The following is a 72089-nucleotide window of genomic DNA, read 5'->3' on the forward strand; positions in this document are numbered from 1 at the left end:
TTGAACGGTGTATATATTGTTTTTAAAGGGACATCCATGGTATAGGCTCATTGAGTCCCGCCTTATCACTGTTCAATCTGTATACCCATTTCTGTTCGATTTTGAACAGAAAGCGGCTGGCATCTGGACAGGATTCTGGGATCGGTGGTTGTTCTAAAACTGTCCAATAGAAATGATTGGGGCTGTGTCCTTTTTCTAGGAAATGTGCAGTGAGGCGAGTTGCTTGTTTGCGGCACCGCACTGTGCTTTTGTGCTCTTGAATTCTCGTCCTGACCTTCCTAGTCGTCATGCCAACGTATCGAAGTTTACAAGGGGCGGTGAGGGTTCATCACCACCCCCTTTTCTGAAACGTATCGAAGTTGGCACGGGCACGTTATCAAATAAATCAGGTTACTGCTGTTGCAGTTGGTGAACCTTTTTTGAGTCCATGGTCTGTTTGTCCCTATATCTATGCTCGTGGATTTGCAAGTTTGGGGATATACTAAGCATGCCCCACAGGGATGATGGCCTTGAACCGGTGGCAAGTCCCAAAGTGTGCCCACCTGTCTGGGTTCCTTGTTCCGTGGGCGTGTATGGACTAACTGGTCCTTGAGGTTTTGTCCTCTTTTAAAGGCAAAAAGTGGTAGAGGGATATCATCGCCCCCAGTTTTCAAGATCGACCAATGTTTTTTTACGATCTTTTGGACCTGATTGGATCTGGTGTTAAATGTATTGACAAAGGTGATGCGGTTGGTTTTTTCTTTGGGAGGATGTATCTCTAGCAGAGATTCCCTGTTATTGTTTGATGCCCTCTTTTTGGATTGGCGGATGATTTTCTTTGGATTGTTTTTTACACTTAGTTGTTGTTCCAGATTTTTTGAATGAGTCTTGAAGGCTTCTTTGTTGGAGCAGTTCCTCTGTACTCTAAGAAACTGGCCAAACGGTAAATTGTCTCTTAAGGCACGAGGATGACAACTATCATATCTTAAGAGTGCATTTCGGGCCATGGGCTTGCGGTAGAGTTCAGATTCCAGACCATTGGAAGTCGCATTGATTTTCAAATCTAGAAAAGCCAGCGTTGTTCGACTGAATTCAATGGTGAATTTCAAGTATGTGTTTCTGGTGTTGAGCCATGCATGGAAGGACATTAGATCTTCTTCTGTACCCCGCCACACCACCAGAATATCATCTATATATCGCTTCCACACGTGTAGCGACAATGGATAGGGGTTGGCAGGTGTGAGGACCTCCTGTTGTTCGAAGTTATGAACATACAGATTCGCTAGGCTCGGCGGGAAGACACTACCCATGCTGGTCCCAGATGTTTGTAGGTAGGTAGTGTCTTCGAAGCGAAAGTAGTTTTCTTTCATAGCGATTTCTGCGAGGTTCATGATGAACCGTGTTGGCGTAATGGACTGGTGTTCACTTCGTTCTAATAGACTCCCCACAACTTCTAGTGTTTCAGTTTGCGGAATCGATGTGTAAAGTGACTCGACGTCAAACGATACAAGGATATCAGTGTTGGTGTTGAATTGTATGTTTGGAAGGAGTCTTAGAACGTCCTTCGTATCCTGAAGGTACGTAGGCATGGCTTTGACCATAGGATTTAAAAAGTGGTCAACAAAGGTCGACAGTGGTTCTAATATTGACCCAATTCCCGAAATGATAGGCCTCCCTGGTGGCGGTCTCTGTGGTTTGTGGACTTTCGGTAGGCAGTAAAAATAAGGTATGGTAGGATGACTTGTGAGGAGATATTGTCCTTCTTGTGGTGTAATCCAACCCTCAGTGTTCGCTTCTTCCACTAAGTTGCCTATTTTTATTTTTAGCTTCTCAGTTGGATCTTCACTTAGTGGGAGGTAAGATCTGCGATCGCTCAATTGTCTCAGACATTCGTTTCTGTATGTCTCGGTGTCCAGAATCACGATTGCCCCGCCCTTGTCGGCTGGCTTGATGATTATATGTTCGTTGGATGGTAATGAGCGCAGTGCCGATTGATCATCTCTTGAAAGGTTCATGAAGGGTCTGTTTTCAGTTTGGTAGAGATGTTTTATATTGTTCTCTACTGCTGTTTCAAAGGTTAAGACCTTTGGGGGCAATCCGACACTTGGTGGGTTAAATGTGGATGGCTTTTTCAAACCAGTATTCTTATCCACAACAGGTGATTCCATATTCCCTGGTTTAGAGAAAAAATAATGCAGTCTTATTTTTCTGAAGAGTTTGGCTAGTTCCACCTGTGCTACGAAAGGATCCCCTTTCTGAGTAGCCACAAAGCCAAGGCCTTTGTTTAAGAGGCGTTCCTCATTCGGAGATAGAGTGTGTGAGCTGAGATTCATCACGAGGTCGTCAAATTGCTCGTCCCTTCGGTTTCTTGTGGGACTTTCTTCCCGCTGCGAAGATCCATCGTGGACTGCGGCGTGGTGTTCCAGTGGACTTGAGGTGTTGTTCCTTGTCTCCTTCTGCTCCTGCCCCGTCTCGGACCAAACCCTAAAAAAGGAAAAGCTCCGGGACTTGTTGCATTTGGGGGGGACCAAAGGGACCCATTTGAGGAGGGTAGGACGGTCCAAACATCCAGGGATTGGCCGGCCACCATGGTTGGTAACTGTTGAAATTTTGTGGGTGTTGTCCACCCCTCCAGTTCCTACGGTTTCCACGCCCTCTAGGAATGTTGTCTGTTGACCCATTCAGTGAAGTGTCTGAGTCACTAGATGCTCCTTCTGAGCTCGATGTTCCATATGTTGAGCCACCTTTTCTACCACCTCGATTGAATGTGGGTGCTGTGTAAGACTCGCTTGTGTAAGGGTATACTCTTTCGGTTGAAAATCTGGCTAAGTCTTTTTTAAATTTTTCTAATTTAGTGAAAAGAATTGACTCTTTAAAGTCTTTATTATTCTTGTCACTATCGTCCTGTCCTTTCTTGAAAAGGCCGCTTTTTAGTGTGGTTTTTATCTGGCCCTCAAGTACTTGAATTTCAATAAGTATCTTGTCTGCCACTCTTTTTGCAGTTTTTATGATTAGGACCAACCAGTCCCTTGTGCATCTCCAGGCAATCATCGACCAATCTTTTAGGAATTCCTTGTCATCAAGGAATAGTCGCGGTGCGTTATTAACAATGAAGCCTGAAGGTGCACAGTTGTCACGGAGGTATTGTGCCATGACTATTCCATGGACTGTTGTTCTGGAGTGTGATTTCTTAAGGACCAGGACTTTTGCCCATCACTAAACACATGACATGTAGGAAATCTTAACATCTTGTTTGAAGCGTAGTTTAAGACCCACCATCTGAGTCTATATAATCGGCAAAGACATTGAATGTTCATAAATAATCCATATATCACTCCATGGATTTTCAAATGAGCCATGATTGCCTCTTTTCTTTCTATTCAATCTCTTTACTTTAGAGCGGTGCTCCTCATACCTGAGCCGCAGCCAGGTGGGGTGAAGCTCCTCAACCATCGTTTATGGGTGAGTGTTTGAAATGGAACTTGTTTCCCAGTATGTACGGATCTGGTGCCATAAAACACAGGTTTAACTTGACACAATCTCGTAAAACCGCGGGAAGATGACATATTCATGTTCTCCTATTCTGTTTTTCTTTGTTTCTCCCTGTGGATCCAATGCTTTGATGCGGTGCGGTAACAGTACATGGTTGAGCACACAACCTGGACTTTTCAGGTGATATCTTTTAATAATTATTTTTCACAAAAAGCAGTAGTTTCTGAAATAACTGGTCCTGAGAAATGCATGAAAATCTTTTCAACATATGCAGAAACATGTCGACCACTACTGATTGCGGATATTATTTCTAACCCGCATTTGCACTTGTTTTTTAACCTTAGGGACTGGGAGATACTAATAAATTCTCGATTTCTACCCAGCTCACCTAATTTTACAATCACTCATTTTTTCACCCCTTTCACTTCACACTGCTTTTTTTCAGTCGCCACTAAATCATGTGAAACTCTCCTCTCACATTTCCAGTTCGGTCACGGTAACATCTGACCGGCCATTTTGTTTTGTCTCCTGGACAAGGAGATCCCAAATGATGCAAAAGAGGGCAGTACAGTGTGGCTTCTGATGGGAATTTTTCCCAACGTCCTTGAGCCCTTACTTGGCCAATTTCACATTTAAAACGTGCATGGTGTGTTCCCACGGGTGTTATTTGTATTGTACTTGCGGTGTGATTCCAGGTGAATAACTCACTCTCTTGACTACTAGGTACCATTTGGTGTTTAGATATTGAGTTTGGGGCGTGTACCTGGGTAGTCGTTAAACTTGCCCTTGGGCCCTCTTCTCAAATGTTGTTGTGTATGGGACCCAGAAATTAGCCAAAATGGGAAAAAGGGCTAAAGATGAAAGTGTCTGTTTTTTCCCTGCAAATGGGTTGTGGTGCTGAAATCACCATCTTCCCAGCTTTCAAGGACAATCAGACTTTTGTTAGAAACCCAACATTGTTTACACAGTTTTGGTATTTTTCTGGGACTTAGCCTATTTTTGCTATTTTTTGTACTTTCAACGTCCTAACAGTTAATGGGTATGAAAGCAATAATGGATCCTGGAAAACTATACATTTTAGAAAAGTAGCAGAATTCTGAATTTCATGTAGGGGTCCTTGTGTAGATCCTTCATAGAAACTAACAGTTGAATGTGGATAAATTGAGAATTAATTGAAAAAATCATCCATTTGTGTCAACGTTTTCATCTGTAACATCTTCTAATTATAACGGCTGTTTGAAAGCAATGTGCCGTTACATCCGCTGGACCTTTCTGGTTGTGGGGGTATATAGGACTTGTGGGTTCACCAAGAGCCTGACGAACCCAGAGCCAATACCTGAGCAGCGTTTTGCAATGGTTTTTTATTATGTACCGGGTATATAGCAATTAATTTGGGAAAATATATACATGGAAAAATCGGTATGAAAGACACCTATGTATTTCTGAAATTGAAAAAAAATATAGAGTTTAGAAACAGTAGATATTTGCACATTTCCGAAATTGGGAGTACCCATACTAGCATGAGAATTTTAGGTCATTTTCCTAAATAACTTTTTTTTTTTACACATTGTCTTTAATTTGGAAGGCAGAAATGCATAGAAAGTCGGGGGCGCTAGAGGGCACCAAGCAAGATGGCCGCACCGTTTTGAGGCTCTTGCAGCTCAGGCTCTTATCCGCCCAGTAGCCTCTTCATCCCGAGAGACACCCGCTTTCTACTCACTGCAGCTTGCTGCTCACGCCCCGGAGAACCTGCTGTGCTGATTTGATCCGTCTGGACCCCTCTGAAGACGACAAAATCTGAAAGTGCTGCACACCCCGCGGCGGGGCAAGATGGCGGGCTAGCCTCTCTGCGACTGGCTCTGGGCCTGGGCGGGCCTGCAGACACTGCTGCTGAGGACTGCGCTGCCCCTGGTGGACCCCAGAGACCTGGACATCGTCACTGCCGGCCTCCCGACTGGCCGGCAGTGGACCGCCGGTGATAGGCGGAGCCTGGAGACATCGGCCCGGTCTGCGGGAGAGGGGACGGCTGGCACGGCAGAGGTTGCCGGGGACCCTTGGCCCTACCTGGACAGCTCTGAGGCAGAGGCGGACGGCAGGAGAGCCGCCTGACCCCGATGCAGCATGCAGGAGTGCCTGGGGGCTGGAGTGGCTCCCGGGCACCGCCGCCCCAGCCGGCGAAGGTTTCTGGGCCCTGTGAAGGACCTCGGGCGCCTGGCGTGTGCCAACAAAGATGCCGACCACCCGCAGGTAGGAGCAGGCACCATAAACGCTCCAGCCGGGGAAGGCACGAGTTTGGCACCCTCCCTCGGTAACAATCATTGCATGGGCTGCGCACTTGGCACCGGACAGAACTGGAGAGTGTGGCTGGGGCTCTGGCCTGGCCCCAGGTCTTGTATTGGGCCAGCTTATCTAACCTACTCCCATGCATTCAGGCCTGAGCGATCCAATCCCAGCGATTTGGGGGGACTGTGTGCCGTAACAAGGTGCCTGGAGCTGCTGGACCGGACCCCCCCTCCCCAGTGACTGCCCGGCCCCACCCTGCACTTGTGGACAAGATCGCTGAGGCCTGTGCCCTACAGACCCCCCTGGATAACGTGCTGGGGGAGGAAAAAAACACGCAGCTGGCACTAGACGGTGGGAGTATAACACCGCCCCATATACCCCAACACCCATTTGGGGCTCTCCACTTCTGAAACAGACAGCCCCCCAGATGGAACTCCACATGGGCTGGACGCTCCGGCAAGCAGAGACGACTAACCCAAAACTATCTGCTGTACTTGCGGCTCCCCTGCATCCCCACCGCCTGGCAACACTACCAACGCAGAGGGAGTCCTGTTGACCCTTCGGGGCCCCCGCACGCCCAGAGCACCCCACTGCTGAAACTGGGGTAATGGACATCCTGGGCAGGGGGACAAACCTCATAGGAGCGGCCGTGCCCCCCGCACTGGAGACCCAGTCCTGAGACTTGCCGACCGCCCTCTGCAACCTGAGCTGCCGCTACCTTCGGTTTGGGCCCAACCGACTGCTGCACCACCCTCTTCCTTCACCTGGCAGACATGGGCAAACCAGACGGGCGACAGCCAAAATTCGCTCCCATGATCGTATCGTGGAAGCAAGCGCCGCATCTCTGATCTGGAAGACACAGCCAGCACCACCACGAATCGCACCCTCGAAATGGAGAAGGGGCTCAAGATAATAGCGGCTAAGAACGAGGATTTGGAATCCCGCTCGAGAAGGAATAACCTGAGAATTTTCGACGTATCGGAGTCCACGGCCACAGGGAAGATGGAGGCGTATGTAGAGCGGCTACTCATCACACTTTTCGGGAGAAACTGCTAAACTATCGAGACTGGGACACTGCTCTCTGACACTCTAGGGAAAAAGGACAACTGCAACATGAGGGAATGGAGATCTCGATTTATCCTGATTTCACCGTGGCCGTCCAGGACCAACGTTGGAAATTCCTGCAGGTGAAGAAAAAATTGCAACAGCTAAACATCCTAATGCCATGAAATTCCCGGCCCGCCTCAAGGTTACACATTCAGGGAAGCACCATTTCTACACCAACCCACATCATGTTCAGGACTTCCTCAAAGCTCTACCCAGGGTCGCTGCGCGAGGGCAGTCCCAGAGGATGGGGAAGGCACGTCAGACGTGGAATAACATAAGAGTTCTCGCTGTTCCACCTAGAAATGCGGTGTGCCTGACCCCGATGGTTGCACCTGTAATGCCTTAGACATCAGAAAACTACTGAACGATAATGACCTCCTAGCCCTCATTGTGCAGAATGATCCAGCACAGACGACTCATTATTGTGTTACAGACAATGGTAGCGTAACATGCAGGAGGAAATGCTCTGGACTGCGACGGGGAGGTCCCACTGCCCGGCATAGCTGACAACAATCTCTTGGACAGTTTGCCGCCACCCCACCATGTAAGATATGGGGCAGTATGTCAGGAAAATACCTTCTAGCTGCTCACTGAACAGTCATTTCACGAACGATACAACTGCACTTGCTATAATCTGGGAATGGGAGGCACTGCAGCAGTTGCAACCAACTTTAAAGAGTACCTCTTTCAGTAACCTGGAGATGAAACGACAAGCTACTGCCCAAGCAACCTCGCATGAGCGAGGAGAGACTGGTCGCCTTCAAGAAGCCACCCACCAGGCAAACCATCAGAACTTTTCACTACTTTTGGGTAATTTGTTGACCTCATTGCCCCCTGTTGGGGCGATGGACAAATGATATTGGGAGGTGGGTGGGAAGGGACACGGTGAGATTGGGTCACCGCTGTAGGAGGATGGAGGGATCGGGGTAGGTCTATACTTCGAATTTCAGACAGTTATGCCTCAGCATGCCATGGGAACACGGTTGGGGACGGTGGGGGATGGGAATTGCTCTTTACACACCGTTATGCACACTACCAATGAGTACGCATCTGATGATGCATCCCGGTATAAATATGTACACTGCACTCTACACCATCGCAAATCCACATCTGCTCCATGGAGTCCCGACTTAAAACTCTCCATTATTACTTTCTGATGTGGAACGTCCGTGGGTTGGGGAATCCCCAAAAGCGGCGCCATATATTGGCATATCTTGACCGCCACAAAATACAATGCGCTATGCTCCAGGAAACGCACCTCGCCCCGCCCCCCATCTTTGTTACGCGGCAGCGCCATAGCTCTCTTTTTATACAGTAGTGCAGCAGAGAAAGAAAAAAAGACTAGTCCACCCCTTCCAAGATGGCCAACACTAATCGTGCCACCGGAAGTGAGGAGAACAGGCAGCTAGGTTGCCGAGAACTCCCTCCACGCAAACAGCACGAGCTGCGGTGGACCGGGGAGGAGAGCGAAACCAGGAACGATTAAAATGGGGTAAGAGAATTTATTAGAAGAGTTAAACAACACAACACTGCATGAGCCCAAAGACCCCAAACCCAGTGATGCTAAAATTAAAACAGGAGCGGCACGTAGCCCCACTCACACGCTACTAGCACTTAGCAAGTGACCTCTTTCCTACGCAGCAGCCCCATAGCTCTCTTTTCATACAGCAGTGCAGCAGAGAAAGAAAAAAAGACAAGTCCGCCCCTTCCAAGATGGCCAACACTAATCGTGCCTTAGCAAGTGACAGCTTTCCAGCAAGTGACAGATAAGGGGCTATAGCCCCAATATGCCTCCGGGGAGGGGCTGAAAGACTGTGGTAATTGTTTTTGTGGTGGGGCATTATCATGCCCATTCTGGGCAGCTCCCACCCCTCCATTATAAAAACAAAATCCCTGGTGAATAATGGGCTCTCTGCCCCCCTCCCCCGGGGGCAGATCAGGGTCTATTGTCCCCATCTGCCCCTGGGGGGGGCAGAAAAACTGTTGTATTTTTTTGGGGGGGGGAGGGGGTGGAGGCATTGGCCTGCCTATCTTTGGCAGCTCCCACTCCAAGATCAAGGGCCACTGCCCCCGGGGCGGGGGGGCAGAAAGACTGGCATTTTTTGGGGGAGGTGTGGGCATTGGCATGCCCATTCTGGGCTGACCTCAACCCTGAATTAAAAAAAACAAATCCTGAGGCTTATTGGGCTTTCTGCCCCCCCCCCCCTCCACCCCGTGGGGCAGATAAGGGGCTATTGCCCCAATATGCCTCTGGGGAGGGGCAGAAAGACTGTTGTAACTGTGTTTTGGGTAGGGCTACTGTCCCCATATGCCCCCGGGGGGCAGAAAGACTGGAATTTCATGGGGGGTGGGAGCATTATCATGCCCATTTTGGGCAGCCCCCACCCCAACATCAATAAAAAACATAATCCCTGGTTTCTTGTGGGCTTTCTGCCCCCGGGGGGCAGATTGGGGGCTACTGCCCCCGTCTGCCCTCCAGGGGGGCAGAAAGACTATGCCACCAAGAATATTAGGGAGCAAAGGCTCTTGCTCAAGGGGCCGCTTCCCGTTCCCTGGTGCTAGTGGGTGGATCCCTGCTTGGGGATCGTCCTCCTGGGGTGATCCCCAAGAAGAGATCCACTAGGGAAGGGTACCATTGGAAAGGGGAGATTCTCCCCTTTCCACCAATACCTCTCCCATCCTTTTCGGTGCTCGGGGGCTGAGATAGCCCCACAAGCACCGAAACAAAAGAATTAGTTTTCGTTGCAATGTCGATTGCGCACTGTGCGCCCAATCGCCATTGCAACGAAATGCAAATATAGGCCTGGGGATGTTGGGGAAGCTCTTCCCCACATCCCCAGGCAAAAGAAAAGGGAAATCCCTCTGCTGTCTGCAGCAGAGGGATTTTCTGAGCAGGTGCTCGTGACGGAATGGTTCAGTTATGAGCACATTAGCACTCCTGCTCAGGACGGAACCATTCCGTCATGTGCACTCAAAGGGTTAATACAATAATATAGTGATATACTCACTTCGTATTAAGGGATTTTATGCTGCTCAGTGGTTTGCAGGTTTTATAAAAACAGGTATATAAACACGGAACTGCCCGGAGATGTTCATTATTGCATACAGTGTTATGAGAATAGGCCTGCATGGAACAGGCTGTATTCTGAGCACAGAATTGCTAGATAGTGTTGTTTTTTCCCCCAGAGGGGCACTGTCCCAGAGGAGGGTGTATATTATTGCCAGAGGCGTTCCCTCCTGCCGTGCGATTATGAAGGAAAGGACGCGCCTGCAGTTGCACAATCGGCCTCTGGAACTCTTTCTCCAAGCACAGGCACGTTGTCCACTCCACCCTCCCCTCCACCACAGTCTATGACAAATTGGCCACAGCTGTACATGCGAAGCCGAGTCTGTTTGTGGAAAACAGGGCTGCACCACTGTGATACTAGCCTCCCCTCCAGCTGTGGGCCTGGTCTCTGCAAATACTCCTTTGGGATAAGGCAATTTGCATCACACCCACCCCATACAACCCTCCCTGGCTAGGGGGCAAGAAAGAGATTCTGGCCTTTGTCCAAGATATGTCGGTGCATTTAAAGCACCCTTAGCCTCGGAGGGTCGACATTTAAGCGACTCAGATGATTTGACTGGGATTCCCTTTTCAATATTTTGCTATGTTGAGGAATGGAGGCTAAAAAAAATGTATACGGTCTTTGAATACAATACAAGACTGAGAGTGCGAGGTGAGAGGGACAGTGTGTGTAAAAAAAAACAAAATCTCCCACTCACACCTATCTACAGGAAGATGTACTGCCAACAGCAAGATTCCCACATGGAGAATAAGCAGATAGCAAGACTTGCCCGCAGACATTAGGCCTCACTCCCCAAGAATAGAACCCCTCCACAGTAAGACTTGTCCACTGCCAGCAGACTCACCCTCTACCAATAATATAACGAGTCGAAAGCATAACTCGATGCATCGCAGTGATTTAAAAAAAAAATAATTTCACCCATGCTCAACAGCAGCCGCAATGCAGTAAAAGATGATTATCAATCTGTACCAAAGTCAATAGGTCTCATAGGCAAGACCTATTGGCTTTGCCAATGCTTGTTTTAAAAAGGACATGGATAGGCTATGTAAGACATGGCTAAAGGCCATTAAAGGCCTATGGCATTATTTAAATACTACTTCATTATGTTACCTTTGGACTCCCATCTCGACGACAGGGAATGATTCAAGCATGTGAATCTAAGAAAGATACCCCAATACTGGATGACATTATAATTCTGTTGATGATAACCATGCAGATGAGCAAGAAGTTCTTGACTACCACTGCAGTGAAAAAGCCTACTTCAAAGTTGGTCTGTCTATCACGTTCGATGACCTGGTTGACAATATTGTCGGTGATATAGATGTCTACAAAACCTCTAAAGGAGAAATTTCAATGGTTACAACCACCTCCTCAAGTAAGTCCCCGTTGACACTGTCAAAGAGGTTACTGATGACATTGCCTTCGTCGATCAAATGGTCTGTGAAAAAATTGTTGACAGTGAAAATACCATAGTTGACTTTACTTACCTTTGAAACAGGAGAAAAGTGTATTATATTTCCTCCCCATATTTCCCCTAAGTAAACTTTCTTCACAGGCACCTGCAGGGTTCTAAGATTCTGAGATCAGAAGTTGAAGGGCTGTTGCGTTCAGCATACAGCCCTGCACAGTTGAGGGCCAAGTTCCATGATGATCAGAAATATCGAATCTGAAGGATAACAGAGGGCATATGTGATGAAATGCATGATTCTGAGGCTTATGGGCCTTTTATGAAAACATAGGCTCCCATCAGTGGCAGCCTCTTCATAAATATGAACTTTAAGACAAAATCCTGACTTAAGTCTGTCCTAAGTCTGTCTTAAGACAAACTTAAGACAAAATCCTAACTTCTGTGAATACCAAAAGTAGTAAGTTTAGGATTTTGTCTTAAGTTAGTTCTGTGAATCGGGCCCTATATTCTTACCTAGCAACAATATAGATCACAGTACCTTTGTATGTGATCTTGGAGTGATGTCAGATTATAATTAAAGATTCCTGGGGAAAAAGCCAGTTGCTTATAACTCCAAGTCCTTAAACACTACAATGTCGTCACCAAGTGCACAATTTACAGAACCATGTTTTCCAGCAAAAATATCACAATTGTGTGTGCTGCCGTTATCACCAACAATGTTTACAATTGATAACACCATGGAAGACGAACCAGAGGATTTATTGCAGCAGAGATCTCCAGAATAGGATAATTACATTATAGCACCCGCTAATACCCCACCTGACGATAGAGCAAATTTCTATAAAATAGGCGTGAGAACACGTTGTTTGGCCAAAGCCTGCAAAGGACATGGGTTGTCTTCTCTATGAATTCAAAGATACTTAAAAGTCTGTCTAATTCATACCAGTCATTAATTGCATGTGGAAAGAAAGTCTCAAAGTTATGCAGACCACAGCCACGGTAGCAGTGGTTGTCACTCGGCTGGGCAAGAAGTACAAAGCGACAGACACTACACCAACCGGCTTAACTTTTCACAGAGCTGATTCAGAAGGCATACATGCAGCACAAGGAAGATCTGGAAATCTTTCCACCTTTCTACTGCACTTCCTTAGAAGCAAGACGTTTAGACAATATTTAGAAGGGTATCAGCGATGGCTGTTGTGGAGGTACAGCTTCCCCTTATAAAAGACTGCCAGTGACTCGGAACGTTATGAGCAGGAGTAACCTTTATTAGATATAAACACAGAGAAGAGCGCCGGGCGTCTTACTGCCTCTGCGCTCTGATCCGCTCTGCCGGGCCAGAGCGTGTTACGTCACACGCGGTCGGCGCGACTAGAACGCCGACACCACATATCTCCTCCTTTTACACAATAAGTGTTTACAGTTCAATGCCTTTAGTATCTTCACTAAAAGTCTCTAAGGTGCGCTGGTCTGATAACCACTCTCCCTACACGCGTGCGCCTTACCGGAGTGGAAGCTTCGTGGACACTCTTGGCAGCAGGGCTCCCCACCTTTTCTCTCCCCTGACCAAGTTCGCTCTTCCAGGGTGTCACTTCTTCGTTAACTGAGGACTCCCTCACGCTTGTCTCACTTAGCTCTCCACTCTCAATGCACGATCCTTCTTCTCCATTGTCTCCACCGCCTGACTCATACTCCTCTGCTTCTTCTTCTTCTTCTTGTTGCGGAACATGTATGCTGTTTCCTTTCTCTTCTGGCCACTTCACAATCTTATTTATCTTTGCCATGCGATCTTGGGACCACACTTTGCCATCGCTGAGGAGTGCTGCCCTGCTGTACACTTCTTCTACTTGGAGGGGTGGACTGTATTTGCTCTCTCCTTTCTTCCTCAGTACTGCTTGTCTGACTCTCACCCACTCCCCTTTTTCCAGAACCGAATCCTTCACTTTCCGTCTCTGGTTGTAATGTTCAGCATACACTCTCTGGGCTTTCTCCAAATTGTGTTGGACTACGGCAGGCGACCATCTACTGGTGATGGTCTTTTCTCTCCACACCACATTGTCCTTAGTGAACGGATGCCTGCCTCTCAAAATCTGGAAGGGACTGTACCCAGTTGCAGTGGGAGTGATTCTGTACGCCCATAACATCCTCTGGATCTCTGCTTCCCAGTCCTTCCCTTGCATGATGGCTGCTTGAATGGACCCCATGAGGACTCGGTTAAATCTATCCACCTGTCCATTGCTAGCCGGATGGTACACCGAGGTGTGTTTAGACTTGATCCCGTTCCTCTCAGTGTATCGGAGTCACTAGTCCGATGTAAATTGCGGCCCATTGTCCTTGGTATGGCTTTCCTTAGGAACACCGTGGTCAGGAATCTGATCACCACCTCTCAGTCCATCTCTTCTTGTACATGCACTTCTGGCCATTTGGAATATTTGTCAACTATGACACATAGGTATTTGGCTGTTCCTTGATTGTCTAAAATCGGTCCCAGTATGTTGACTGCAAGGTCCTCCCACGGATTGCGGGGTTGTTCGAATCTCCCTAGTGCAGGTCTCAAGGGTTTTAGCACCTTATCTGACCCCTGGCATTGGTCACAGTCTCTAACATGTCTCTCAATCTGGAGGTCCATTCCTGGCCACCAGTACATCTGCTTTACCCTAGCCTTGGTCTTCACAATGCCCAGATGACCTTCATGTAGCAAGTTCAGCAGGTTCGGGATCAACTTTTTTGGAGGCACAACCTTGTCCCCGCGGTACAGAAATGTACCTGAGTCGCTCATGGACAATTCTTCCCATACTTCGTAAATTTGATCAGTACTTCCTTCAAACGTTTCTTTATTGTCCACCCTTTCACGAGGTTCTCTTTAACTTCCTCCAGGATTTCGTCTTCCTCGTATGCCTGCTCCCACTCTTGTAAGCTGATGGCCCTTTCCATGTCTTCCATCACCGCCACCATTTCCTCATTTTCTGCAGCCGGTGTTGGCGCTTGCTCCATCGCTGAGGCCCTGCCACCTTATTGCGAGTCCCCGGGATGTACTCCACATCGTACGTGAATTCCAGGAGCTTGAGAGTCATCTTCGCTATCCGCGGGGTGGCTGTGTCGTGCCGACTCGAGGTAAGTACCTTGACCAAAGGCTTGTGGTCGGTCTGTAAGCGGAACCTTGTTCCCCATATGAACTGTCGGAACTTCCCCATGGCACATGTGACAGCTAGCATTTCTTTTTCTATCACACTGAACTTTTGCTCGGTGTGGGACAATGCTCTGGACGGGAAGCTGAGTGTTTCCACAGTCTTATGTTCTCTCTCCTGTGCCAGTACTGCCCCTAAACCTTTTTCACTGGCATCCGTGGTGAGGATGGTATTTCCCGTGGGGTCATGTCCGTATAGGACCACAGCCTGACTGATGTTCTCTTTCAGTTCCGCAAACTCTCTCTGAGCTTCGTCATCCCACTGGAACGTTGATTTCTCTCTTATGAGTTGTCTTAGCTTGTGCGTCTTCGTGGCAAAGTGCTGGATGAATTTGCTGTAGTACTCGGCCATCCCAAGGAATGACCGTACCTCGTCTTTGTTGGATGGAGCTCTGGCCTCGCAGATTGCCTTCATGTTTTCCTTCTTGGGAGTGATGCCCTGTCTGCTTATCTCGTGTCCCAGATAGGTGACGGATGTCATCCCAAATCTGCACTTTTCCCATTCCGCCGCCAATCCTTTCTCCTGCAGCACGCCTAGCACCATGTTCAATTTGTCGTCGTGGTCCTTGCGATCCTTTCCCATTATTAGGATGTCATCCTGGAAATACTGGATGCCTTCTACGTCTTTGAACAGGCGGTGCATGAGTTTTTGGAACACCGCTGCGGAGGACGCTAGCCCGAAGGGCATCCTGCGAAACTGGTAGCACCCATACAGAGTAATGAAGGAGGTGAGTTTTCTGCTTGACTGGTGCAGGTCAATCTGATGGAATGCGGACGTGAGGTCTATAGTGGAGAACCATCTCACACTTCTTGTCTTGGCCAGCAATCCTGGGGAGCGGGAATTTTTCTACCACCAAACACTTGTTTCGTTCGCGCCGGTCCACACATATGCGCACTTTGCCATTGGGTTTCCTGGCAACCACCAAGGGGGCCAACCACTCCGAGCTGTCTATTGGCTCTATGATTCCTTGTTCTTCTAGGCGGCGTAGCTCTCGTTGCACTGCCTCTCTCACCGCTATGGGCACATTCCTGACCTTGTGTGACACTGGCCGGGAGTCTTCTTTGAGTATGATCTTGTGCATGAACTTCTCGAGTTTTCCTACCGTCCCTCCGAAGACCTTGGGATACTCTCTTTTCACTCTCTCCAAGTCTGGCCAGCATTCATTGTCCGTGAGCAGCACTTGTTCTTTGCCCCCCGGGTCCAGTTTGATTCTGAGGTCTCCCTGGTTTCTCCATACTAGGACCGAAGGGCCTTTCTCTGCCACATACAGCTTGCACGTCGCTGTCCTCCCTCTGAACTCGAACTTCAGGCTTTGGTATCCGACCATGGGGATGGGGTTGCTCGTGTACGACACTGGTCGTATGTCTGATGGCTCCAGTTTGGGACCAAGGCTGGGTCTGAATTCCTCTTCCCATACTGATCTCTGTACGATGGTGTATGGGGATCCCGAGTCTATCACGTTTCGGATTTCGACCCCTCCTATCAGCATGTCCGCTCGCGGTTTGTCGGAGCGCTTGGTGTCAATGCTGAGCACCTGCTCCTCAATGCACAGCACTCCGTCGTCTTCATCTGAGTCTTCGTCAGCACCTTCTTCAGACTGTGGTTGTGCTATGAACTTTACAACAGACTTCTTTTCCTTCCTCCGACACACCTTCTCGTAGTGGCCTACCAGGCCACAGAACGCGCATCTCGCGCATCTCGCGCGAAAAGCTGGGCAGCGTTTGTCTTGGGCCACGTGGTTAGCGCTCCCACATCTATAGTACGCGGACTTGACTTGCGGAAACTGTTTCCCAGCTTGTCCTGGTTTTCCCGCCCATTTGCTGGTTCCTCTGCTGTCTCCGGGCGCCATCTTGTATGTCCCCACTGGTTCCGCATTGTCCACTTTGTTAACCATGGTTCTCTGTGCACTCTCTTTCTTAGCTGCTTCGGCACAACGTTTGGAGAGCTCGGCCTTCTTCACCATTGCGATCACCTCTTTTAGCGTCGCCTCACCGTGGGCCCACAGTTTGTCCTGCACATTTCTGTTGGTGGTGTGCATTACGATCTGGTCCTTAATAAAAATCTTCCTCCAACGCTCCATTCTTGCACGTGACTGCTAGTCGCCTTAGGGCCGCTACGTAGTCATCTACCGACTCCCTTTCTCCTTGCTTCCTTTGCTGAAAATTGTACCTATCAATGGAGACACATACCGCTGGGCGGTAGTGGGCGTCCAGATCTTCCAGAGCTTGTTTGAACACATCTGCATCAGCTGCTTGTAGCGGTGTCGTCGCTATGTTTGTGAAAACCTTTATTCCTTCTGGGCCCAGGTTGTGTAGTAGTATACGCTTCCTTCTTGCGGGGGTGAACTCATCACTGGATTCGTCTTCTAGGGCCTCCAGGTAGTTCTTAAAGTATTCCCACTAGTCCTCCCACTTCATCTGTGGTTCTCCGGGCCTGGGTAGGAACAGGATTGGCGCCGTGAGCGAGGACGCTTGGCTGCTTATTTTCGCCTGTCCTCCTGGTTCACCCCCTTGATTTCTGGGGCTGCCGGGTGCGCATTCATTCTCTCCCCTATTACTGGAGCTGCCCGGTGTGCTGACGCTCTCTGTTTGCGACGTGTTGGGGTTTGGATTTCCTCTGCCCCTTCCCTCGTGGTCACCCTTTTCCGCCAGGGCCTCAGTGAGGGCGCTCTCTTGTTCCTACTGTGTCTCCGCGTAGGCTGCCACTCCACTGGGCTCTTGGTCCACGTGGTGTGGTTGTGCAGGCCTTCGCGCCTCTGCCACGCTCTTCCTGTGCTTCCTGCCGTTCTCTTCGTGTGCTTGCCTGCCTCTTCTGTTGGGGCGCAGTCTGGTGGTGTCTCCTGGGTCTTTCTTCCTTCTCTCCACTGTAGTTTCACTCTGGTTCGTTTTTTTCTGGGTTTTTTTGTGTGGGGGACAGATCCCACTCCTCGTCGCCACTGTGGAGGTACAGCTTCCCCTTATAAAAGACTGCCAGTGACTCGGAACGTTATGAGCAGGAGTAACCTTTATTAGATATAAACACAGAGAAGAGCGCCGGGCGTCTTACTGCCTCTGCGCTCCGATCCGCTCTGCCAGGCGCGAACCGCCGTTCGCGCATGCGCACTACCGTGCGCCGTCTTCCAGAGCGTGTTACGTCACACACGGTCGGCGCGACTAGAACGCCGACACCACAGCTGTGATGACTGTCATGATTCAAAAAAGGGGGGTGGTGATGAACAGAGTGTCTGAATTAAGCAGACCACTCTTACCCAGTCCAAAGATCAGGGCTTGATCCATCACCATTTTTTAGCTCACTGCACCATCCCAGCTCAGAACTTGGCTATATGCAAATTAGTCTGACCCTGGCCCAGTGCATCATGGGAACAGGGCAGACCAAACTACCAAGCCAATTCTTATACTGGGAAGGAAACAAGCTTCCGGGGACCGGTTTCTGGCATTTCAGCCGTCTTCGGCCCGGCTTGCTTGAATCCTGATGGTGCAATGAGCAAGGGACTTACATCTGAGTATACCCTTCCACGCTTATGGTGGACAAAAATGCTTCAAAAAAGGGGGGTGGTGATGAACAGAGTGTCTGAATTAAGCAGACCACTCTTCCCCAGTCCAAAGATCAGGGCTTGATCGATCACCATTTTTTAGCTCACTGCACCATCCCAGCTCAGAACTTGGCTATATGCAAATTAGTCTGACCCTGGCCCAGTGCATCATGGGAACAGGGCAGACCAAACTACCAAGCCAATTCTTATACTGGAAAGGAAACAAGCTTCCGGGGACCGGTTTCTGGCATTTCAGCCGTCTTTGGCCCGGCTTGCTTGAATCCTGATGGTGCAATGAGCAAGGGACTCACATCCGAGTATACCCTTCCACGCTTATGGTGGACAAAAATGATTCAAAAAAGGGTGGTGGTAGGGAGGAGCCAAGCCAGCAACCGCGATGGCCGCCTGACTCCTCGGCTCCGCCGACCCGTCTTCTTTCTTCCCGAAGCGCGCCGGATCCTGATGCCTATCCTGCTTGGAAGTGGGCGCTTCGGAACCGCGCTGGTCTCCTGACTCGGATGATGTGCTCCCTGTAGACCGGCTCGCAGTGACACCGGAGCTCCGTCCTCGTCCTGTCCCTCCGTGGCGTGCGAGGGTCCGGGTCTTTGTTCCTCAGCGCGGCTGCCCCTGGACTCGGCAACAAAGACAGCCTGCAGCGGGAGGGGTCGGCGGCTGGCGAGACACTGTTGCAATACTCGATACACTTTGCCGACCGACCCTCCGCGCCTCTATGCCTCCTTGTTCGCTTTTGAAACTGTAGCGAGCGCCAAATTGTATCCTTTGCCCGGCTCGAGATCGGCGCTGTGCGAGTCCTTGATCCTTGGCGCTGCGGTAGACGCCATCTTCTTTGAGACATTGTATCCTGGCTCGTGGCTTCTGGAGACCTGCATGGGTCGTTTCCATTATGTGAGCAGTTTTTGGCAGCATCTGGACAGCTGGGGTTTGCCCTGTAGCGTTGACCCGTCCTAACTGCGCCACCTCATAGCATCATTAGCTTCATCATCGGGATGGACTCCGGCGGACGCCCCAGCGGACGGCAACATGGCGGCGCCCTCCGGGGACGTGACTCTGCTGCCGAGAAACCCATTTTGCCTGCAGATGTTTTACATGCCCTATGCGACCTGAGATCACTCATTAGAGCGAGCGCACGAGACCTAAGTGGCCGTCTGGATGCTGTACCGCCTGGAGAGCCTTCGGACGTTAGCGCTGCCCGCTACCCCTCGCTAGCCCAGCTGCACCCGGTGATTGGTGGTGATGTCCCGAGCGCTCGGCCATATGTAGCGACGTGGAACCCCCCGGCTGAATCGGCTGTCGTGCCCCCCACCCTGGATGTGCTGGGGCGTGTGGCAGTGGACCCTGCCCTCGGGCTGGAGATTTTGTGGGGGTCGACCTGCCTTGTGCCCACCTTGGGGCCCCCCGGGGTGCCACCCTGTTCTGCCGAAGGATTGTTGCAGTGGCCCTGGCTGGTCGGCCTTCACGTACTGTTGCTGGGGTTCTATCCTTATTGGATAGCTTCTGACTGTTTGGCGCTACGTGGGACAAATTTCTTTGTGGGGTTTTTGACTCGGTGGCGGTCTTTACATCTGCGCTCCTCGCTCAAGATGGCCGCTACCCGCCCGGACTTCACTGTTGGGCTAGATCGACGGGGACAAGGCTGACATTGTCTCTATGGTTTCCGGATGGTTGGATGCTGCTATGGCTGACGGAACACTAGCATAGTCGGACTGATGTATGCTACTACACCTTGCTCGCTCGCCTTTTCCATGATGTCTACCATGAAGCTGGACTATGCCGCAACTTCACATCGCAGGGGTCAGGGCTGATGTTGTCTCCTGTTATGCACGGTCTGTCTTTGCTCGCACTGCTGGGATACTTATGGACTGCCGGGGATAGTGAATATGAGTACTGTATTGGTCGCGGGGCCCGGGATCGGGCGGCTGGAGATATATGATGGTGGTCTCGGGAATTTCTGCTGGTCCTCGGTGATTTCTTAAGGGTAATGGATGCATCGACGGGTGGGGACTATGATGTGACTGTTCTTTGTCTGATTTATTCGTATACTGGATATGTTTCTCCCCACCTGCACTTTTGCTTACTACTACTCTTATGCAGTTGGTATTTTAAGTGAGGGATGGTTATAGGACCGGTGCTGACCGAGATTACGTGGAACCTAGCTCCTCCCTGTCCTCTCTGAGAGTTGGAGGGTGGGATGGCTCTTCTCACTCTCAATACTCTCTTTCCCACTTGGGGGTTTCTTGGGGCGACAGGCATGCCTATGGGGGGGGGTGGGCCGTGGCCTTCCGCTGGTATGCAGGGTGGGGGGATGGGACGTGTTTTATGTTTTCTCTTTGTTTCTATGGCCCTCTTTCTTTTTCTTCTCTTCTTCTGTTTCCTTTCTCTATTTCTCTTCGCTTCCTTTGGGGTCGGGGTTCAGTCTTATCGGGGAGTTTATTGTATCCTCTTTTCATGTGACATATCGATTGATCCTGGTTCACATATAGTGGTCATTTATTTTTCTGTCGCATGCCTTTCTCTAACACGATTTCTTCCGGATGCTCCTCAAATGATAATAGCTATCCTGGTCACTGATTGGCTTCTACTCGTTTTTGTTTTGTAGTTTTAGAATCTTACTCGACAAAATTATAAAATTAAACCTTTTTATATCCTTATGCTATTGTTCCATATTACATACAATACGTTTTGCTCATAGACTGCTCTGATGGCGTTCTGTTCCGTTGATTCTGCTTTATCCTTTCCCTATATGTCATAGCGGCCGGCCCTGAGGGGTTGTGGGCAGACGCTGTGTACTGTGCTTTTGACTAATAAAGGTTTAAAAAAAAAAAAAAAAAAAAAAAGGGTGGTGGTGATGAACAGAGTGTCTGAATTAAGCAGACCACTCTTACCCAGTCCAAAGATCAGGGCTTGATCCATCACCATTTTTTAGCTCACTGCACCATCCCAGCTCAGAACTTGGCTATATGCAAATTAGTCTGACCCTGGCCCAGTGCATTATGGGAACAGGGCAGACCAAACTACCAAGCCAATTCTTATACTGGGAAGGAAACAAGCTTCCGGGGACCGGTTTCAGGCATTTCAGCCGTCTTCGGCCCGGCTTGCTTGAATCCTGATGGTGCAATGAGCAAGGGACTCACATCTGAGTATACCCTTCCACGCTTATGGTGTACAAAAATTATTCAAAAAAGGGGGGTGGTGATGAACAGAGTGTCTGAATTAAGCAGACCACTCTTACCCAGTCCAAAGATCAGGGCTTGATCCATCACCATTTTTTAGCTCACTGCACCATCCCAGCTCAGAACTTGGCTATATGCAAATTAGTCTGACCCTGGCCCAGTGCATCATGGGAACAGGGCAGACCAAACTACCAAGCCAATTCTTATACTGGGAAGGAAACAAGCTTCCGGGGACCGGTTTCTGGCATTTCAGCCGTCTTCGGCCCGGCTTCCTTGAATCCTGATGGTGCAATGAGTAAGGGACTCACATCTGAGTATACCCTTCCACGCTTATGGTGGACAAAAATTATTCAAAAAAGGGGGGTGTCTCCTTTCTGGTGAAGAATTGGATTGGTAGTTTAGTCTGCCCTGTTCCCATGATGCACTGGGCCAGGGACAGACTGATTTGCATATAGCCAGGTTCTGAGCTGGGATGGTGCAGTGAGATAAATAACGGTGATGGATCAAGCCCCGATCTTTGGACTGGGTAAGAGTGGTCTGCTTAATTCAGACACTCTGTTCATCACCACCCCCTTTTCTGAATCGTTTTTGGCCACTATAGGTGTGGCAGGGTATACTCAGACATGAGTCCCTTTCTCACTGCACCATCAGGATTCAAGCAAGCCGGGCCGAAGACGGCTGAAATGCCAGAAACCGGTTCCCGGTAGCTTGTCTCCTTTCTGGTGAAGAATTGGCTTGGTAGTTTAGTCTGCCCTGTTCCCATGATGCACTGGGTCAGGTTCTGAGCTGGGATGGTGCAGTGAGATAAATAACGGTGATGGATCAAGCCCTGATCTTTGTACTGGGTAAGAGTGGTCTGCTTAATTCAGACACTCTGTTCATCACCACCCCCTTTTCTGAATCGTGATGACTGTCATGGCTTCAAATTGTCTGGCTATATTGGGATGGTTTAATAGATCAGTGTGGTCAGCACACCTAGAGTATTTTTTCGAAAGATAAGAAAACTGAAGCAAATAACATCTTAAAGGAAGGCGAAAAGGCTTTGGTGGCTATAATCAGGGCCACTGGAAGTATGCGATGCAGTTTTTTTCACATAATTATGGATTTGCTACATAATCCATCATCTGCTGTAGAGTCGGCACATTTAAAAAAAATGTTTCTAGCGCAAAGGAATCAAAAGTTACTAAAAGGGTAGAGACGTGTTCGCTCATAAAGGTCAACTTGTCATCTTTTTTGTATTTGGTTGTTAAACTAGTACTAAGGAAGTTTAATATTTGCCTGTGGAACGGGCGCTGCACATACCTCATTGCAGCGGTGTCCGAGCGCGGAGATCCTATCCCCCACGCTCGGTCAGCTAACGTCCCGGTCACCCAGGACACCCTCTCTTTCTCGTCCCCTGCAGGTGCTGACCCCGGAATGCGGAGAACCGGAAACACTCGCCCGCCAACCAGGAAGCGGAAACAGGACGACCTCTGGCAACCCGGAAGCACCCGGCCCTGACCCCGGAAGTGGTCGCGCTATCAACACGCCGGAAGATAGAAAAAGCCCCGAGGAGCAAGGAGAGGCGTTCGGAGCAACCGACTCGTGGCAGGAGACAGCGGAGAGCGACGAACCCCCGACAGAGAGCGGCGCAGCACGGCTAGACCGAAGCGAGGAAGAGGACGAGGACGTCTGGACGGAGGACTGGTGGCGTCCTCAGGAGGAGGCTGGAGAGCGGCCGCAACTCGGACGAGAGTTGCGGCGGGGCACGTGATAGTTGGGAGCAGCACTTACATCATCTACGAGCCGTAGTGACCTCTCTAGGGAACAATGGTTTTACCATCAACCCCTCCAAGACCACCCTGGCAGCCCAGAGCGTGAAATACCTCGGATACCTGTTGGGGGAAGGACTCATACGGCCTCAGAACAATAAGATCCAGGCCATTCAGACCATTCCCTTCCCTCAAAACCGGAAAGAACTACGTGCCTTTCTAGGATTATTGGGGTACTATCGGAGGTTTATCCCGAATTTCTCACAAACCGCCGCCCCTTTGACCGATTTGTTGAGGAAATCCACAAAAACTGAAGAAGCGCTTAGACATCCCTCAACCGTGGTAGTACACTCCTTTGAGCAACTGAAACAGTCCTTGGTTTCAGAGCCAGTCTTAGTCAGCCCGGACTATACCCAAACATTCATATTGCAGACCGATGCCTCTGATCAGGGCTTGGGGGCTGTGCTCTCACAAAAGGACTCGACAGGGGTCGAACGGCCAATCCTATACCTCAGCCGAAAACTCTATCCCCGTGAAGTAAATTATGCAGTGGTAGAGAAAGAGGCCCTAGCTATTAAGTGGGCAGTAGAAAGCCTTAGGTACTACCTCGAGGGGCATGAATTTATACTATACACCGATCATGCCCCTCTGGAATGGATGGCCCGCAATAGGGGCCACAATGACCGAGTCCTTCGGTGGTTCCTCTCCCTTCAACCCTTTAGGTTTAAGACCTTACACAGGAAAGGGCTACAACAGGGCAACGCGGATTATCTGTCCCGTTATCCACCTCCCAGCCCCCCTACAAGAAAGACAGCTAGGGAAAGGGGATGTGGAACGGGCGCTGCACATACCTCATTGCAGCGGTGTCCGAGCGTGGAGATCCTATCCCCCACGCTCGGTCAGCTAACGTCCCGGTCACCCAGGACACCCTCTCTTTCTCGTCCCCTGCAGGTGCTGACCCCGGAATGCGGAGAACCGGAAACACTCGCCCGCCAACCAGGAAGCGGAAACAGGACGACCTCTGGCAACCCGGAAGCACCCGGCCCTGACCCCGGAAGTGGTCGCGCTATCAACATGCCGGAAGATCGAAAAAGCCCCGAGGAGCAAGGAGAGGCGTTCGGAGCAACCGACTCGTGGCAGGAGACAGCGGAGAGCGACGAACCCCCGACAGAGAGCGGCGCAGCACGGCTAGACCGAAGCGAGGAAGAGGACGAGGACGTCTGGACGGAGGACTGGTGGCGTCCTCAGGAGGAGGCTGGAGAGCGGCCGCAACTCGGACGAGAGTTGCGGCGGGGCACGTGAGTACACGTCACCCTTTCTCAGTGCCCATGTACATAGAGTTGTAAATATAGAGTTGTATATACTAGGATTCACGAGCACCTAGCCACTGTATATTAAATCCCCTTTGCACGCACATTGTAAAGAGCCCAATCACTGCCCAGCACCTGTCACCTCTCCTCCCTCCCGCTCTTTCTTGCCTCTTACAACCCTTTTTCGTCCCCCCCCCTCACCATCCTCTTTCCTACCCTCTCACGCCCTGGTGTAGGTGGAGGCATTCCGACTGTGTTGCTCGGACTAAAGCCCTTACGCTTCTCTCCCTTTCTTCAAGCCTCCGTGGAGCCCCAGTACCATACCGAGGAGACCACTGGTGAAAGCGGGAAGCAGCCCTTGATCCAGAATCCACCTCACCGGGCCCGGTCATCAGCCAAGTCAACCATCCTCCCTGCATTGTATCTTTGTATTTCCACTCATCACTTGAATAAATACCACAGACATAGCTCACTATATACGGCCTCCCCGCCTGTTATTCCGGTCCGCACGTCCCACAAGTCCACAAGTGGTGTCAGAAGTGGGATTTCCCGGAGGCATGGAGGCCGCAGTCAAACAACTGGCGGAAGGCCAGGAGCTACTTGGAAAATTGATGGAGAGATTCCTCAAGACGGCTGAAGACGATCGGGGTCAGTTGCATGACGTGCTGAAGGGCCAGGGTACCGCGCAGGTCCAAGCCCTCGAGAAGCTCACAACTGTTATGGGACAACAAAGACCCGTCACCTCCCTGCCCTCTGTCGTGTTACAGAAGTACGTACCAGGAGAGGACCCCGATTACTTCTTCACGAACTTTGAGCGTCTAGCTCAGGCAGCTGCCTGGCCTGAAGACCGGTGGGGCCACTACTTAGGTCCCCTATTGACCGGAGAACTGCAGGCCGCCTACCAGCAAGCCAATATCCAGGGACAAACACCGTATGCCGACATCAAGACCTGCATCCTGGAACGACTGGGAATTGATGATGAGGCATATAGGGTTCGGCTACGTCAAGCGAGGGAAGGACCCCAAGAAACCCCTAGGGCTCTTGCCTTTCGCATTCAAGATCTGGCCAATCGGTGGTTAAAACCTGCTACAGCCACCAAGGAAGACATTTTGTCCAAAATATATCTAGAGCAATATTTAGCTTCCCTTCACCCTGCCACCCAGAAGTGGGTACGCCAACATGCGCGTCTAACGCTCAACAGTGCTATAGAAATAGCCAGCGCCTACAGCAGAGCCCAGGAATCCCAGCGACCTAAGGAGGAACATCATCCCCGCATACCTCCGGGGAACCATGCTCGCCTACCCCGACCCTCTCCAGTGGTCAGGAAACCCGAGCCCGCTCCCCTTATGCCCTACCCTGTCATGCCTCGGGCCCACCCACCGGGACCCCAATGTTATCATTGTGGTGGGTACGGACACATTGCTCGCGTCTGTCCTCAAAAGGAGGAGCCCATGGAGATAGGGATGGCGAGAAACTATGTATGTCTCACCGCTGACACTACTCCTCCTCCGTTTCGATGCCCAGTGCGGATTGAAGGACACAGAATGATGGCACTGGCCGACACTGGATGCAGGCAAAGTGTCCTAAGACCCCAAGAATTACCTCACCCTGTCGGTCCGGTCACAGGTACCGTGGCTATCAAATGTGTCCATGGCGACACCAAGCACTATCCGACCACACAGGTCCATGTCCAGCACCCCATGGACAGGGGTAGTCTGCTAACGGTGGGCCTCATACCTACTCTCCCGGAACAAGCGATATTGGGGAGTGACTATAGTGGCCTACCCCATCTCCTGCAAGACACCACCGATTCTCTGAAGAAGTGGTGGGCCGATGCCCCGTTTTCCAGTGAACCACCTCCTGGGCATCCAACGGTGAAACCCTACAAGACCAAAAGACAGAAAAGGAACGAAAGAAAGGACTTTGCTATGGCCTTTCCTGCCCAAGTCGATATCCATCCATGGGAAACCAACAGGGAGTTCCGCGCCACGCAACAGGAGGACCCGGTGTTGCAGGAGGCTTGGGCCCGTGCTCTGGACGCTGAAGATCCTCTACATGTAGGTCCTTACTTTTTCCCGAAAAACGGACTCCTTTACAGGAAGGGAGGACCCTACCAGCCCACCCAACTGGTTATCCCTGGGTTGTTTCGTGAGAAAGTACTGTTCCTAGCTCACAGCCATTTATTGGGGGGTCATTTCAGCGATGAGAAAACCGGACACACAATCCTAGATAAATTTTATTGGCCAGGGGTGCACGGACAGATCAAAAGGTATTGTCGGGAATGTCCAGTCTGCCAGCGGAACAGTCGATACCGTCCTCCCCGGGTCCCTCTCCAGCCCCTTCCCATCATTGATGTCCCCTTCACAAGAGTAGGTATGGACATTATAGGACCCTTGCTTCCCTCGAGATCGGGATGCAGATATGCCCTTGTACTGGTGGACTATGCTACCCGTTTCCCTGAAGCAGTACCCTTACGCCAACCCATCACCCAAAACATAGCCAAGGCCCTTGTATCCATATTCTCGAGACTAGGCTTTCCCCGCGAAATCTTAACTGACCAGGGGACACCCTTTGTATCCTCCCTTATACGTCAAGTCTGCTCCCACCTAGGCATCAAACAAATACGAACATCTGCCTACCACCCCCAGACTGATGGGTTGGTAGAGCGTTACAATGCTACACTCAAAACGACCCTCAAGAAATTGTTAGGCCTCGAAAGTAAAAGATGGGAGGAGATGCTTCCCCTGGCGCTGTTTGCCATCAGGTGTAAGCCCCAAAGCAGCACAGGATATTCCCCGTACGAATTGTTATATGGGCGAGCCCCGCGGACACTCCTAGATATGGCTAAGGAAGCCTGGGAAGCTGAACCGGATAGAACCCGACCCCTACCAGAATATGTGGACAATCTAAAGACCCACTTGGAACAGATAAGGGTCATTGTGAGGCAGAACTTGGTAGCCGCTCAAGACACCCAAAAACACCAATACGATAAGGGAACCAAAGCCCGGAAGTTCAATCCTGGTGATCTGGTGTTGTTACTATTGCCTTCTTCCGACCACAAGTTACTAGGGCAGTGGCAGGGCCCCTTCCCCGTGTTAAGAGCCGTGACTCCGGTTACCTATGAAGTGGAAACAGAACCCAACCGAGGAGTCACGCAGATCTATCACGTGAACCTATTGAAGAAATGGGAGGGAGTCCGTCCGGTCATGTCCATTGCAATAGCCCCTCCCTTTGAAGGATGCATTGACCCTGACCTCCCAGAACCCCACAGACAGGATCTTAGGCGAGCCCTATCCTCGGTGCAAACAGTATTCTCCTCCCTTCCAGGACACTCCACCGTGGTTGAACATGCCATACATACGGAACCAGGAAAAACCGTGAGGCAAAGGCCCTACCGCATCCCCGAAGCCCGTAGAGCCATCATCAAAGATGAGACAAATCAAATGCTGAAGATGGGCATCATAGAACCCTCCAACAGCAGCTGGAATTCCCCGATTGTTCTCGTACCCAAGCCAGATGGTTCTACCCGATTTTGTATAGACTTTAGAGAAGTAAACAAAATATCGGCCTTCGACACCTATCCCTTGCCCCGCGTGGATGAAATGGTGGAACGCATAGGCAAAGCCAAGTACATAAGCACCCTGGATCTCTGCAAGGGTTATTGGCAGATCCCTCTTAAAGAAACAGACAAACCCAAGACTGCCTTTTCCACCCCGGAGGGGTTATTTCAGTTTAAGGTGATGCCCTTTGGGCTTCACGGTGCCCCGGCTACCTTTCAAAGAGCCATGAACTTAGTGCTACAGCCACACACGAGGTACGCCGGGGCATACCTGGACGACATCGTCATTTATAGTGATAGTTGGGAGCAGCACTTACATCATCTACGAGCCGTAGTGACCTCTCTAGGGAACAATGGTTTTACCATCAACCCCTCCAAGACCACCCTGGCAGCCCAGAGCGTGAAATACCTCGGATACCTGTTGGGGGAAGGACTCATACGGCCTCAGAACAATAAGATCCAGGCCATTCAGACCATTCCCTTCCCTCAAAACCGGAAAGAACTACGTGCCTTTCTAGGATTATTGGGGTACTATCGGAGGTTTATCCCGAATTTCTCACAAACCGCCGCCCCTTTGACCGATTTGTTGAGGAAATCCACAAAAACTGAAGAAGCGCTTAGACATCCCTCAACCGTGGTAGTACACTCCTTTGAGCAACTGAAACAGTCCTTGGTTTCAGAGCCAGTCTTAGTCAGCCCGGACTATACCCAAACATTCATATTGCAGACCGATGCCTCTGATCAGGGCTTGGGGGCTGTGCTCTCACAAAAGGACTCGACAGGGGTCGAACGGCCAATCCTATACCTCAGCCTAAAACTCTATCCCCGTGAAGTAAATTATGCAGTGGTAGAGAAAGAGGCCCTAGCTATTAAGTGGGCAGTAGAAAGCCTTAGGTACTACCTCGAGGGGCGTGAATTTATACTATACACCGATCATGCCCCTCTGGAATGGATGGCCCGCAATAGGGGCCACAATGACCGAGTCCTTCGGTGGTTCCTCTCCCTTCAACCCTTTAGGTTTAAGACCTTACACAGGAAAGGGCTACAACAGGGCAACGCGGATTATCTGTCCCGTTATCCACCTCCCAGCCCCCCTACAAGAAAGACAGCTAGGGAAAGGGGATGTGGAACGGGCGCTGCACATACCTCATTGCAGCGGTGTCCGAGCGTGGAGATCCTATCCCCCACGCTCGGTCAGCTAACGTCCCGGTCACCCAGGACACCCTCTCTTTCTCGTCCCCTGCAGGTGCTGACCCCGGAATGCGGAGAACCGGAAACACTCGCCCGCCAACCAGGAAGCGGAAACAGGACGACCTCTGGCAACCCGGAAGCACCCGGCCCTGACCCCGGAAGTGGTCGCGCTATCAACATGCCGGAAGATCGAAAAAGCCCCGAGGAGCAAGGAGAGGCGTTCGGAGCAACCGACTCGTGGCAGGAGACAGCGGAGAGCGACGAACCCCCGACAGAGAGCGGCGCAGCACGGCTAGACCGAAGCGAGGAAGAGGACGAGGACGTCTGGACGGAGGACTGGTGGCGTCCTCAGGAGGAGGCTGGAGAGCGGCCGCAACTCGGACGAGAGTTGCGGCGGGGCACGTGAGTACACGTCACCCTTTCTCAGTGCCCCTGTACATAGAGTTGTAAATATAGAGTTGTATATACTAGGATTCACGAGCACCTAGCCACTGTATATTAAATCCCCTTTGCACGCACATTGTAAAGAGCCCAATCACTGCCCAGCACCTGTCACCTCTCCTCCCTCCCGCTCTTTCTTGCCTCTTACAACCCTTTTTCGTCCCCCCCCCCCCTCACCATCCTCTTTCCTACCCTCTCATGCCCTGGTGTAGGTGGAGGCATTCCGACTGTGTTGCTCGGACTAAAGCCCTTACGCTTCTCTCCCTTTCTTCAAGCCTCCGTGGAGCCCCAGTACCATACCGAGGAGACCACTGGTGAAAGCGGGAAGCAGCCCTTGATCCAGAATCCACCTCACCGGGCCCGGTCATCAGCCAAGTCAACCATCCTCCCTGCATTGTATCTTTGTATTTCCACTCATCACTTGAATAAATACCACAGACATAGCTCACTATATACGGCCTCCCAGCCTGTTATTCCGGTCCGCACGTCCCACAAGTCCACATTGCCAAACAGTGTAAACATAAAAAAATTATGTAGTAATACTATAAAAAGGGCTTCATGATGCTGCATAACATGGTCCTTCTTTTTTTTTTTTATAAATATACTTTTTCACATTTTCTTGCGTATATTTCGCAAAACAAAAAGGCAGGGCTACCTGCCCTTCGTGTCTTATCCCACGCCCCCTCCCCCCCCTGATCATGATCAGAATTTAAAGTCTGTTTTGAGCAAAGCCAAGAAAAGAAGACAAAATACATACTTAGGCAAAAGCATACATAAAATCTTACTTTATAATTTTCACCCTTAATTGATAATAAAAAAAGAAAGACGACGGGGAACCAACCCCCACCTTCCTTATCCCGAAATGGGTTCGCGAGATCCCTCGATCTCATTGATCCACAGCCTTATGGAGGCCCACATTTCTGAGCCCCTTTTCCAGGCTCTATGTCCCCTCTGTTTATATACCGCCATTTCCCATCGGTATACCGCTAAAAGTCTACCCAGCCATTGCTGCCCAGATGGTGGCTCAGGGTCTAGCCAGAATGTAGCCAGACAGAGTCTTTGTACAGTCATAGCAGTAAATAAGAATATCTGGGTCGGCAAAGGCACCTCCAGATCACTCACACCTAAAACTATCAACTGGGGAGTTGGATATATTGTGAATCCCAGCTTTTCTCCAAGCTCTTCTCCCAGCCATTTAGCAAGATTGTTTTTGAGAGTATCAAGCTTGGGACAGTTTTCGACCATTTGGAAGATATCAGCTGCAAAGTACCCACATCGAAGACAGTGAAGACCAGAAGCGCTCCGCCCCTAGTTGGATATCCTATCCAGGTTGATATATAAATTAAACCAGGTTTTAAAACACTGTATCTGCAAATTGTCCGCAATGTATGCTGTTTGGGCCAAGTGGAGCGAGTCTTCACATTCTCCAGTCCCAGCTTGTATCATCCACCATTTCCTTATTTAATAATTTATACATAGTAGCCAATGTTGGTAGTGACCTCAGCAATAAGTCAATCAGAGTGACCCTAGAGAAACTGTCCTTTCTCCCTGTCTCTTTAATCAAGAAGTCTCTTACTTGTAAGTACCTAAAAAATTGGCTGTTTCCTATCCCGAATTTATCCTTGATTGCATCGAAGGGTAGTATCCTCCCCTCTTCCACTAGGCCCCCAATCTTCCTCAATCCCCTCTGATCCCAATATTTCATGTATCCATCATTAAAGATGGCTGGGAGTAAGTCATTGTTATACATGGGAGTGTATCTGTTAACCCGGCCCAGACCAAATTTCTTTTGGACAGCTGTCCATGCCTGAAATATACCAATCAACATTTTAAATCTGACCCTCTTGAAATAAGCAAAATCAATATGGCGCATGAGACATCCTCTAGCCTCTGTACCTAATACTAATTCATATATAGAAACAGAAGATTTTCCTCTAGATCAGCTCTCTCCCCTGTTAATAGGCAAGGCATCTGCTAAAACATTGCTGCCCAATAATATAGTTGGAAGTTGGGAACGGACCATCGTCCCCGATCCCTTGGGAGAGTCAATAATTTTAAAGTTCTCGGGGCGTTGGTTTGCCTAACAAATCTAGAGAACAGCTGGTTTAAGGCTTTAAACCAAAAATGTTCAGCCTCTAAGGGAATGGCCCTAAAAATTTATAACATTTTAGGTAAAAAAATAATTATAATTGCATTACTTCTCCCCATCAGTGTACGTTTCAAGTTATTCAATCTAGCAAAGTCAATTTTGAATGTCCGGAGTACTGGGTCCAAATTTAGCTCAACAATTTTCTCCATGATCGACGTGATCTCTACTCCAAGATAACTGGCCTTCAGGGCTACATGGTTATCATTTAATTGTACTGTGCTGTTTGTCACAATTTGCACCTTGCTTTGATTAAGCTGATACCCTGAAATGTGCCCAAAGTTGGCAGCTTCCCTTTTGATTTTCAGCAAGGGCATCACCCGAATTAGGGGTAGTGATTGCCAAGTTGCCTGCATAGGCTAGGATCCACTGGCGTATTGAAAAGTGAGGGGGCCTCCCTGCACGGTACTTAGGAGGGCCCGCTCCGAGCTCAATCAGGAGCTCTTCCGGCCAGAGTTCAGTGCCAAGGGGGCCCCTTGGAGCTAGGGGCCTTCCTGCACTGCATGGGCTGCGGGGGCCTGTGTTACGCCCCTGCTAGGATCTTCAAGCTCCTTACCCCCCCTTACCGTGCATAGCCCAAATTCCATTATTTCCCTCGATCTTCCTAATTAGAATATCGATATAGAGAGCAAACAACAGAGGGGAGCAATAGCACCCCTGTCGTGTACCCCGAGTGATCGTAATTGAATCAGACATACCACCCATTGCAACAACTCGAGCAACTGCATTCCGATACATGGTCTCTACTGCGCTGATAAAACCCTTACCCAGGCCTTTCCTCTCCAGTATAGCCCACAGAAAAGGCCAGGAGACCCTATTGAAGTCTTTCTCAGCGTTCAGCAGAATCAGCGCCACAGGGTCTCCGGGAATCTTTGAGGCGTCAAATAAAGCGATGCTTCCCCGGACATGGTCAACTGTGCTGCGACCAGGGACAAAACCATGTTGGGCAGGGGAAACCAGCCTCTTAATTACTTTTGCCAATCAGCTAGCAAAAATGTTGTCATATATCTTAATATCGCTGTTAACCAGCGTGATTGGGCGATATCACCCAAGTTCTTTGATGGGTTTGCCCTTCTTTGGGAACAAAACTATTTTGGCAGACTTCCATGAATCTGGGGCCACCCCCCCCGATTGTGCACTCAAAAATATCTCCCTCATAAATTTGTGTAGGCAGGGTGCAAACTTTTTACAAAATGTAACCGGAGTTGAGTCCGTTCAAGCTGCTTTCTCTGCCGGAAGTGAGTCAATTACCCTTCTTACATCATCCTACGTTATTGGTGCCTCTAAAAGCTCTTTCTCCTTGAGGGATAGTCCTTCCCCTGGCAGGCCCCTTAAATAGTCCTCTCTTTCTTTGTCCTCACAATGAGTGTCCTCAGTGTATAGCAGCTGATAGAACCTCTGAAACGAGGAGTGCACCGCGTCAGGCTCAGAAATTAAGCCATAAATCGGGTCCCTAATTTCAGGAATGCCCCCCTGAACTACCTTTTCCCTGGTACGTACGGCCAATAAATGACCCACCCTTTCGTTATTTTCATATATTTCACTACACCATGCCATAAATCTCCCAGCAGATGTTTTAGCTGAAAGATCAATTATTGTGTATTTCCCTAATAAGACTCTAGATTGTGCTTTATCAATGTCTCCCCCTCCTGCGATTGTCTCAATCAGTTGCATTTCCGCTGCTGTCAATTCCTTATATAAACCTTGCAGAAGCTTCTTCTCCTCCCTGTGAGCCTCCCAGCCATATTTAGATGTCTTCCCGCTTATCCCAGCTTTAAGGGCATCCCAAACTACGTCAATACTGGGGCTCCCTTTATTCTCCTCTATGAACCTAGGCATCCAAAGCTTCATATGCTGAATAAATTCCTCATCACAGAGCATAGCCCTATCAAAAGTCCATCGGGCCAGAGAAGGGTTAGCTTGGATGCTCACTTCCAATACCAGGCGGTTGTGGTCAGACATGACCCTTGGATATTTATATATCTTACAGGAGTGTACTTGTTCCTGGTAGACATAAAAATAATCCAGCCTAGTGTGTACCTGGTGTAGGGCAGAAAAGGTATAGCCGGGTCCCCTGGTTCTTGCATAGCCCCCACGTCTGATAGCCCATGGAACGCACATAATTGTGATGAAGATTTAAAAACCTTATGTTTATGGCCATGGTATTCTCTTCCCCCTAGTTTGTCCTTTTGAGAGTTAATATTTATATTAACATCTCCACAGATTATTAGGGGGAGCGGCCACCCAACTAATTTGACATTCAGCCACTCAAACAGCGCCGGGCCATCAAGTACTGGAAATGGGATTTTTGGTATGCTAGGGCATGTGCCAAAGCCAGGCATAAACCACCACTCAGTCAGGCTTATCTTAGAGGCAGTGTGTAAAGCATTTGCACATAACCAATAGTAATACAGAGTAAGTGCTACAAAAGGACACCACACCAGTTTAGAAATATTTTTGTATACTTAAGAAAATACCAAAAATGATAAAAATCCACAATACAGTACTAAAAAATCTTCAGTTGTCAAAATATGCTTGAAAAACAGTCCCTTGATGTCGATAGCTCCGTCCGTGCTATCACGGCATTGTGAACAAACAAATCCAAACAGTTCGGACTGACCGCGGCGTCACAGGCCTGCTACGGTGTTGGGAAGACCCGCAAACAATGCCATTTAGAAAGGCAGGGCGTTGGCGACCTCTCATTGAGATTCCAAAAGCACGGCCTCCGCAGGCGTCTGTTCCGGAGGTCGATGCAGAAGTCATCAGGCCCTCGAAGTCACACGCATTGCAGATCGAACTCCTCTCTGTTGAAGTCAGGAGCGCTGGCGTCGGCAGGTATCGGGTGCTGCTGGGCAAAGTGCAGAGGCGTGCGGTGCCCTCAGGTCGCGGTGCAAGCAGTGACTTGGTGGTGGCATCAGATGGCGTCATCGGTGAGACCAGTGTCGCGGTGCGAAGTGAATGCGGTGCTCATAGTGGTGCTGGCAGGTCGCGGTGCAAGCAGCAGCGTCGTTGTTGCTGGAGCGATGCCGTCTGGACTCAATGGTGTGCCGGCGTCGGTAGGCCAAGGCTGCGGTGCGGGATGAGGGCGGTGCGTCGTGTAACTTTACGAGTGGTGCCCTCAAACCATGGTGCAAGCAGCAGCATCAATTTCAGCGTGGAGCGTCGTCATCGTCTAGGAGGCCAAAGCGTCATCGTGAAGTGAGGCGGTGCGGAGTGCGGTGCCCACAGGTCGTGATGCGAGCAGCGGCTTGTTTTGGCGACGTCATCAGGCGTCGTCGGTGAGACCAGGATCGCATTGCGGCGGTGCCCTCTGCAGTGCCTTCAGGACACTGAGTCGGCAGCAGCGTCGTAGACGGCGTTGGGTTTCTTTTTTCTCTGTTGCAGCACAAAACACACAGTCCCGAGTGGTGAGGACAGAAGAGCTTGAAGTCTTTGCTGTTCCTTAGACTTCTTGAACAGGGTGCAAGCTCTACCTTAAGCCCTTGGAGAAACTCACAAAAGTAGATTGCAGAAAGTTCAGTCCAGTCCTTTCACTGCCCAAGACAGAAGCACCCAACACAGCAAAGCACACAGCAATGTGGTAGTTCCTCCTCACAGCTTCTCCAGCTCTTCTTCTTGGCAGTCTTCTTGATCCAAAATAGTTCTAAAGTTCAGGGGTCTGGACCCCAATATTTATATCCCAAAATCCTTGGATCTCTTATACAGATAGTGTCTGTGCCCAGCCAGAACCAGTTCTGCCTTCTCTTGTGTGACTTCCTGGCAGGAGGTGGAGACGGCATGGTCAGAGGCAGACCAGGCCCTTTAAGGTGCAAGGAAATCTCCTCCCCCTTCTCCAATTGCAGTCCAGGTCTATTCAGCCCTTCTCTGACCACCTACACTATCTGGAGCCACTCCTGCTCCCCAGCCTTCTGTCATCCAAGACCCAGACAGGCAATCCACATTCCAAAAAGAGGCACACAGGATGAATGAGCAAGAAAATACCTACTTTATAAAAGTGGTATTTTTAAACACAGAAAGTAAAAATCACCCTCACTAAAAGTTGCATCTTTAGATTCTGAGTTCATGTGTAATAAACGTTAATTTCCTACCTAATTCCCCGGGCCAGTTATGTTTATAAGATGTTATAAACAAATTCCCCATTCTGTCTTAAGGGGAACGAAATTGGCTGTAATTCGCTATCAGGACATGCCACACACACCAGGGCATGTCCTACCTTTCACATACACTGCACCCGGCCCACAGGGGTACCTTAGGGGTGGCTGACATGTAAGAAAAAGGAAGGTGAGGGACTGGCGAGTGTGTGCACTGGCCAAGTTGACATGGCAGTTACAAACTGCGTGCAGACTCTGCAATAGTGTGTCTGAGTTACCTTTTAAAGGGTACTCACCTGGGTGGCACAATAAGTGTTGCAGGCCGACTAGTAGCATTTGATTCACAGGCCCTGGCACACTCAGTTCACTTTACTAGGGACTAACAAGTACATCAAATATGCAATCATGGAAACACCAATCCATAACACAATTTACCACAGGAGCACTTGCACTTTACCACTGATCAGCAGTGAAAAAGTGTGCAGAAATACTACACCAGCAAAAATAGAATCAAAACCGGGAGGTCAGAAAGCAAAAACTCTGGGGAAGCACGCTAAAAGATGCAAAGTCTAACACTGAGCCATACACGGAACACAAAGTGAACATACTATGATCCCTACAGCAATGGGTAATCACCCATCTACCCATTTTGTCCGAACTAGACCGCAGAGATCTGACTCTCCCTTTACGTGCGATGACTGCCACCCCCCTTGTTCGCGTCCCCTGCGATATACTAGAGATAAGGTGAAAACCTGCTAGCTCCCCTACCTCCCGTCTGCTTGCCTCAACATGTGTCTCCTGAAGGCATACAATATCAGCCTTCCAAAATCGGATATCCACATTGATCCTGTGCTTTTTCTGTGGATTATTTAGACCACAGATATAAATGGAGGCTATTCTGAACTTGCCCATTCACTCAAGTGCTCATTTCCATCATGCCCGTACATCCTATTCATTGTTACCTTCACCCATAAAAGTCCTTTTGGATCAGCCCCTCCTTTCCCCCCTGCCCCTTCACCAGGCAAAATAGGTCTGAAGAGCCTTGTGATGCCTTCTGTATCCTGCTGTTGTTCCCTGCCGCTCTCCCTCCAAACTTCATCCAAAAAGAAAAAACATGGAAAACTCAAATGTAGATCATAAACACAAGGAATCAGAGGAGATGATATCTCTCCCATTTAGACCTTGTCTCAAGGGGACCTAAGCTCTACCAATTCTCTATCTTTGCGAGATTTTGCAAGATTTTCTGCAGATGCTCTTGGGCCTGTATTTCTGAGGAAAACACCCTAGAAGTCCCCTTATAGATGACCTACACCTCACAGCCTAACTTCTGGAAGGGAGAGATTAGTTGACAGAGTCTCTATCTTCTCTCCACCGTTGTATGGCAAAAATCAGGCCTAACAAAAAAAGTGTGTCCCTCCTCTGAGGGCCTGGCTTCAGGTCTAGCTTCATCAAAGACTGCCTGCCGTAGGAGGAAATTGCCAAAAAAGATAAAATAGCCCTAGGTTTCACATTCTGATCACTTTGCCCCCCTCTCTTCTTTAACATGAGTGGGAATTGGTGTACTCTCTTCACCTCCGAATCCCAGTGTGCCAGTTCTGGAAGGCCTCCTTAAACAGCCAAAGGACAAATCCCTTTCAGCATTTTCTTCGATAGTAGATTCAAGTTAGTCCGCCGCTGGCGGTTTTCAAATTCCTCCAACTTCCATAGAGCATCAATCATCCTGGCTTCGTTGGCGGTAGCTTGCTGCCCTGTAGTCTCAGCCCCGGCCTACAGTACCACGATCTGCTCTTCTAGCACTGTTGTGCATTCCGCAATCTCAGTGCATGCCTTGTTGACTTTTCGAATGGCTCCCTGCAATTTATTTTTTGCCAAGTGAGCACTATTGTGGCGCTTCTACTTGCATTTGCTTAAGAGTAGAGTAAATTAGCCCCATTGATGGGGAGGGTTCTGATATTCCCCCATTTCTCGAGCCTCTATCCTGAAGTGAGTGGTTAAATAGTCCCACTTCATCTAGCTCGACCTACTATGATCTGAATCTGAGACCCTGCTCTTCCCACCAGTTTTTTTTCAGAGTAGGTGTGGGTTTCTGCGTAGTTGGTTTAATAGCAGGACTGACAGTGTCTCCTTTAGAGGTTTCCGAATCTGTATCTCCATTCTCACTGCCGTTGGAAATTTCGGATTAATCCGGGAGGAAGTAAAATGTATCCCCTTCTGGGGTTCTTACGGACTTAGGTTGTGCTCGAGTGCTACATTGAGTAGTCAAGTCTAGAGAATTAACGAGATCGAGATCAAGCTCTCCCTGTGTCACCGGAGTAGTTTGCTCCAGCCGACACATATCTGCCCCCCTTCCGCCCCATTGTCTTGAAGGCTCAGAGTACTTGCCTTACTGCCTGTCTCATTTTGAATCCCTCCAGACAGCAGTGCTTTGTAGGAGATGATCACCAGCACTCATCGATTCCAATTGGGTCTTGGCGCTTGTCTGTCAGTTTCTTGCCCCCACCTTGTCCGCACCCTGAAAACATCCCAGGATCCGTGGGTTGCTTGGATCTTACCACCAGCTTGGCGGAACGCTGCTCACTCACTTTCGATTTGCTGCTTGACTCCTCCTCGCGGCCTGTAGCGTGAGTAGCGTCTTCGTTTTGTAGGTTTCGCCTGGCGACCGCAGGGTGAAAGCAATGTCGCCAGGTCGTTAACACGCCCGTGAACACCGAGATGTGCACATCTCCTGTTCCCCTTCCGTCCTCACCAGCCTCATGTCATTTTTTTTTAAAGCGCACGCGCACTTTAAGCGCAGCACGCTTTAAATGTACAGCATGCAATTTCTTTTTTTTTTTAAATGTGCACGCGCGCTTTAAACGTACAGAAAGCCACATGCAATATAACTTTGTTTTTTTATGCACACGCGAGCTCCAAGTGCTGCCCGCTTTACATGTACCGCATGCTTCACCCCACTTACCGGCACTTGCGGGGACTTTGCGCTGCTCCTCGGCTGGTGTCTTCAGCCGGTCCCGCCTGAAATCCTGCTTTGGCCGCACCGTGCGGCATTCACGAATGCGGGGTGGGTTCCCGGCGGACTTTTCTACTGTTTTTTGTTGCTTTGGCGTCCCCCTCCCTGGTTCGCACGAGCCACGCAGCACTCTTCAAGTACAGCGAAGTCCGCAGGCGCCGCCACTGGGCACAAGCCGCAGGACAAGCCGAAGTGCACGCTCACGGCGTGCCTACAATGCGCGCATGGCGCTCTTTCACTTTCCCTTGTTTTTTTTAAATCAAGCATCAAAGTTCAACAATCGCTCGAATAAATTTGTCGGTCTGTATAAACGGTTTTCCTGAATGTCTGCTGGAAAGTTGACCACTTAAACAATTCCTACACATACCAACCACGAGCTTCGTTACGTACACCTTAACTCGGTAATTAGTTTAGTTCTTTGCTTGTTTCAGCAATTTCTGTGTCTTGGTTTCTGTTGTAGGATCTGTTCTGTTAACTTCATCCTTGTTTACGGACAGGCCTCTGAGCCGACGCTTAAGGGAAAAAAAACACATTTTCTGGGGCCTTCCCTGGAGCCAGGGCAGGAAATGTGGTCGCTGAGTGGACAAGTAAATTGCTTCTAACCCTTACGGTTGCTGACAAATTGTCTGTGTGTTTCTGATGAGCGCTGCGATCTGGGAAACAAACGAAATGCTTTTATTGGGCGGCAGGAGACGGGTGGGCATCCTACCTTCCTCGCAGGCTGTCTGTGCAGTCAGTGTGGCTGGGGAAGAGTCAGCAGCCTGGCATCCTACAGATGACGCCCAACTTTAAAGGCCTTCAGCAGCACTGGCCTGCAGAGATGTCTCTACAATAACAAATGACTGGTCTCACCCCAGCCACTCCGGCCTTGCAAGTGCACTAGCCTACCACCACCGTGCAGCCTGACAGGGCCCTGACTTCTTCACAGCTCCACCAGTGTGAACTCTTAGCAGTAGTAGGCCAGTCCTCCAGTGCCCATAGGCTCTTACCCACCATGCCACCCTGTGCCTGAACTGACCTAGCAGCCGTGAAGAGCGGCAGGAGCGTGTACACGTTTCACGCTCATTCCAGGCAAAAGGTTGCTGCAGAGAATATCCTGCAGGGCGGGTCGGACAGGAAAGGACAGAGTTTCCTATCCTGCAAGACGGGCCTGTGGAGTGGGTACATAAGCCACCGCTGCTATCAGTGCACGCTGCAGTGCAGCCTGCCCGGAGGGGGTGGGGGTGGGGGTGGCATAAGGCATTGCTTTTCCACCCCTTGTTTTCAATAGCTGTGGAGGTTCAGGCGAGCATGTATTTCTATTGCATCATTGATGACTATCATTTTTGTTTGATATTGCTGCATTGTCTTATATGTGAGAAGCAAAGGCATGTTTCAAACAATGGACCTAACTACTAATGACGAAGAAACACGCAAGGTCATGAGCTCCATCCACTCGGGATCTCCGTCTGACTCCTGCCCACACCACGTGTTCAACAAAGCTGGCGCTACCATTGCACCACAACTACGGAAGATCATCAACATCTCCTTCGACACAGCAATGTTCCCGGAAAGCTGGAAGCACGCAGAAATTAACGCCCTCCTCAAGAATCCCAAGGCGGACCCCAAAGACCTCAAGAACTTCCGCCCCATCTCCCTGCTCTCCTTCCCGGCAAAGGTAATCGAGAAAATCGTCAACATGCAGCTGACCCGTCACCTTGAGGACAACAACATCCTAGACCTATCCCAGTCCGGGTTCAAACGAAATCACAGCACCGATACAGCCCTCATTGCCGCCACAGACGACATCAGGCGCCAACTAGACAACAGCGAAACCTCAGCCCTCATCCTCTTTGACCTGTCAGCCGCCTTCAAAATGGTCTGCCACCGCACACTAATGACACGCCTCCCAGTAGCCGGAATCCAGAAGAAGGCCCTGGACTGGACCACGCCCTTCCTCTCTGGCAGAACCCGGATAGTCCGCCTTCCGCCCTTCCAATCTGAAGCCACTGACATCATCTGCGGCGTACCCCAGGGCTCATCCCTCAGCCCGACCCTGTTCAACGTCTACATGGCCCCCCTCTCTCCAGTGGCCCGCCAGCACGACCTGAACATCATCTCCTACGCCGACGACACCCAACTCATCCTCTCCCTCACCAAAGACCCGCACACCACCAAAACCAACCTCCACGAGGGAATGAAGACTTTCGGCGAGTGGATGAGGAACAGTCGCCTGAAACTGAACTCGGACAAGACGGAAGTCCTCATCCTGGGCCCCTCTGCCTGGGATGACTCCTGGTGGCCTACCACACTGGGAACAGCACCAACACCCACTGACCCACTGACCAGCTGCGACAGACTCAGGACCTGCTCACCTTCAGGAAGCTCCTCAAGACTTGGCTCTTTGAGCAGTAGCAGCCTCCCCCCCCCCCCCCCCCCCCCCTCAGCACCGTGAGACCCTCACGGGTAAGTAGTGTGCTTTACAAGTTACTGATTGATTGATTGATTGATGGAACTAGAAGTTTGCATCACTCATATCCCACACAGCGAGTACACAATCATCTGCGTTAAAAACATCAAATGTTATTTATGAACTATTTCTTTAGTTATATTTTATGTACAGTTACCTGTTGCCGAAATCTCAATCTCAGAACCCCTGCTTGGAAAATAGCGCATACCAATAGTAGTAGGACAAGGGCAGGAGGGGAATCCCAGAGTCAATTCCAGAGAATCATACCTACATAACAATCTATACATGCATTTCCCAAGCCCAAGTCTGACGTGCATACAACTAATGGAGAAATTAGCAGGGTTTGTGCGAAACTTTTCAGTTATAACACAAATGCTCCTGCATTCACATAGTTATTGTTTGTAGACGTGCTCGGGCGTCTGATGTCTCTAGAATTGTTTGCTCAGAACGGTTTCTGGAACCCTCTCTCCTTCTGTAAGTTCTAGTGCTGGCAATAGTTTGGTGGCCTTCAGGGCGTTATTAAGTCTCCTATGACGCACAAATATAGCCGGATCTTCGGGGATCTATTTTATTTTAGGCTATATTTTGTGTCCTGTTTGATGTTTGTTGGGGAGGTGGGAACCTGATTTCGCTTTGGAGGTTACTCTTCTTAACCAAGCTCTTGGTAGCTTCCACCCCGCTTCTCTCACTAGTCTCCCTGCTCTGTCCCCTTCTATAAAAGTAATAGTTTCGGAGAGAAACTGGGTCTGGTATCTGTTGTCCCCCATACTGACCCCAGCCGCAGTCTTTAGCTCCCCAATGGATGTTGCTTTGATGTCCCAGATAGCTTCTGACATTTTCCCCGCAGAGGGTGGCATTTTTGTCCAAATATAACCAGCATTTGCAATGCAAAAGGTCTCGCATTTGCAAGAGTTTAGGCTATTGACATTGTAAATGACAATGCCTTTTATTTGTCTGTTTTAAAAACCAACACAAATAAACGGCATTGTCATTTGTAATGCCAATAGCTCAAATTCTTGCAAATGCGAGAGCAATTGCATTGCAAATGCTTGTTCTGGTCAGCTGGCGTCCTACAGGGAGGCAGCAGTCCTCACGCTCCTCCGATTGCTCTGATGTCCACCGATCGCTCAGAAGTTTGGCTTGTGTGGGGGCATCTTGGTTACAGCGAGAAGAGCTAAGGTGACCAACTGGCATGGGTGCAAATTCAGGACGGTAAGTGTAAAAATTCAGGACAAAGGGTCAAAATTCAGGACAAAAATTCAGGACACAAGGTCAAAATTCAGGACAAAACTTCGGGACAAAAGGTAAGTTATACAGACACATCAGAGGAAGTTGCACAATAGTATAAAAGTGAGTAAATAGACAACCATTTAAGTACAAGTCAAAATAAGTTTAGATTAGGTTGAGACAATTGTGCACTTTATGGTTTTTCGGTATGCAGGCAGCTATGAGCAATTGTGCTGTTTTTTTGTTGTACTTCATATGATAGTAATCTATTTATATGGTTACTGCACTGGGTTGCTTTTGAAAATCGCAATATTAGCACCGGGTTTTGTGCATATTTTTAAACATCCTATAGACGCTTATTTTTATCTAATTTAATTCAGCTGACACTTTTACTTCTGATTCAACTTTCTTTTTATAAATTCTTTTTTTCTTTTTCATATATATTATTTTTTCTTCATTAAATGTGAAATCATTTCCTTCTTTTCATAACATATATATATATACAATAGATTAATTTATATACCAATTTTAAATTACTTGTATAGGTTTATTGATAATACAAAATTCAAAATTCATAGAATACAATACTGTTGTCCATGATTGTATACAGAAAACATTCCATTCAACGCGTGTCGGCAATGCCTTCCTAAGGAATTCTGTATATATTCTTTATCAATGATAACTATAAAATGAAAAATAGTGTCAATTAGTGCAGTGCTTTTTTTTACACAATATCAGCGTCAAGTGGATTGTTGTCTTTTACATCTCTACTATTTATACATCATTATTACACAAGACAATAAACAGACTAATGGGGTCAGGCCTGGTCACTTTCTCTTAGTTGCTAATATACCCTTATTTCACATATCACTATATAACAACATTCTAAGCATTTACATATATTCACATTATATGTACATTACATTTCCTATTTACGGTAGAATATTCCAACACTAAACTTGTTTTACTATACAATCTGTTTCCTTTTTATATACACTATGTACAAATATTTCAAACAATGAATATATTTACAATAAAACATTTAACTTGGCATCGTTCATACTTCCGGAGAGCCGTATATTGACGCTAAAACGATCTTATATAACAGCGTCACTGACTAGTAATATATACTCAATTGGCGTTTTTAAACCACAAATGTTTCCTTAGTACATTTTATGGGTCTAGTCGTGAAGACCATGTCACAAGTATGTGAATATTCTGATCATATCGTAAAAGAAAAAAGTTTCCACATGAAACCGGTCTGCAAGTGGAAAGCTATGTATTTCCTTATCTAGTATATGCCCCTAATTCAACACAAGACTTAGCTGTTCTATAATTTAACATCAATAGCTGGGCTTTTTTTAAAGGATCTGGAGTAATGCGATGGAAAAGCCTATTACATTGGAGTTATTGGTTAGTAGCCTCAATTACCTATTTCCTATTTATTATTACGTATTCAATTACCTGTTAGAGATAACGGAATAACGGACCCCAAAAATAGGCTGAAGCGCCTATGTGATATGAATGTATCTGATGTTTAATCTTCTTCCATCTGGGCACGTAACTAGATTAAAACCATATCAAGATCTAACAGGCAAGTTACAAAAAGGTTCTATTAGAAAGTGACGATTTAAGATGCCGAAAAGCATAAGCTTTTTATCTGGACATCCTATATACATACCTATAATATGTGAATGTAGATATATTCACATAACGTGAGAATTGTCGTGCAGAAACAGCTATCTCAAATTGCCTGTAGATTTTAGTCCCTTGTTAGATCTATAAGACAAGGTGGATTGCAATATTTACCTGAGGCATCCTAAATATTTAAGTTTTATCCTGTGCCCCCATGTGAGTTAGGCATCATACCTGATAGTCTCTACTGCAGGGGCCAGCAGTCCAAAAGTGTGTTAGTGTCAAAACGTGTCACTTTAAAGTAGTGTTCTTCACCTGTGAGATATATAATAAACACATGCTATAAGGCCTATGTCCAGTTCTATGACATGGCGGTGTCTTAAATATGCGCTCGAGTTCTATGCAATTCTATATCTGGTACGAAAAATGCTGCTTATGTCCTCACGATCATACATTTAATTTTACCCCATATTGGCATCTATTTATCCAACAATTTTTACTCTTATCTGGATAATTATCGTAATTCATGAGAGCCCACCCGTTAAAACCTCCCTGTACCCTGTATAAACTCTTCGCCGAAGTGAATTCTGTTCTGATAACGTGCTAAAACGTGAACGGATTAAGGCATAGCCTGCTATCTACATGTGCACTCAAAAGGGCCTTCCGCTTCTATCAAAGTCATTCCAAAAATATAGCTGCTCTAATCCAATAACTTTATATTAACTAACCTATAACGCCACCAATGTTAAAGCTAATCCGATCTCTAACATAATTAGGTGCATGATTTACCGTAAATGCGTACGTCAAACCCCTACAGAAAACAAAGCCCTGGCAATTCTAACCGCTTCAGCTACTTGGGGAGTACTCCCTACTTACTTCATTATTAGTGAAAAAGCGTCCCGTGGTATTCCAGCGTGGTGCCGTCTCAATCATGGCGTTCTTGACTAGTCGGTCTTTTTAAAGCCGATAGTTTTCGCGCCACTGTATGGAATCTCACGATATCTTCCTGGGCCCTAATGCTTTGTAAATACTTAATAAGGGTGAGACTAATTGCTCCGCCATCTTAAGATGGAACTAACATAGTGATGCGAACCATGAATTCCATATAAGTTACATTATTTAAAGTATACTGTACGTTTATATAAAGGCATTTGGTCCGTATAGGCTCACGTCAAGCCCCAGCAGAGAACAACGCCCTGGCAATTTTAACCGCTTCAGCTTCTTAAAGAGTCTTTTCTACTTATTACATTATTAATGCTACGTAAATACTTAATGCGGGTGAAACTAATAGCTCCGCCATCTTAAGATGGAGCTTACGTAGTATTACGAAACATGGATTCCCTATTATTTACATAATTACTAGTATGTTTTAATCGTATCATAGAAAGTATATCTTGAAATGATAATTCATACTGCAGAAAGAAATTGGACTAAGGTAGTCATGAACCACAGAAGGTCATACCGTATGAATGGGGGCCTCATCACTTGTGTTAAATAATGGGTGGACAATACTATACTATGATGGTGGAAGATTGTTGAGGAGCATTAGGTTGGCTAAACCTCCAGCATTTAGGTATACTGCTCTGTGGGATGTCTCCCATGTTCTGCTTTTTCTGGAATTGTGGAATGACAATACAGATTTAAATCTGAAAGTGTTATCCTTCAAATTGACAATGCTGCTATACTTACTATCTTTTCGTAGAGTTTCAGATGTTCGTGCTTTAGAGGTTTCTAGTCGGTGCTTTACACCTGAAGGTATTTGTTTCCATATAAAACAACGAACCAAAAAGAATTCTTCAACCATTTTTACCCATATTTGGATGAAAAGGAGAAGTTGTGTGTGGTGCAGTGTGTAAATGAGTATGAGCGAAGAACTTTGTTATTAAGATCTCCTGGGGTGGAAAAATTACTTATTTCATTTAGACACCCCCACAAGGAGGTTTCACCACCCACTTTGGTGAGGTAGGTGAAGGAAACGATGAAGAAATGTGGTATAGATATAAGTATGTTTGGAGCTGTAGTGCTAGAGGCACTCTTGTGGTTTGAGACCCTGTGTTGACCTTTGACAACCATTATTTTAACTGACTTTGGTGTGTTATTCTATCCTAGCCTAGATGTGCGACAATCCTGGATCAGAGAATGTAAAGCTTAATGGTGGGTATCAAATGGTGAAGAATACAATCAATCCATCAGGTGTTTGTAAAGCGCACTACTCACCAGTTAGGGTCTCAAGGTGCCAAGGGGTGTGTTTGCAGTTCCGTTGAGGTCATTTGTAGAGCTAAGTCTTGAGGTCCTTCCTGAACTGGTGCAGCGTGGGGTTTTGCTGGAGGTGGAGGAGGAAGTCGTTCCAGGTCTTGGGTTCGAGGCAGGAGAAGGAACCTCCACTCCGTGTGTTCCTCTAGAAGCATGGGATGGTAGCCAGGGTGAAGTTGGCTGAATGGAGTTTTCTCTTGGGGGGCGTGGAAGGAGAGGCGGTTGTTAAGGTATTGTTGTCCGATGTTGTGGAGGGCCTTGTATGTGTGTGTGAGCAGCTTGAAAGTTATATCCTTCTTTCAACGCGGAGCCAGTGTAGATCGCAGAAGTGTTGGGTGACGTGGTTGTGCCTGGGGATGTCAAGGATTAGTCTGGCTGCGGTGTTCTGGACGGTCTGGAGGTTTCAGAGCAGTTTTTTGTTGATCTGGCATAGAGGGCATTGCCGTAGTCTGGTGATGAGGGGGTGTGACCGTTTTTCTGGCTAAGGAGGGGATCCATCTGAATGTTTTACGGAGTATTCAGAGGGTGTTGAAACAGGCTAAGGAGACAGCACTGATCTGGCGGTTCATCCTGAGCAATGAGTCAAATGTGATGCCGAGGTTATGTGCATGGTTTGTTGGGGTGGGTGGGCTTCTGGGGGCAGGGGGCCACCAGGTGTCGTCCCAAGCTGATGAAGTACAGCCGAGGATGAGATCTTCTGTTTTCTCTGAGTTGAGTTTCAGGCAGCTTTTCTTCATCCAGGTTGCGATGACTTTCATCCCTTCCTGGAAGTTGTGCCTGGTGATGTTGGGTTCTTTGGTGAGGTAGAGGATGAGCTGGGTGTCATTTGCGTAGTAGACTATGTTAAGTCCATGGTTTCTGACGATGGTAGTGAGAAAGGCCATTTAGATGTTGAAAATGGTGGGGCTGAGGGAGGATTCTTGTGGTACTCCGCATCTGGTCTCTGTCTGTTCTGAGAGGTAGGGCGGTAGTCTGAGACTCTGTCTTCTGCCTGTGAGGAATGAGCGTATCTAGTGTAAGGCCTTTCCTCGGAGCCCGGCGTCTTGTAGTCTGGTGGCTAATGTGCAGTAGGAGATGGTGGGAGGGCTGCTATTAGACCATGGTCGAGGAAGGCCTGGATCTCATCAGTGGAGGTGAGGAGGACAGTCTTGGTGCTGTGGTTGTTGCGGAATCTGGATTGGGACATATCTAGGATGTCGTTGGTTTTGATGAAGTATGCTAGCTGGGTGTTGACTGCCTTTTCGATGACTTTGGTTGCGAATGGAAGCAGCAAGATGGGCCTGAGGTTCCTGAGGTCCATCAGGTCTGTGTAGGGTTTCTTGAGGAGGGGGTTGACTTCAGCATGCTTCCAGTTATCAGGGAATGTGGTGGTCTCAAGGGAGCAGTTGATCGTTTGTTGTAGCTTGTGTTCAATGCCTGTGGAAGATGTGGGGTGCGCAGGGGTCTGAGGGTACTCCGGAGTGCGTGCTCTTCATGGTCTTTAGGGTGTCTTCTATTGTGATCGGGGTCCAAGTTAGTAGGGTCTGTTGTGTGGCATCACTGGGGTAGGTGTTGGAGCGGTGAAGAGGTCTTGGTCATTTGACTTGTCATAGAGAGTCTTGATCTTGAGGTGAAAGAAGGAGCTACGTCTGTTGCAGAGATCTTGGGAGGGTTGTACATCTGTTTTTCGTTGTCTGGTTTGGCAAATTCCTGTTTGATGTAGAAGAGTTCCTTGGGGTTGTGTGCATTGCAGAGGATTATGCCTAGGAGGAAGTTCTTCTTTATGGCTTTGATGAGTTGATGGTGTGCGGTGGGGGTTGTTTTATAGGTGGTGCGTTTTTCTGAGGTTTAGCTGTTTCTCCAGATCTTTTCAAGTCGTGGCAGGAGCACTTGGATTCCTGGAGTGTAGTAGTGAACCTGCTTGCTTTCTTGTTGTGTTGTCCTGTGGCCTTCTGGAGGGGGGCTAGTGTGTCGGCGCAGTTGGTTATCCATCAATGGAGGTTACTTGCTGCAGTGTTGGTGTCTGGCATGGTTGGGGTAGAGTGCTGGTGAGGACGGATGTGAGGTGCTCTTTGGAGATTTTGTTCCAGCTTCTGCGAGGGAGGAGGTGCGCGTGCTTGTGTGCGGTGGGTTTTATGAAGGAGAAATGTATGCAGTGGAGGTCAGTCCAGAGTAGTTCCATGGTGTGGCTGAAGCAGATGCTGTTTGCTCCAGCAAAGACTTGGTCGAGTGTGTGTCCTGCTGTGCGATTGAAGGGCGGATACACGTTGCTTCAGTCTTATGTTGGTTAGGTTCTGTAGGAGGGCGGTGGTGTTGGGGTCGTGGTGGTTGTCCAGGTGGAAGTTCAGGTTTCCAGGTAGTGTGTGGAGGCGAGGGCATAGGATGCAATGCGGTCAGCGATGGTGTTGGTGAATGGAGCAAAGGGCCAGGCGGTCTGTAGATGAGGGTTCTGCAGAGCGTTGTTTTGGGGTTGGTCTGTATCTGGAAATGGAGATGTTCCAAGTTGGGCGAGGCGTCGTCCGTGTCGGTGGTTGATATGCGGAGGGAGATTTTGTGGAGGATGTTGATGCTTCCTCATGGGCGGGTGAGGCGGTCTTTCCCCAGGATCTTGTATCCATCGGGGATGGCAGTTGCGATGTCGGGTCCGGAGTTGACGTTGGTCCAGGTCTCCGTAAGAAAGGAAACGTTGGGCATGTGAGTGTTGAGGAGGTCCCAGATTTCTATGGTGTGTCTGTGCAGGGAGCGCAAGTTGAGGAGGATGCAGTTCAGTGGTTTGTGTGCACCGGCATCTGTTGGGCTGGGGGCTACTGCTGGGGTCTGAAGGTGGTTGAAGGTGCAGTGGCATTGTCGGCAGGAGATCGGGCATTGGGTGTTGCTCAGCATTGAGAGCTCTAAGTTGTTGCTGTGTCCGGGGTTTAGAGCATGGAGGGTACTGGGGTTATACCGGCGGTGAGCCGGGGGACCAGGGTCTATAGTGCTGGTAATGTTCGGGTCACAGATGAGTGCAGCGGGCTTGCCTTTGGTGTGCCTTCGGCATGGCAGCAGCAAAGCCACCATAAAGTAGGGGTCAGGGGGAGGGCGGTCGGGGGGCGGTCAGCTGGGAGGTGCGAACAGGAGTGGCATTCTCAGAGGGAGAGATTGCGGGGCAGCAGTGGCAGGGAGCGCATTAAAGGGACAGAACAGTGAGAAAAGCAATGCGGACAGAGCAAAAGAGAGCAAAAGCAGAGAAGGCAAAAGAGAAAACAGAGCGGAATAGCAGAACAGCAGACTGCTCTTTCAATGGACCACCAGGGATGAGGTGCAGGCAGGAGCCTGCGGTAGAGGAGAGCCTCGAACATCTACCTGGCACGGAGTTCGGGCTCAAGGGCTGTTCCTCAGTGGTGGAGCTGCGTGGGGTAGAGCAGTGACACTGACCAGGAAAGTCTAGAACTAAAAACGATGAATAGATAATTGCTTGGATGAAGAAACAAGGGAGTTCTCCTGGAGATGGGCACGGGCACCTACTTTACGTCTTTGGAATAGTTTTTATTAAAGCTTTGGTTCAAAGTGGGGGAGATATTTCTCCTTACTCCCTTGACTCACTGTATATGTTCAGCGAGGCACTTGTCTCCCAGTGCCCACTGAGTTACTTTCTAGTACTTCACTACTTTATTCAATTTATTTCCTAAGTTCTGTCCCTGCCTGGCCACAAACTTTTGAAATCTATTCTTGGGATGTGTCACATTTTTCTGTCCAGGTTATTTATATATTTAATGGCTTTCATAACAGATTTACACCTTTTCCCTTTCAACATTTGTCAACCGCAGTGACTGATTAAGCCAAAGCTGATCAGTAACACCCCACTATTATTCTGTAGTAAAACAACTGTTTACCTACCCGGCCTAATCCCTCTAACTTACCCTGTAGTCGAGTAAGTCAAGTTTTCTTTCCATACTGCCAAGCACTAGCTAGCGTGCCTCCATTAATTTAGCACAACAAGATTACTTTTACTCCATACTGCATAATATCTTACTCATTAATGAAAGGTAATTTATTTTTATTTTTCCACACAGTGTCTGTTTATTTGTTCACTAGGAAATCCTTTAATTGAATTTTTTTTTTAATCAGGTGTGCTGGTATTCTTCAGCAATTCCTTTCAGCCCTATGTGAGGCATGTGTGAGTAAAAAATGGCTGTGCCTCTAATCACATCAATTAAAATGGCCCTAGAGGACCAGCAATGTACTGCTACTGGGCTACTATATACTTTCAAAGAAGTGCTTTGTGCAGAGCATTGTTTACAATTTGTCCTTTTTCTTTCTTGATATAGCTACTCCTGCTGGTCGACAAACTACTGGGCAAGAGATAGCGGCCTGGCAGCGGCAGCAGAGGCTGGACGCCATATAGACCGAATTTCAGCGCCTGGTGGCCCTTGAGGAGGAAGAGGACAATGGCCCCAGCTAGCTGCCACCACCTCTAGCCTCCTGGCAAGAACAATGCTATCACTGCCGGCAGCCGCCTGTGAAACCACCACTGTTGCCCGGAGGGTTGGGTGTGGGCAACAGTGGTGCACTCAGGCAGCACTTTTCAGCACTCTATCATGCTGATGCTGGAGTGCATTGAAAGCATCCAGGCATGCATGGAGGGGTACATCAAACAGCTTTTGGCCTATATGTAATGGAGTGCCCTCTTTTTTACCCCCTTTTAGGTCGATACTTGCAAGACCTGTTATATCCTCTTCTAAAGGCACACAGAGCAAGGATTGCCACAGAAGGCCCCCTTTCCCCAATGCTGCAGCCATTTCATTGTTAACTTGTTTCTCTTAGTTTATTTATATGTGCAGCTGCCCCCTTCCATCAACTGCTCAGCACTTATCAACTCAGTCTCAACAGTTCTTCTGCTTAACTGCCAGACTCTACTTGCAATCTGTGCAGAAACCCACTCCGCTCATAATGTACTGCTTCTTTCCTGAGGTCACTTCCTGCGCTTCACACCTTTGTAAATTACAATACTAAAGACTTGTACGTTACAATCCATTGATGATCTACATAGTGTATCTGCATCATTTACAGCCCTGCAGTTTCTGCACATTGCATCTTACCCATGCAGTGCCCGGACACTGCTTGCATCTCACTCACCCCACTATGCCAGCTCAGTGGCTTCCCCTTATTCAGCTCCCTCAATGTACAATGCTTCTCCCACATCTCCCTCACTCAGCCGTCCTGCAGTCTGTACAGCATTTCTTTCTCACTCACTGTCTACAGTGCTTCTCCCAACTCAAAGCGGGTGAAGTGCTTCCTCCTCACTCACCCACCCACTCACTGTCTACACAAGATTTCTTCAAGCAATTACCCCCCTCACTGCGAAGCGGCTGCTTCACTCAACTGATCTTCCTCATTCACTGCCTGTTCATGCATTTTCCTTTTTTTACCAAGCTGACTCTGTAGTGTCCCAGTATAGTGCTTTTTCACTGCACACTCAACTCACTGCCTATTGAATGTTTTTCTCTATGTAACCTACTTACTGTCCCTACAGAACTTTTCTCTAATTCACCCTGTAACTGTTTTCAGTTTCCCCCTTCAACCCGTCGCTATCTGCACAATACCTTTCCTGCGCCCAACACTGTAAGAGAGAAAGTGTTTATGTGTGTCACTCATCTTCCTTTGTCTGCACTCTGCTTTTGCCATTCTCAGCACACTCAGTCCTGAGAACATTGTCACTCATGAACTGCACAGTATTTTTATTCCCACTCCGTGCACAATCAATACCTTTCCCTCAATCTCAGTGTGCTTTGTCCGTATTCTACAGTATGTGCTGTTTCACCCTCACTCACATCATCACAGTCTGCACAGTGCTTTGCCCATTCTTACCTCGCTCACTATGCACAATATATTTATTTCCCTCACTTGACATTATGCACTGATTTTCTCTCACGGAACACTCTCACAATCTTTACAGTGTGTTTCATCAACCATATGGTATGCACTGAACTTTTCCCTCACTCTCTCCAATCACTCTGTACACTGTTCTTTTTCTTCATAAATGTTATATTTGTACATTGTTCTTTTTCACTGGGCAAATTCGCAAGTCAGCCACCAACCACTGCCCACAACTGGGCAAATCATGGGCTGGTCCCCAAGTGGCAAACATTCCATTACTACTTTGCGGACACTTCTCTCTTGTGGTGACCTTTTGCACCATCAGAAGATATTTATTTCATGGTGGTAATTATGAGTTGCTGGGCACATATTTAAGGTTGTAAGATCCTTCCTGGTAGAAATCAGGCTGTGACTTCAGACTGAACGTAAAATATTGATTCCAATAATTTACAGAGCAAATCATCACCAGTTATACAGCAGGGTTAACTCCAGCCTGACTAAAAGGTATATTTATTCTTTAGCCTCTATTGTGAACTCATCCTGTTTCATGATGGCAGGCACTTGACAAGCAATTATGACCCCTCCATCTGCTGTCTCCGTTTAAAGAAACACTGTAGCTCCATAGGTGCAGCTATCAATAGTGTAGCAGGTGCAGTGGAGCTGGGGCCCTGGGCTGTGAGGGACAGAGTGAACCCTAATTATGGCTCAATTTTGCTCCAACACCGGGACTAAAGAGGCTGATTTTCCTTGCATCAAGGCCCATGCCACCCTCGCTATTCCACTGCATAGTACATTATTTACTTTCATGAGCTATTTTTACTCTGGAGTTCTCAAAAAATAAAGATTTTAGAGCATTTTAGACTTAAAATCTTCAACGTATCCCAGAGCGTGGAAAATAGATTCCTGAGATTCCAGCTGTGTTTAACCTTTAGGACTGCCAAGAATCCAGTCGGACAACCTGCATTCTAGTAAAGAGATTAACATAACATAAATGTAAACTTGGTCAATTTAATTAATTTCTCTAACAGTATGAGGGGTGCCAAACCAGCAGTATGCAGGATACCGTCTGTTCTGCAACTCCTCCTTCACATTTAAACATGTACTGGCGCCTGCGTGTCTAGTCCACTTTCATCAGTTCTATGATACTCATAATGCTGGGTCAAGATGCAAATATTTCAAGCAGCTTATTTTCAGGGCCCTGAGGAATATTCCTATTAAAATAAAATGAACGCATTTTGATGTTCTCAGTTGTATTTTCTAGGCATGGAAAGGAGAAAAGCATATGTATATTGTTATCATCATTTTCAGATATTTTGTAGGGTTTTGTTTGCAGATTGTATCTCCCCCCCCCCCCCCAAAGTCATATCTTTACATCTTCAATGATTTGTCTGCGGATTTGAAATAGTGCTTGGAAGAGTTATGTTTAAACTGTGACAGTGCAGAAGCTCAAATGTAGTTGTTGATTTGTTGTTGTTGTAATTGTTGTTTGTGCCAACCATAATGGGCACTTTTTCAATGATGACTTAACTTCAAAGAGTCTGCTAGTAACACCTCTGTTGTAACCTTCATGAAAACTTCAGGTTCCTCCTACACGGTTGCAAGTCATATGCCATCAGTGTTCAGAATAGCACTGAGCATTGCTTCTCCCGAGCCTTCAACTTAAAATGTAAATGTAAATGTGTAAAGTATTTGTAGAGCGCACTGCTACCAAGCGGTTTCGTGGCGCTATTACTCATACCGCTGTGGAACCCTTCCTGGCTTTCCCTGTGTAGTGTCCACTCCTGGGCATCCCCAGGGTGAAGCCAGGCATCCTAGCGCTGTTGGGGCCGTTGTGGAGATTAAGCAAGCTATTGCCCACAGTTGCAGCGTGGGACCCATGATTGGAATAGGCACTGAGGCGAGAATATCAGGTCCAAGGAATTTTTTTTTGAGCCCGAGACCCGCCGAGGTGGGAATCGAACCCTGGTCCCGGGCCGGAGCTCTGCATCAAGGTTTGCCATTCTAACCATTGAGCCACACTTATCTGATCTACTGTAATTCTCCCCCTCATCCCAATGACAATGTCCAGAAGTGTGGGTTGAGCGTGGGAAAGTGACACTTCAAAACCCCTACGCAAAGTTAATTTCAGTATTTTTAGTGACAAACTGGATTCCACAATGACTAGTTAGGCTGTTGCTGGCATTTGCCATAACTTGTTGTCCTCGTCATGATATCCTTTTTAGGTCCCGCCTAGGCAGCGATTGTGCTGTCTCTTCGAGACATGTTGTTTTCTGAATACAGGCTTTAAGCTCCGCCAATGTTTTAAATTGGCTCCTTTAACTGTCTTTTGGAAATGCTTTTTTTCTTTGGGGCATGTCTTTAGTAGTCCCTCATTTTTTCTACTTACCCGGAGGGTCTCAAGGCGCTAGGGGGGGGGGTGCTGCTGCTACCCGAACAGCCAGGTCTTGAGCTTCTTCCTGAAGGCGAGGTGGTCTTGGGTCAGGCGCAGGTCGGGAGGGAGGGAGTTCCAGGTGTTGGCGGCCAGGTAGGAGAAGGACCTTCCTCCTGTTGTCGTTTTTCGGATGCGGGGGACGGCGGCGAGGGCGTGACTGGCTGATCGGAGGTGTCGTTTGGGAGCTTAGAAGTTGATGCGGTTGTTGAGGTAGCTCGGGCCTTGGTCGTGAAGAGCTTTGTGTGCGTGGGTAAGGAGACGGAAGGTGATTCTCTTGTTGACCGGGAGCCAGTGCAGGTCTCTTAGGTGTCCGGAGATGTGGCTGTGTCGTGGGATGTCGAGGATGAGTCTGGCTGAGGCGTTCTGGATCCGTTGGAGTCTCTTCTGGAGCTTGGCGGTGGTTCCGGCGTAGAGGGCGTTGCCGTAGTCCAGTCGGCTGGTGACGAGTGCCTGGGTGACAGTCTTCATGGTCTCGGTGGGGATCCACCGGAAGATCTTCCGTAGCATGCGCAGGGTGTTGAAGCATGACGAGGAGACGGCGTTGACTTGCTTGGTCATGGAGAGGGAGGAGTCCAGGATGAAGCCCAGGTTGCGTGCGTGGTCTGTCGGTTTGGGTGCGGTGCCCAGGGCGGGGGGCCACCAGGAGTCGTCCCAGGCGGAGGGCGAGGATCCCAGGATGAGGACTTCCGTCTTGTCCGAGTTCAGCTTCAGGCGGCTGGTCGACATCCACTCGGCTACCTCTTTCATTCCTTCGTGAAGGTTGGCTCTGGCGGCGGCGGGGTTGTTGGTCAGGGAGAGGATCAGCTGGGTATCGTCGGCGTAGGGGATGATGTTGAGGTTGTGTTGGCGTGCGATGGCCGCGAGGGGGCTCATGTAGACGTTGAAGAGGGTTGGGCTCAGTGAGGATCCTTGAGGGACGTCGCAGATGACTTCAGTGGCCTCTGACTTGTACGGTGGTAGGCGGACTCTCTGTGTTCTTCCGTCGAGGAAGGAGATGATCCATTCCAGCGCCTTCTCCTGGATTCCGACGTTGCTGAGGCGCTGCACTAGGGTGCGGTGGCAGACGGTGTCGAAGGCCGCGGAGAGGTCTAGTAGGATGAGGGCCGCTGTTTCTCCGTTGTCCATCAGGGTTCGGATGTCATCGGTGGCAGCGATGAGGGCGGTCTCGGTGCTGTGGTTGGCTCGGAAGCCAGACTGTGAGGGGTCGAGGGATCCGTTCGTCTCGAGGAAGGCGGCCAGCTGCTTGTTGACGGTCTTCTCGATGACTTTGGCTGGGAACGGGATCAGCGAGATGGGGCGGTAATTCTTGAGTTCGGTGGGGTCCGCTGTTGGTTTCTTGAGTAGAGCGCTGAGTTCGGCATGCTTCCAGCTCTCAGGGAAGGTGGCGGTGGTGAGGGAGGTGTTGATGATGTCCCGCAGGTGGGGTGCGATGACGGCGTCGGCCTTGTTGAAGACGTGGTGAGGGCAGGGGTCAGTCGGAGATCCGGAGTGGATGGAGTTCATCATGCGGACGGTTTCTTCGGTGCAGATCGGAGTCCAGGCGCGGAGGGTGGTGGTGGGGGGCGGTGGTTTGGTCGAGTTGGACGCGGCGTTCGTCGGTTGGGTGTTGAAGCTGTTGTGTATGTCCGCGATCTTGTTGTGGAAGTAGGAGGCGAGGGAGTTGCAGAGTTCTTGCGATGGGGTGATGTCGTTGTTTCTGGTGTTGGGGTTGGAGAGCTCTTTCACGATGTTGAAGAGTTCCTTGCTGTTGTGTGCGTTGTTATCCAACCGGTCCTTGAATGCAGTTTTCTTGGTGTCGCGGATCAGTTGGTGATGCTTCCGGGTGGCAAGCTTGAGGGTGGTCATGTTGTCCGGTGTTGGCTTCCTAATGACTTGTTTGTCGTAGCTGGAGTTACAGGCACAACAGCTACGCACTTCCCCAACACACCCTCTCTTCAGGCTGCAGCTGCCTGCTACTCCTCCTTCCTGCTTGTTAATATTTATCTCCAGTGACCGCCCACCATTCTTTTCTATTTATTTACTTTTGTAGCATTGGTGCACAAAGTGCTTTAATTTCACACATTGAAAGCTATAGCGTGCCGTGCCGCAAATGCTGCAAAATTAAATAAATAAAAAAGAAATCTGGTGGCCGCCGCCTTTCTTTTCTATTGATTTATTTTTGTAGCACTCGTGGCACACTGTGCTTTAGCTTTATACGTTTAAAGCTAAAGTGCGATGTGCTGCAAATGCTACAAAAGTAAATAAATAGAAAAGAAAGGCGGTGGCCCCCAGGTTGCATGGTACATTTAATTTGCTTTGCCAAAGCCCACTCAAATGGACATGCATATGCAAGGCCCGCCAGCTAATGAGGGAAGCATAGCGAAACCAGCTGAAGCACACTCTATAGGTTCTAGTTGAAATATCAGGTTTGCATTTGTCCGAGGATATTCAGGCTTCACGACTCTGCTGACTATGATGCATTTTTTTAGACTTTCAGATAAACTTTGGGTGCACTGTGACATGCTTTTATGCTCCCCTACTGTAATTTATTTTCAAGTGCTTCATTTTATTTCATTTTAAAACCTCTTCTACCGTAATGCATTTTAATTTGTGGTTACGTTAACTTCCAACTGTAATGTATTTTTGAAATGCTTCAGCTTAAGGTTTTTTCACATGTTAACAAACGTAATGCAAAATTTAGCAAATTAAGATCATGCAAAAGGGACAGCTAGCGGCGAAGGGTCTCCCTGGCAGCTTTCATAAGGGACAACTAGTGGTGGATTGGTGCCATTGCAGTCTCGTTAAAGGGACATCTTCGTACTCTGAGCACGCTTCTGCTCCAGTATGTTAAGCAATACTCCGTCTGCAGTGCACCTCCAGATTTATGGGTGTGTGCAAAAGTTATGGATAACATGCTGCATGATCACACACTAATAAGATCTTAAAGCCAAACACAGAGATAAAAGACATTATCATATACAATGCCAATAGCACTAATTCTTCCAATCGCGAGACCTTTTGCATTGCAAATGCTTGTTTAATATTTGAATTGGCGGGAGGAACTTGTTGTGGGTGAAGAGGGTGTGAATGATGAGAGGTGGGACCAGGGCAGTTTTGGGGCTTTTTTGTTGGACATTGGTTGGGGACAGGAAGATTTGTTTGAGGAGAGGGGTGGCTGGAAGGGGTGGGTTATATTGTTAAAAAAAGGAAATAAAAATTGATTTTACTTTATTTATCACTTCAATTTTTTTGTGTGTTTTACTTCGCACTGATGCCTTTCAGTACAGCATGTTTAAAAAAGTGTATACGATATGGTACCCCAGTCCTACTACCCTCTGTACCTATATTGACCACTAAGTAGGGGGAATTGCCATTGACTATATTACTACAACACTACATAGTTCTCTTACCTCAATAGATGAAGCAAGGGCGGCTACCTCTCTGTGTTCTTACTGCAGGGTTTCCCAAGGTGCTGTCTTATGGGGGTGTTGGTAGTAGTAGCAGGCTAGCAAGCTAACATAGAAGGAATCCCAAGCAAGGTTCCACTCCCACATAGGTGAACTCCAAGTGTAGGATTAATCAAATTATTATCCATCACAGGCAGCTAGATTGAAAGACGACACAGTTAGTGCCTTTTTATATTATATCATCATCATAACTTTAGAAAGACGGAGACCAGACTACCTCTCCAACACAATAAAGAAGATCTGATATAACAAACACTAGCAATAGTAACTTCTTCCGAGTAAGGGGGAGCTCATTTTGAAAACGAAAGTATTAAACTTACAAAATCTTCAAGTCAGGAGGAGTTGACAAGATTAGTGCTTACGCAACCTAAAGCCTGAATGAAGATGTTGACAAATGAGATTATTCTATATCTAAAATATATGGATCACTCTTATATGTGGGTGGGTAAAATATTATGGGGACAGCATGGGCTATTGCTCAGGTAATAGAAGATCCTGCAGTGATTTTATGTTGTGTTTACCACATCAATCCCACCAAGTGTGTGATCTATTTATGGGGTTGATTAAGTCTTGTCTCAATAAATCATGCAGCCCAGGGAAAGAGGGTTATGGGAATTGATGAATGGATGGGAACGGTGTGACAAACACTACAGAACAATACAATATTCATCAGGGCGATAAGCAGCACATCATCAATCTGTTGTGGAAGGAAATGAAGGAATGAGTATGACACAGTTCAGATAAATGCATAGTAAACATAAACAGTCCATCATCGCCAGATACCCAAGATATATATATATATATATATATATATATATATATATATATATATATATATTCACTGAAAAAACCATAGGTTTCACACCAGTTATAGTTACCTGGAAATTTTACTGACATAAAACCATTGAAATTCCCACGTTATAGTTAGTTGGACTCACTATAACTTGCGCGTGTAATGCACTGCTGATGACATCACATATTACATCACTCATGACATGGTCAGTGACATCACTCATGACATCACTCATGACACCATCCAGTGAATGTGTGTCTTTCTGAAAAATAAATATGTTTTATATATGTATATGTAAAAGTTGATGGAAGAATAAAAGTTTAAATAAGTGTCTAAATGGATGTTTTTTTTAAATAAAATTGATTAGTTAACTGGCTTATTAAGTGTTTCTTAGTGAATACATATATTAGTGAGTAATGTTTAAATATTTATATATATGTATTAGTGTTTCACTTTGTGTCTTGGTGGCTGCATGGGTTGGTAAGTTTGTACATGTGTAGGTATATGGGTTATTAGATGTGTTTTTAGTATCAGTATGAGTGTTTGTATGGTTTTGTGGGGGTTTTACTTATCACATAGATGCATGAATGACTAACTCTCTCTTTGTATGTGTTTTGAAGACCGCATATGTGCAGGACTGTATGGGTGGATGAGTGTGTTTATGTGTGTGTTAGTGAGTGAATGACTGTCTCACTAGTGTCTTTATCAGTAACTACATATGTTTTAATCTAGTATATGTGAGTATTGATGTATATAAGTGAGTATATGTGAGAGTGAGATATTGAAAGAGTTCCTGTTTAAATAATTATGTGTTTCTATAAGTGATTGTTTAAGAGAGTAAGTATGTGTAAGTTTCCTTAGAAGTAAGGTGGTAGTGTATGTATAGCTGTATATGCAAATAAATGGATGTTCAATAGTTTATTTGCATGTGTGAGTATGTGTGCGAGCAACTTTTGAAAGACTGTCGGTGTGTTAACGGATGTATAGGTGTCTCACTACATATGATGAGTGAGTATATGTATGAGTGACTATATAGAAGTGTTGGTGAATGAGTGGATGTGTATATAAATGGTGGAATTACTGAATTGGTTGTTGTAACTGGTATAGGTATCTCCACTTTTTTGAAAATGTTAGTTTCTATTTTTCAATATGTGTTTCAATGGTTACTTTAAAGTGGAAGGAGGTCAGTCTCTCTGTCACAAGGATGGTGTCATCAGTGATGTCATGAGTGATGTCACTGACCATGTCATGAGTGATGTAATATGTCATGTCATCAGCAGTGCATTACACGCGCAAGTTATAGTGAGTCCAACTAACTATAACGTGGGAATTTCAATGGTTTTATGTCAGTAAAATTTCCAGGTGACTATAACTGGTGTGAAACCTATGGTTTTTTCAGTGAATTTCATAGGTTTTTTAACTGCTAATTCCTAACTATAACTGGTGTGAAACCTTTGTTTTTTTCTGTGAATTTCATAGGTTTTTTAACTGCTAATTCCTAACTTTTTATAGGGCTTCATACCTATGTATTTTTTAGTGAATTTCTAAGGTTTTTTTTTCTCGCAAATGTCTATAGCTGAGAAAGGTATGTTTTTCTAAAAATGAACCCTATATTGTATATTAATATAATATATTTTTTTTAAAGTATATTCATTTTTTTTTATATTTCACTCTGGAGCGCTCCCAGTGCACGTACCGGTGAGCGCCCCGGTGCGCGTACCGGGGCGCGTTCCGTCAGCGCACTTAAAAAAAAAAAGAAAAAAAATACTGAAGAAGTGAGCATGAGGAATGGGGACAAAGAGAGTGGTGTAAAGAGAAAGAGAGCTAGAGGGAGAAACACAGAGGGACTGTGTAATAGATAGTAAAACAGAGAAAAGGTGTAAGAGGAAGTAACTGAGAAAAGGAAAATGAATAAGGGAGCAAAAGAAGAGAAGAAAGAGGAAGAAAACTAAAGCAGAGGTCTGGGAGAATGTGAATGGGTGATGAAAGTAAAAGGAAGGAGAGTTAAGGATGGGGAACGACAGGTAGTGACGGAACCAGAGAAAAGGAACAGTAGTGACAGAGGGAAAGAAAATAGCAGTGAGTGTAAGTAAAGAGGAGTGAAAGAGGGTGGATAAAAGTGAATAAGGGTAAGACATGGGGAGTGACAGAGAGAAAGAAGAGAGAGAGTAAAGGAAGGAGTGTCAGAAAGGGACTAAGTGAACCAGTAAAAAAGGTAAGTGAAGGAGTGTGGATGAGCAGGGGCACTGAAAGAAGTTGAAAGTGGTAGGAAAGTAAGGAAAAGAGAAGTAAACATGGAGGATAAGAATAAGTGAGGGAAGCAGAGTAAGGAAACAGGTAGGGTGAGAGAAAAGTAATGAGGTTAAAGCAAAGGGTGATGACAAACTACATTCTGTAGACACACTTACCATATAATTAATGAAAACTTACTTGTATCTGTGAAAGACAAAAGAAAAAACAAGTTATAATTAGTAAAAAATATATTTTAAAATAGAAGAAACAGGTCAAGAGGTAAAAAATCAAAAAAAGTGTACTAAGAAATAAAGCAAGAGTGAAGGATAAAAAAACAGAAATAAAGTAATATAGAAAGACAAAAAATAGGGAAAAAGAAATAGAGGGAGAACAAATTACTGAAGGTAAGTAAGATACTAAAAGAATGCGAGATACCAAAACGAAATCAGGAAAGATAAGAAAGTAAAAGGAAAATGAGTTAAAAGGAGAGGAGTCTAAATGAGGAACTATTAATAAGAAAAAGGAATAGAAGATGACTGAGAGTGAGTGAAGGGAAGTCACAGAGTGAAGGGATGAAGGGAATGAGGTTAATATAGAACGATGGAGGAAAAAGGAGTGAGAGAGTAAGTACACAGAAAAACAAAGGGAAGGACTGAGTGAACTGCAGAACAATAAGTGAGAAAGGAAAAAGAGTAAAGGAGCAAAAGAAAGAAAGAGAGGGGAAGAAAACTAAAGCAGTGGTACTGAGAGAATGTGAGAAAGATGAAAAGTGGTGGAAGGGAGAGAGGAAATGAAGACAGTTCAAATAGAAAGGGGCGACCATTCGGTCCCCCCGAACGTATGGTGGAGTACCACGATCCCCCCGGGAAGCCATCTTGGGCGGGAGGCGAGTCTCGGCTGGTATGCCCGAAGCGGCGTAGCCGGGGCGCGCCTTTTTCCCGCCCTAGAGTGGGCTGGCCTAGACACCGACGCGGCCGGCCACGCCCTCGGAGGCAGGCGGGAGCGGGTTTACGCCCACCCTGAAGACGGATAAAAGGAGCGGAAGCCAAGAAAGCATCCTCTTGTTCCTGTGCTCTGAAGCTGCACCTCCCCGCTGCACGTGAGCTCGAGACGGAACGAAGAGCAATTTTGAGCGTTGTAATCTTTCTTTTGTCTTACAGATATCCCGTCTGAGAATGCCCAAGAGAGTCGGAAAGCGGGTCGGTACCGAGGAGATGCTCCGCATGCTCATGAAGGAGATAGCCGATCTGAAGAAAAAGGTGGAGGCTAAGGATGGGGAAGGAGGACCGAAACGGCCTTTGCAGGGAACAATCCCCGGTGGAAAAAGCAAGAGGCCCAGAAGGGGAGCACTTGGGGGAGAGACCCCGGTTCCCGAAACCCCTCGAGAGGAGCCAATCCCGGTGCCGAAAGAGGGGAATCCAATCCCTGTGGTGGTCACCCCCGTGAACAGGGAGGATATGCCCCCCGAGTTAGCGGCACAATTGGCAGCGTGGTTGGGAAACGATAGCGAGGGCGCCACGGCTGACGACGCCCGGGCAGTAATGAGGCAATTGCGGGAATCTAGGGAGGCTGCAAAGGCAACATCTTCTGTTCCCCCGCAGGTTCCGGCGGCTGGAAGTACAGCAGGCCCAAGTTCGGCGACAAGCGCGGGGTCTACTTCAGGTAAGCGGCCATTGCCGATTGCGGGGGAGGGGTCTGTACCTTCTCGAAGGGAGAAGATTGCCCAGCACGTCCCACAAGAAATTAAGGAATTGATTTGGGCGGATAAATATGTAAACATGTTTTTATTGCTTACCGACCATTACGAGATTGAACATGTGAAGAGTCAAAAGGAGCTCATGCATCCGAGTGTTTGGCGCGCAAAAATGGCCGCCTTTAAGGTCGACGAGACCATTGGTACTTGGGGCAGAGCGTGGGGCATTTTTACTTCCATCATGGGTGAGCGCAGGCCCGAGTTGTTGACCGAGTTACCCATTTATCAGTCGCGTATTATGGAGTATTCTGTGGCATATGGGGGCAATCAGTGGTTCTGCTATGACAATCTGTTTAGAAAAGCTAAAGAACACAACCCATTGTTGACTTGGGATTGTTACGACTCCGTGTCATGGCAAAAAATGGAGAGTACAGGGATGTTGAAGGTGCCATTGGTAGGAAGTAACGGGGGGGAATCTTCCCGCCAAAACTCTGGGACACCCTTTCGGACGGGTGCAGGTAACGAGTACCACTCGAAGCCGAGTGGCAACACAGGGAAAAGGGGGATCTGTTGGAATTTTAACAGAGGGAAATGTACTAGGCCCCAGGGGTCATGCAAATTCAGACATGAGTGTGGGGGGTGCGGGCAGCCATCCCATCCTGAGTCCATGTGCAGAGCCAAAACGGGTGATAACGGTGGTAAGGGAGGCGCCAAACAGGTCTAATATAGTCTGAGGGGCGCCTTTACCGACCCCGATTGATACCATGGCAATGATTCCTTGGCTCAGCGAATACCCGGATCATGCTTCCGCTGGGGTGTTACGAAACGGGTTTTCATATGGTTTCCGCATCCCAGTGGGGGATTTTCAGGGGGTACCAAATTGTAAGAATCAAATGCCGGTCTTACAGCACACGGCGGTGGTGCAGGTACAGATTGGGAAAGAGGTGACTCGAGGTCGTGTCGCCGGTCCATTCGATTTGCCACCGGTTGCTAACTTTGTTTGTTCTCCTCTAGGGGTGGTCCCCAAGAAGGACCCGGGAGAGTTTCGGCTGATACATAATTTGTCAGCCCCACGTGGTCTTTCCGTGAATGACGGGATAGACCCGGAAGTGTGTTCGGTGCGGTACGCATCTTTCGATGAGGCCGTTGCCATGTTGAATCGCCTGGGGCCCGGGACGCTGATGGCAAAATCGGACATCGAGTCAGCGTTCCGGTTGCTCCCGGTACACCCAGACGATCAGCGTCTCCTTGGTTTTCAGTTTCAGGGTCGCTGTTACATGGATAGATGTATGCCAATGGGATGCTCGATTTCATGTGCCTATTTCGAGAAGTTCAGTTGTTTTCTGCAGTGGGTATTCACAAGGAAGACAGGTTTTCAACATGTTATGCACTATCTCGATGACTTTCTGTTTTTGGGGGCAGCCGGGGATTCTGAGTGTGGACAGGCTTTACATGAATTTTGTGTCCTAATGAATCAATTCGGTGTGCCATTGGCGCCAGGTAAGACTGTGGGTCCCTCGACCTTGATCGAGTTTCTGGGGATCGAGCTCGACTCGGTGGAAGGTTGTTTTCGATTACCCAAGGAAAAAGTGTTAAAATTCAGGTTATCCCTTGAGACGTGTATTCGTGCAACGAAAGTAAACCTGCATCAATTGCAACAGGTGGTGGGTCAGTTGAATTTCGCCCTAAGAGTGATGCCGATGGCGCGCCCCTTTTCCCGCTCGATTGCACAATCCATGGTCGGCTTGAAGGAAGGACATCATCGCATGAGACTCTCGGCAGAGGTTCGCCAGGACATGCGCATTTGGATTGCATTCCTGGCGGATTTCAATGGTCGAATTGTCTGGAACAAACCAGCGGTGTCTTCCGAGGAGTTGGGGCTTTGGACAGATTCGGCGGGGAGTGTGGGTTTTGGCGCCATATTGGGTACACAATGGTCGGCTCAAAAATGGCCGTCATGGTGGCATGAGTGCGGGTTGACGAGTAACATTGCTTTTCTCGAACTGTTCCCTATTCTGGTGGCTTTGAAAACATGGCCTGAAGGGTTTAGGGATCACTCTGTGGTGTTCTGGTCTGATAACATGACCGTGGTTGAGTGTATCAATAGTTAGGCAGCACGATGCAAATTGATTCTGAGACTGCTCAAGGAAATTGTGTTGTTATGCATGCAACTGAATGTACTGTTTAGGGCGCGACACGTGCCGGGGGTGATGAACCAAGCGGCTGATGCGCTTTCTCGTTTCCGTATGCAGGCCTTCTGGGGTTTTCTGCCCACAGCGGACCCGGTGGCGGCACCCTTTCCCGAAGCTCTCTGGTCTCTCGGTGCCCCGAACTACAAAATCTCGTGGGAGAGAGTTTAGCACCCAGGACGAGGAAGGCATATGAAGGGGCGTTCCGTTCCTATTGGGCCTTTTTGGGTACTGCCGGGGGGGAGCTTTGGGGTCAGGAAGAGTTTGTAGTGAGATTCCTGCTCTCTTTACATCAGGCAGGCAAGTCAGTAGCTACGGCCCAGAGGCATCGGGCCGCCATTTCCTTTATGGCAAAGGCTCATGGGATCCAGGACCCGACAGCGTCTTTCGTTGTGCAGAAAGCGCTACGTGGGTGGCAACGCCTTGAGGGTCGCAGAGTAGACGATAGGCACCCGATAGGTCTGGATAGGTTGACCCTGTTATTGTCCATACTTCCGGCAACGTGTTCATCCCAGTACGAAGCAGTGTTGTTCCGAGCCGCATTTGCACTAGCATTCCATGGGGCTATGCGGGTAAGCGAATTAGTGGCAAAGAACAAGCGAGATACGATGGGGGGACTGTGCCGGGAACACATTCAGGTCAGGGAGGAGACGATGACGGTCTCGTTTGTTAGGTCCAAATCCGATCAGGGTGCAATCGGGGACTGCGTAATCATTCAGAGGATCCCCGGGTCTTCCATGTGCCCTGTTGCGTGCGTAGAGGAATATTTAGCGCAGAGGATGGCTGCATGGGGGGGGACCTTGTTGAGACACGCTGACGCCACCCCACTGACGAGGTTTCAGTTCCGGAGGGTGCTTGCGATGTCTGTTTCGGCCGCGGGCTTGAACCCCGGTGAGTTCGGGACCCATTCCTTTCGGATAGGGGCTGCTACTGAGACTACAGCCAGGGGTCTGAGTGTGGAGCAAGTGAAACGTGTGGGGCGTTGGTCCTCTAATTGTTATAAAAGGTATGTGCGGTTGCACATGTTGTGAAGCTGTAATGATATACTCACGCTTCTTGTCTCTGTTTGATTTTCAGTTACGCAAGCTTACGAAGCGGGGCGGACTGTACAGTCGACCCGACTCCTGGGGACCAGCGGTCAGAAATCACCGTCTGCGAATAAGGAGGTGTGGGTCGTGGGCCACTCATATGTGAGGCGTGCCGCGGACGTATTCAAAGCAGGTGATATGAGTCACATGGCTGGGGAATACGGGTACAGGGTGTCCTTCTACGGAAAGGGCGGGCTCTGTATTGACCATTTTCAAATCTTTTTTGAGGGTTTGTTAGAGCGGACGAGGTCACCGCCGTCTATAATCATAGTCCATCTTGGGGGTAACGATCTGGTGGCCACTGGTAGACGACTTCTTCTCGAGGCAATGCTTTCCACAGTAAGTTGGTTGGCAAGAAGAGTTCCAGGGTGCACGATTGCATGGTCCCATATGATCCCACGGAAAGTGTGGCGGGGGGCTATTTCGGTTACTGCATTGAATCATTCAGTAAGAAAGATAAATAACAAAGTGAGTAGATTGTTTCGTTCAAAGACACTGCGTTCTGTTTCACATGGCTGTATCAAAGGGGACAGTATGTATTTAGGGGACGGTGTTCATTTGTCCCGGGTGGGGAACGAGTTACTCATAGGAGACTTCATAGCCTGGTTGAGGGGTTTACAGCATGACCTTTAGGTAGGAGTATTTTGTGGGGGGTCCGGATAGCCGGTCAACTATCCGGCCTGTGGCGGTAAGGTCATGATCGGTGAGCAGTAATTCGAAGTTCCCTATGAGGGGGCGTCACCCATTACGGATGGGAGCGCTCGGGGGAGGTGGCCAATTGGCCCCTCAACGGGGAGGCGGTCCTGTCTAAGGAGAGGCCGCCGGAAGGAAAGGAAAGGTGGTCAAGGCCCCTTCCTGGGGAATTTCCCGGGGCCAGGACATCTGCGACGGCAGATGGGTAAGTTGTGTGGGGTGCGGGAGGGGGTTTACGCTACCTTTTAGACACCTCACACGAGTCCTCGAACGACCGTTAAATGGCGTCGAGTTTATTGGGGCCCCCGTCAAGTACAAAGGGAAATTGGTAGATGCACTTGAGGTACGCCTCTGTGCGGTCGCTCCTCTCACAAGTGAGGGGGGTATTTCTGGTTTAGGGATCTGACACCGGTTACGACCTTGCCGTTGGCCCTTAACGTTAGGATGTACAATTTCAAGTCAAATGTTTTGTAGGATGTTAGTTCGGCTAGGAGAACCTTTGTATTAGAGATCTGTTAAGGTTAGCCAAACATCGTAATGTGGAAATGAAATTGTACATAATATGAAACTGTTATTTTAATGTTTTAATTTTGTTTCATATTTTTAATAAATACGGCCGGGAAGGGTCACTCCCTTCCCGCCTTCCAAAAGTTCAAGAACTGTTTCCGGTTTCCCAATTCTTGGGGATTGTGTTGAGAGGGGGTGGCGGGTATCTCAGCCATATTGGATTGAGGAGTTGTGAATGAAGTGGAGTAAAGGAACCGCGATGAAACAAAGTTAAAAAAGGCAGTGTATATGAGTAAAGAGAGCTAAATAAGGGTGGAAAAAGGAAAATGAGTGTGAGACAATGGGAATACAATATAAATTACACAATGCAAACTATAGAATAACTTCTACAATATGTTACATTGTTTATTTTTGCTGTTCTCAGAATATATTGAATTTCACTTAAATTAGTGAGTTCAAACTTTCATCATATAACAGCGGGAAAAAAAACATAATCTAAAAGATTGTGTTTAATAAAACCCATAAAAACTTACAACTCATATATGTACACTAATCTTTGATTCACTTACTTTTCCGTGAGGCCAAATAGAAGATAGTGAAGGTCCTTTTGGTGGAAAAAAGTCTGCTGTTCTCTATAACTTTCATTTCATCGACTTCCTATGAAAAAAAGATCTAAGAACATCATACCTTACACTTTCCTTATGGCCAAATCGTGTCAGATATATGAGTATTTTTTACTATGAGATCCACTTACAGTACCTATATGAGATAAATAATTTTAAACATTAGATTAACTAACTAACTAACTTTTATTAACTATTCCCGTCTTCAAAGGACAATTCCCTTTACTAAAACTTTGGTTTTAAAAACACTAGGTAAGAATTTTTAAAGTCATAAGGCAAACGTTGTTTATAAGTCAAATGAGAATCATTGCAGTAAGTCCAACCTTTTTTACATTTTAAGTAGCATGTATAACGTCCTGATGTTGTTGAAGGACCGTCATGATAAATATTAGCTTCAGTTGTAAAGGTTCTTCCTGAAATTGATAACTGAGAAGCCACAACATTTTTGATGCAAGTTGTTAATTTAGTTCCATCAGGTCTACATCGTTGGAAAACTAAAATATTTTACTGACCATAACTTTGTATAAATAATGTGGATAGCATTGGACACTTACATTGGGTACACACCATATTATGATCTGCTGCTTTAACTAGATTTTTAAATGACACTGATTTACAGTCTGGTAAAGTCAAATATATAAATCTTTCAGTGTCTATTCTAGTATACTTGATCAACTACAATTGTGGCAGTCATGCTGCCATTGATAAGAAAGGCTGAAAAGATTATCTACATCTACACCTTCATCTTCCAAAACACCAAACATATACATTAAAAATTCCTGACAATCCTGCTGAATGTTCTGTGAAAATTTATCTTGACCAGAACACATATCTAAAATATTTCGAATTTCTGTTACACTTTCTACTTTTGCTCTATCACTGCTACATTTCTCAAACACAGAATTCAATAAACCACACAATCTTTGATCCCGATTTTCAACAATCTGTTCTTGTAAAGTTTGAAGAAAAAAAACAACATTAACCACTACATTAGCATAGCAGTTGACACCAGAACTATTTTCAAACTGAAATCCAACAACATTTTCATCACAATCCTTTTTCTTTCTGTTTTGAATTACAGTTTCATCTACTTTTTGTCTTTTTGCCACTACCTCACTGCAATTATTCTCATTTCTTCTTTTTCGGCCTACCACACGTTTTTCAAACAGAGGATATTGAGGCAAATGTGGAGCATACTCTCTTCTTAACCTATTGTATTCTTTAACACAATCTAGATCTGCACAAATCTTTGTCTCATCACACTCAATCAAGTACAATCCTGATAAAGTTCTGACTCGGGATAATGCTACATATGCCATACCCTCTTTAAACACAGATCTTCCAATGTTCACCAAAGCACTATCTACCCTTCAACCTTGAGATTTATGAATTGTTACTGCATATGCCAAACAAACAGGAAATTGTTTTCGGCGAACATATAAGTCTTTTACAAGTAAAAATCTAGCAGAACAACGACTGATTTGTTGTACTTGCTCAATACCATCAAATTTTATTTTTAAAAATTCAATTCCATCTCTATTTCTATAATTCACAAAATCAACAACATAACCCATTGCTCCATTTACAAGACCCCTTTCAACATTTAAATTCCTTCTCAAAATGATACAACAATTTAAACACACATTCAGAGTCTTTTCAAAACCAGCTGTTTTAGAAATACTTTTCTCTAATGAATCCAATTTTGTTTTCAAATTTTCTGACAAAACAATTGTTGCACCCATATGCTCTATTTTATCTATTGTTTCCAGTTTCACAATCTCTTCATTTTCTAACTTTAACATTTTGTTGTTGAAGATGGAACATTCTTGCAGAGTTGGCATCAAACATATCCCAGATTTCTTCTCAGTCATTTTTTAAAAAATATTCTCTGGCAGAATGTTTTCATTTGAATACAAATTTGAAATTAATCGAGCATGTAAAGCTTCTTTCCCAAGCTCACTTACTTTTCCAATTCTTACATCTTGTAGAATATTTTTATAATCTTCATCCTTTGCCTGTCGCATATTTTGAAGCAGTTCAGCATATTTAAAATTTAACCATATATTAACGTTTCCAATGCTTCCAAGGGACTTCCTGGTATCTTCATGCATGAGCATTTTAAACACTGGTTGTCCTTTTACTGGAATCAACTGCAATAGATCTCCAAAAACAATAATGTGTTTTCCTCCAAATAACACATCATACTCTGTTCTAAGAATTTCTTGCATTCTCAAATGCACAAAAGCAAGCATTAGATTTGAGACCATGCTTACTTCATCAATGATAAGAAGTTTCATTTTCTTCAAGACCCTTGAAACTTCAGAACACGCATCTCCAGATAACTTGTTGTAATGCAATTTATTATCATGCTCAACTGGCAGCATCAGTAAACAATGTAGAGTAATCCCTTTAATGTTATGTGCTGCCAGACCAGTTGGAGCCGTTATAACACAAGACAGCGGTGAATCAGTCCTTTTCTGCAGATAAGTTGAAATGGCTTTAATCAGAAAACTTTTTCCTGGCCCCGCTTCTCCACTTACGTACAGTCGGACAGGCTCAAATGATGTACATGAGCACTCTTTTTTCTCATGTCTGAATCCATGTTCAATCTGTTCTGTGACTTCATCATATATCTTTTTCTGCTCAACGTTTAGTTGCTTTCCAAATCTTCTAAGTTAACTCCATCCTCTTGAGCTTGTTCCATAGCTCTTTCCACCTCATCCATGGCAGTTGCAGCTTCATTTTGGATAATTGGTCCTCCTAGTGGATCCTGACTCAATGAAGTAAAACTCTGACTGTCTTGAGAACTGTCTCTAGCAATCTCTTCAGCAATTGTGGTTTCTTGCTCTATTTCTTCGTTCAACGTTTGCAGATAATTTAGAAAAATAGGACATTCTATGGTATCCTTAGTTGCATTAAAAGAGTCTTCATAACAGAGAAAATCTTCAAGTAGTTCCTCTTCTGTACGCCATGGCTTAAAGAGTTGCAAAAGAGCTAAATAGTAAAATTCTCTTTTGTCTGGAGCTTCGCAACTCAATTTTCGATGATTAATCAAATGGCCTTTTCTCTGCTTCACTAGACATCCTTCATATCCAATGACAGCATATTTTCCATTATTGATATCTTCTGTGATGTTCCTCTTATAACTGTAGTTTTGCAGAACTTCATACAAACAATGTATTGGCATTTATATAGCGCACTACTTACCCGTAGGGTCCCAAGGCGCTTCGACCGCTGCAAAACCCTTCCTGGCTTTCCTGGGAGATGGTCCCTTAATGGGTATCTCCAGGGTGAGACCAGGCATCCCCGACGGTCTGGTGGGGCCGTTAGTGAAGATGAGGCAAGCTAATGCCCAGAGTTGCCGAGTGTGATCGCTGATCAGAGTGGGCACCGAGGCGAGAGAATTATCGAGTCCGCTGACCCTGGTCCAGAAACCTGCCGCGCCGGGAATCGAACCCTGGTCCCGGGCCGTCCTCTGCTCTCGGGTCTGCCGCCTCTAACCAGTGAGCCACACTACTTCACAAGTGTTCTCAAGGTGAGTACTTCTGTTTGGATAGTATGTATCCAACATATTTGTCTTCAAAATATCTGTACTGTTTGGTTCTTTATCCGCCAAATATTCAATTTCTTGTACAGATTTTAAAACTCGGTTTCGTGTTGCAGCAAGACCTAGACTCACCCAAATGATTGTTCTTGATTTGGCATAGAGACTTGCTGATGATAACCGATCAGAACATTCATATGCTCCAATTTCTCGATGCGACAACATCTTCAGACAGAAACTGTATAATTTCTTGCTTAGACTCTTTTCATATGAAATGTCCTCCCACATTTCCTTCAGTTCTGTCTTTTCTTTTTTTGTGATGTAAGATGTCACATATCGAGCCACAGCAATAGAGCTGTCAGCAACAAACTGAATATCCATGTTAGCATTCCACATGGACAAAATCACTGGGTTGTAGTCGTTGATGTACTTGGACTCTTCGTTTCTTTTTAAATTATATGTATTTTTGGGAGATTTCCTCGTCACAGTATGTCGTAGAGATGACATCAAATTATTTACTCTTCCTTTAGAAATCACTGGTCGTGGAAACGCAAAACGACATTTCGTGTAGTACTTTTCCTTGTTTTTAAATTTTCGACGACAGTACTTTCTACAACGATGAGATTGAAAACGTAAAACTTGTTGCCTTAAACTGTTTTCTTCAGTAGTTTTTGGAACAGCACATGTTGAATACTCTTCAATGAAAC

Source organism: Lissotriton vulgaris, chromosome 3_1, assembly GCF_964263255.1.
Source record: "Lissotriton vulgaris chromosome 3_1, aLisVul1.2, whole genome shotgun sequence".
NCBI classification, from domain to species: Eukaryota; Metazoa; Chordata; class Amphibia; order Caudata; family Salamandridae; genus Lissotriton; species Lissotriton vulgaris.